Source organism: Dermatophagoides farinae, chromosome 9 (assembly GCF_024713945.1).
Source record: "Dermatophagoides farinae isolate YC_2012a chromosome 9, ASM2471394v1, whole genome shotgun sequence".
Lineage (NCBI taxonomy): Eukaryota > Metazoa > Arthropoda > Arachnida > Sarcoptiformes > Pyroglyphidae > Dermatophagoides > Dermatophagoides farinae.
In genome coordinates, this window is record NC_134685.1 from 1926727 (window position 1) to 1994867 (window position 68141).

At 29.8% G+C, this 68141-nt stretch overlaps 10 protein-coding genes, 1 long non-coding RNA gene and 1 other non-coding gene across 34 annotated transcripts in view; 8 read left to right on the forward strand and 4 right to left on the reverse strand.

The window, feature by feature from the left end:
- LOC124497866 (uncharacterized) overlaps positions 1 to 10850 on the forward strand; it is a 22460-nt gene extending 11610 nt beyond the window's left edge. For 6 of the 16 annotated variants that reach the window (XM_075733805.1, XM_075733803.1, XM_075733798.1 and 3 more), the window contains 10 exons: positions 1 to 125; positions 631 to 717; positions 806 to 954; positions 1048 to 1226; positions 5725 to 5913; positions 6690 to 6894; positions 6971 to 7962; positions 8023 to 8267; positions 9660 to 9799; positions 9879 to 10850. The exon at positions 1 to 125 is cut by the window's left edge and continues 217 nt beyond it. In XM_075733805.1, the coding sequence (XP_075589920.1) occupies positions 1 to 125; positions 631 to 717; positions 806 to 954; positions 1048 to 1226; positions 5725 to 5913; positions 6690 to 6894; positions 6971 to 7962; positions 8023 to 8267; positions 9660 to 9799; positions 9879 to 10290 (2723 nt within the window). In that variant the 3' untranslated portion in view covers positions 10291 to 10850. Of the gene's footprint in view, positions 126 to 630; positions 718 to 805; positions 955 to 1047; positions 1227 to 5724; positions 5914 to 6689; positions 6895 to 6970; positions 7963 to 8022; positions 8268 to 8637; positions 9408 to 9659; positions 9800 to 9878 lie in introns of those variants that run through there. The other 10 variants (XM_075733811.1, XM_075733808.1, XM_075733799.1 and 7 more) reach the window with 5 other exon arrangements.
- A 275-nt stretch (positions 10851 to 11125) lies between these two features.
- Positions 11126 to 13716, forward strand: PrBP (Prenyl-binding protein). Its single transcript, XM_047061547.2, is given in 7 exon segments — positions 11126 to 11254; positions 11347 to 12587; positions 12660 to 12722; positions 12796 to 12947; positions 13017 to 13114; positions 13116 to 13123; positions 13191 to 13716. Coding segments are annotated over 6 exon segments (444 nt in total). The 5' UTR covers positions 11126 to 11254; positions 11347 to 12546; the 3' UTR covers positions 13273 to 13716.
- A 126-nt stretch (positions 13717 to 13842) lies between these two features.
- LOC124498043 (SH3 domain-binding protein 5-like) lies at positions 13843 to 15879 on the forward strand. Of its 3 annotated transcripts, XM_075733820.1 has the most exons (6): positions 13843 to 13996; positions 14050 to 14117; positions 14189 to 14438; positions 14494 to 14906; positions 15028 to 15093; positions 15235 to 15879. In XM_075733820.1, exons 2-6 carry the CDS (start codon positions 14086 to 14088, stop codon positions 15749 to 15751), a joined length of 1278 nt encoding a protein of 425 aa, XP_075589935.1. In that variant the 5' UTR covers positions 13843 to 13996; positions 14050 to 14085; the 3' UTR covers positions 15752 to 15879. The 3 variants fall into 3 exon arrangements, with proteins under 3 accessions (XP_075589935.1, XP_046917702.2, XP_046917703.2); XM_047061746.2 differs by having other exon boundaries at positions 13856 to 13996; positions 14050 to 14438; XM_047061747.2 differs by lacking the exon at positions 15028 to 15093 and having other exon boundaries at positions 13856 to 13996; positions 14050 to 14438.
- On the reverse strand, positions 15740 to 21176 carry LOC124498049 (uncharacterized). Of its 5 annotated transcripts, none has more exons than XM_075733816.1 (5): positions 21099 to 21176; positions 20020 to 20244; positions 19572 to 19957; positions 17228 to 19512; positions 15740 to 17151 (listed from the first exon to the last, which is right to left on the reverse strand). In XM_075733816.1, the coding sequence occupies exons 4-5, from the start codon at positions 17577 to 17579 to the stop codon at positions 15974 to 15976; spliced, it is 1530 nt and encodes a 509-aa protein (XP_075589931.1). In that variant the 5' UTR covers positions 17580 to 19512; positions 19572 to 19957; positions 20020 to 20244; positions 21099 to 21176; the 3' UTR covers positions 15740 to 15973. The 5 variants fall into 5 exon arrangements, with proteins under 5 accessions (XP_075589931.1, XP_075589932.1, XP_075589934.1 ...); XM_075733817.1 differs by lacking the exon at positions 21099 to 21176 and adding an exon at positions 20365 to 20435; XM_075733819.1 differs by lacking the exon at positions 21099 to 21176 and adding an exon at positions 20373 to 20425 and having other exon boundaries at positions 19572 to 19914.
- RpL23 (ribosomal protein L23) lies at positions 20548 to 26363 on the forward strand. The gene is given in 6 exon segments (XM_075733814.1): positions 20548 to 21977; positions 22038 to 22164; positions 22227 to 22332; positions 24501 to 25058; positions 25774 to 25926; positions 25963 to 26363. Coding segments are annotated over 6 exon segments (2577 nt in total). The 5' UTR covers positions 20548 to 20565; the 3' UTR covers positions 26184 to 26363.
- Positions 22496 to 24345, forward strand: LOC124498047 (isochorismatase domain-containing protein 2). 2 transcript variants are annotated; one of them, XM_047061752.2, is made up of 3 exons: positions 22496 to 23800; positions 23868 to 23982; positions 24061 to 24345. In XM_047061752.2, the coding sequence occupies exons 1-2, from the start codon at positions 23265 to 23267 to the stop codon at positions 23968 to 23970; spliced, it is 639 nt and encodes a 212-aa protein (XP_046917708.2). In that variant the 5' UTR covers positions 22496 to 23264; the 3' UTR covers positions 23971 to 23982; positions 24061 to 24345. The 2 variants fall into 2 exon arrangements, with proteins under 2 accessions (XP_046917708.2, XP_046917707.2); XM_047061751.2 differs by having other exon boundaries at positions 23868 to 24345.
- A 922-nt stretch (positions 26364 to 27285) lies between the features above and the next one.
- On the forward strand, positions 27286 to 30851 carry Lasp (LIM and SH3 domain protein Lasp). Its single transcript, XM_075733821.1, has 6 exons — positions 27286 to 28557; positions 28620 to 28714; positions 28802 to 29397; positions 29463 to 29675; positions 29784 to 30095; positions 30201 to 30851. Exons 1-6 carry the CDS (start codon positions 28483 to 28485, stop codon positions 30500 to 30502), a joined length of 1593 nt encoding a protein of 530 aa, XP_075589936.1. The 5' UTR covers positions 27286 to 28482; the 3' UTR covers positions 30503 to 30851.
- Positions 30852 to 31147: 296 nt separating this feature from the next.
- TRNAE-UUC (transfer RNA glutamic acid (anticodon UUC)) lies at positions 31148 to 31359 on the reverse strand. The gene is made up of 2 exons: positions 31323 to 31359; positions 31148 to 31182 (listed from the first exon to the last, which is right to left on the reverse strand). It is a non-coding gene; the product is annotated as a tRNA-Glu (tRNA).
- Positions 31360 to 37526: 6167 nt separating this feature from the next.
- Positions 37527 to 60449, reverse strand: LOC124497472 (uncharacterized). Its single transcript, XM_047061129.2, has 8 exons — positions 59410 to 60449; positions 59147 to 59326; positions 41439 to 41519; positions 40910 to 41263; positions 40243 to 40839; positions 39175 to 39534; positions 38378 to 39113; positions 37527 to 38314 (listed from the first exon to the last, which is right to left on the reverse strand). The coding sequence occupies exons 1-8, from the start codon at positions 59987 to 59989 to the stop codon at positions 37873 to 37875; spliced, it is 3330 nt and encodes a 1109-aa protein (XP_046917085.2). The 5' UTR covers positions 59990 to 60449; the 3' UTR covers positions 37527 to 37872.
- LOC124497474 (uncharacterized) lies at positions 47465 to 50164 on the forward strand. Its single transcript, XM_075734413.1, has 3 exons — positions 47465 to 47885; positions 48741 to 48949; positions 49019 to 50164. Exons 1-3 carry the CDS (start codon positions 47639 to 47641, stop codon positions 49763 to 49765), a joined length of 1203 nt encoding a protein of 400 aa, XP_075590528.1. The 5' UTR covers positions 47465 to 47638; the 3' UTR covers positions 49766 to 50164.
- LOC142597776 (uncharacterized) lies at positions 55053 to 57106 on the forward strand. Its single transcript, XR_012832397.1, has 3 exons — positions 55053 to 55252; positions 55610 to 56852; positions 56920 to 57106. It is a non-coding gene; the product is annotated as an uncharacterized LOC142597776 (long non-coding RNA).
- A 4562-nt stretch (positions 60450 to 65011) lies between the features above and the next one.
- The window catches only part of LOC124498106 (C-mannosyltransferase dpy-19), a 7386-nt gene continuing 4256 nt past the window's right edge, over positions 65012 to 68141 (reverse strand). Inside the window, exons 2-4 of the mRNA XM_047061816.2 lie at positions 67160 to 67210; positions 66994 to 67060; positions 65012 to 65583 (exon numbers count right to left, since the gene is read on the reverse strand). Coding sequence (XP_046917772.2) covers positions 65238 to 65583; positions 66994 to 67060; positions 67160 to 67210 — 464 coding nt within the window. The 3' untranslated portion in view covers positions 65012 to 65237. The remainder of the gene's footprint in view (positions 65584 to 66993; positions 67061 to 67159; positions 67211 to 68141) is intronic.

Here is a 68141-nt window from a genome sequence, read left to right on the forward strand (position 1 = left end):
AACAACAACAACAACAATTGAAACAAGAATTTGAAAAAGAAAATATTGAATTAATCACCGAACCTGTTGTCAATGGACAATTGAATGTTGATGACAAAAATAACGGTGAAGAAAAACAAGATTCGGTAAGTGTTATCGACTATTTTATGACGAAATTACTGCCGTTTTATTTTTATTCAAAAAAAAAAAAAAATCAAATTCAAATCTTTTCCTTATGGGAAAAACCGTCGTTTTATAAATTTCAAACGATCATGAATCTATTTTTAGGAATAATTTCATTTCTTCGCAATTCTAGTTAGCCACAAACATTTTTGATTCGATTTGATTTGGTTTACTTTAGTTTAGTTTAGTTTAGCTTTTGTTTATTTTATACAGAATCCATCTTTATAAGCGAAAACAAGATGTTAATCTTTTTTTTTTGCTAAATGTTTACGATGATTGGTTATAATCATATCACATCATGTCTGTCGCATTTGATTTTTCTTTTTGATTCATCATTTTATGGATGTGTGTGTGTGTCTGTGTGCGGTAGAATCCGATTCTTTATAAATTCACTAATTTTTTCCACATTTTGTTTTTTTAACCCCTTGTTCCCAAAACTTTATATTGTCATTATTCTACATTCTATAGAATTTCGTTAAATGTTCATTGGATTCAAGTAGCGATAATACAAATAGTAACGATAATAAAATGAATGGTGTTAAATCATATGGTTCGGTAAGTGATTTATAAATGTGCATTATTATTGTTGGCATAATGTTTTCATTTTCATTTTTCTTTCTCTCTCTCTCTCACACACACACAGAACCACATGAATGGTGTTTGTATTGGTGGTGAATCAACCATATGTAAAATATGTTCCAAACATGTTTATCATATGGAACAGATAAAAGCAGTGAAATCAATATTTCATAAATCCTGTTTTCGTTGCATTGAATGTAATAAACAATTGAAGTAAGTGTGATTCATTTAAAAAAAATGAAAAATTCAAATTAATCTGAATATTCTTTCTTTTTCTTTTTGATTACATATAATTTTTCAATTCAGTATGGATTCATATTCATCACATGAAGGCCAAATTTATTGTAAACCACATTTTAAACAATTATTTCAGCCAAAACCAAATTTCGATAATAATCATATGAATGGTAATCATAATAATCATAATGGTATCATCGATATCGATATTGTTGATCATTCATCAACACGTACAACAAATGATTATTGTAAGTGAATGAAATTTTTTTTTTCTCAAATTCTTTTTCATTCTTGTTTCATCTATATGCATCTATTCGATGATGATGATGATGATGATGATGAAAAATTCTATATATTGAAACATTTCAACATGTCAAACTTTATTCACTGGTTTAAGCCAGACAAAAAAAAATACGGGTAGAAATCATGTATGTGTGTGTGTGTGTGTGTGTGTGTAAATTACACACCCAAAAAATTGCCTGAATTTAAACATTGACGAGTAAGAGCAACAACAGAAAAAAAAACTCCAGTTATGCGTGTTTATCATTGATGATGATGATATTTATAAATCTCATAATAATCCATCTTGTTTGAATTTCCATTCAAAGATGCAAAAAAAAAAATCTGGCTGTCTGGCTATAAAGTTCTTCTTCTTCGACGTTTTTGTTGTCGTCATCATCATCAATAAGAATATATGGTTGCCACATAATTTTTTTTCTCTTTTGTTTTCATTTATAAAAACATTGCCAGAATAGTAATCTTGTCTTTTTTTTCAGCAGTAATTTTTTTCCTGTTGCCAAATAATAATCACAAATCATTATTTTTTTTTGACAAAGTTTTGAAAGAGAAAAAATTTTTTTTTTCCAAATTCAATTTTTCTAACTTCTGAAAACAGAAAAAAAATCTCATCTTTGTGTGTACGCGCGTGTGTGTGTGTGTGTGTGTGTGTGTGTGTGTGTGTGTGTGTGTGTGTGTGTGTGTGTGTGTGTGTGTGTGTGTGTGTGGTTCATTCATTCATCCGTCCATCCATTAATAATGGATCATCATCGTGGTGAGTTCAAATCCAAAAAAAAAAAATTATGTATTCTTTTCAGATATATAATTCTTAATTCAGTTTTTTTTTCTTCCTCATTTCACACCATGTTTATTGTATGGGAATTTTTTTTTCTTCTTTTCTGTTTGGTCATTAATATATTACACATTACGAAACTGTTGTTGTTTGCTTCATTTTTAATAGTGTTTTTTTTTGTCTGTGTGTGTGAATGTGTGAAAATTATAAATGAAAAAAAATTTTATCAACCAGCCAATCATCAATTTAAAATTTAAAATGCAATGATTTTTATTGTGTGTGTGTGTGTGTGTGTGTGTGTGTTAGATCAGAACCCACCAATCATCCAAAATGACTATTTCCATTGAAATCGATTTTGTCATTTTTTGTTTCTGTGTGTGTGTGTTTCGTTTTCATTTTGTATTGATGAAAAAAAAAATACTTGCAATAATATTGCATTTGATTGTTTGTTGTTGTTGTTGTCGGTTGTTGTTTGTTGTTGTTGTTGTTGTTTTTCTCTCTCTCTCTTTCTGTATTTCGATACATATTTTTAGCTACAAAAAAATGAACATGTAATTTTCTTTTTATTATATGTTTTTTAAAGAGGATTTACTTTTATCATTATATTACCGTTATATATTATATTAATGTTATAATCTATCTTTTGTTTGTTTCGTTTAGCTTTTTGTTTGTTTTTTTTTGTTTTTGTTTTGTAAACTAACCAAGTGTGTCAGAATAGCTCTTTTGTTTTTTATTTTTAGTTTTAGTTTGTTTTTTTTATCAATTTTCTCTTCGCTACCATATATAATGAGGATGATAATGAATATGAATATGTAATTGGATATTTAAAAAAAATAAAAATAAATAAATGAAAATGCCAAATTGGTCAATTGACGATTTTTTTTTTTTTTTTTGGTCTGTGATTACCAAAACCAAAATATAAATGGATCAGATTAAATTACAGTGAATAATTATAATTTTAGCCGATAATCATTAAATTGAATCAAAAACAATTTTTAAAAAAATGAAATGAAATGAAACCAGATAACCAGTAATAAAAAAAAATTTGCCAATAATTTTCCCAATTTTTTTCCCCTGATATCTCCAGACACAATTGTAGACACAGACAAATATTTTTTTTTTCTGTGTATAGAAATAGTAATCTACGACACCTTAATCTTTTGATATTAATGGTCACTGTTTTTTTTTGATCATATCTACAATGATGATGATACAATCGAATGATCTCAAGATTTGTTAGTTGGTTGGCTGGCTGGCTGGCTGGCTAGTTGATAAAGGTGTCACTTTTTTTTCTTCTTGAATTTTTAATCTCTCCACCTGTAATCATCATCATTATCATAATAATAATCATACATACCTGGCCATATTGCTTTCAGTAATAGATTATATCGTGTAACATGAACAACAACAACAACCAAAAAAAAAAAAAAAAAATTATACATTTTATTATTGCAAGAAAAATTGAATATTTTCATTTTGGATCGTATTTTACAGGTATGCATGTGTGTGTGTGTGTGTGTGTGTGTGTGTGTGTGTGTGTGTGTGTGTATTGTCATTTTTTTTCACATGATTTTTAATGATTTATCGAATAAATCTCACACAAAAACACACACACCTGTTGCACACATATTTTCAATGTTTACAAAAAAAAGCCTGTTTCACCTGGATTAGCAAAAAAAAAAAATATTATTATTTTGTATCACACCACCACCACCACCACCATTTGATTATCGCGTTCGTTTTGCCACGTTGCCATTATGATAAAATTTAAATTTTTCAAAAAAAAAAAAAAATCACAACCATTTTTTGAATCGTGTTTAAATAATTATCATCATCAACAACAACAACAACAACAATAATAATGATGAGAACTGTATGAAAATCTGATCTGATCGACCCAGATCTGAATAATATGTATTTAGTGATTTGATACAATTTTTTTCCAGCCAGTTTAGATTATTATCATTTCAATCATTGTTGTTTAATTATTATCATTTTTTTCCTTTTGTTCAAGTGTACTCTGTGTTTGTATTATTATTTTATTTTTTTTTTCGTTCATTATCGGCTATTAGTTTCGGTTTGTCGATTTCAATATCGATTCGTATTGATCCATTTTATTTTTGTATTGATTTGAATCGATCCATATTGTTGTTGTTTCATTTTAAATTGTAATGTTTTGACCTTTTTTTTATCGTTCAACATGTGTGTGTGTGTGTGTGTGTGTGTGTGTGTGGTTAATTTGCACGAAATCGGTTTTCAACAACAACAAAAATAAACTTTAAAATTTAAATTCCTAGCTCTTGATCTTTTGTTTGTTTGTCTGTCTGTGTTTATATAATAATATTTGCATGATGATAATTCATTCGGAATTCAAAACAAACACACACACACACAAGCTTTGTGTTGTCGCTGTTTTTTTTTTTTTTTGAATTTATTGAGTATTAGCATCTAAATACCGGCCCGGCAACAACAACAACAACAGCCGATTACGCAATATTCGCTCACTCGAACACACACACACACATGTCAAAAGCAACAAAAAACCAGATTCTTTCCAGTTTTTTTTTCGCTTTTCTCCCATATGTATATGAAGATTATGATCTACACTTGGTTGGTTGGTCGGTCGGTTGGTTGGTTGGTTAGTTGGTTCCCTTTTTTTTTTAGTTTTGGCCCAATCTTTTTTTCCCCATGTATACATTTATATGATTCATCCATTAAATCTGTCTTTGTCTCTGTGTTTTCTTTTTCATTCATTATTACCATGATGATGGTGATGATGAGAAGAAGAAGAAGAAGAGAGAAGTTTGACTAGATTTTTTTTCTTCTGATTTGAGGTAAAAAGCTTGCTTAATCATCATCATATATACATTTATATATGTGTGTCCATATATTCAAGGCATTGGATTCAAGTTTTTTTTTTCTCCACTATTCGCTTGTTGATTATTATACTCAATTGTATTTGTGACTGTCAGTCTGTTTCATTTCAAACTCTATTCATTATCATTATATAATGCGAGTGTTGTCTGTGAATTTGGTGTTTTTTTTTTGATGTTATCAAATCGGATTGTGACCCATTCAATTCATTTCAAAAATAAAAAAACGAAACGAACACTTGAACCAACAAAAGTAATATAAGAATCGAATGAATTTTTGATCAAAAAAAAAAAAAAAAATATCAATCTTGTATTGTGGTGATTGTGGTGGTGGTAGCTATATCAAATGTTGTTACCCCGGTCATCATCCATATATAGTTTGGATCATTCGCTTCATATAATTCTGCTACTTTTGTTGTCGACTATGTCTGCAATATTGTATACGACGAAATGAACGATATGGGCAATTCATAGGTCCATATATGTGTTTGTGTGTGTGTGTGTGTGTGATATTGGAAAAATCTGATCTGGTTTTGGTGTGTTGTTTACATGTGCTAGGACCTTTTTTTTATTATTTCTGTTCTATGTATTTTACATGCATTGTGGGTTTTTTTTTCTTGTTAATTTTGATATAATACACCATTGACACACACACACACACACAAGGGTGTTTGGCTCGAATTTTTTTTGTCTTGTTTTTATTTCGTTGAGCTTAAAATTATTGTTGTTGTTTTTTGTGTCCTGTTTTTTTTTCATCTTTATCATCAAATTTTTTTTTTCTAATTCAATCACCATAAAACAAAGGTAAAACAAACGAATCAATCGATGATAATAATGTTGTCGTTGTTGATGATGATGAAACAAATGTAAAAAATCAACAATCAACGAATGAAATTGATGTTGAAATTGGAAACAAATCAACAACGCCAAAAAAATATGAGGTGATTATCTGTGAAAATCAACCAATCGAATTACCACCGGATGTTGTTCGATGTGAGTATTTTGTTTGAAACAAAACAAAACAAAAAACAGATTGCCCAAGAATTTTATCCGCTTCCATACACATATATATAACAATAATAATTGCATCCATATAAAATGATATCATATGACTCATCATTGTCCATAATTAATGGCCGCATCATTATATTCATGGCTTTTTTCCATCTTTTTTTGCTTGCTTTTCATTGCTGATGATGACAACGCCTGTTTTGCTTTTTTTTTGTTGTTGGTGAATATATTGTTCATATGTGACCATAATCGTTATCATCAGATTTAATCATTGAATCCAAAGTCAAAAAAAAAGCTGTTAATGAAACCGACAAATGTTTATTCAATTGGCTAACATTAATTCAAATCTACATAGGAAATGCCATCCTATTAATCTGGTTTCTAGTTTGTTGCTTTTGTTGTTTTTTTTTAAACTTTGAAATCTAAAAATTTTGACAAAATTCGCTTTTGCTACTGCTGTTGCTGCTGCTGGTATCCATGGTTTTTTTTCTGATGCTTTTATTTTATGATTATGTGTAGCTGTAATTGTCGTTTGTTGTTGTTGTTGTTGTCGTTGATGATGATGATGTGTCGGTATATTGATTCGAATTTCCTATGCAGGATGTTCGTTTGTTTGTTTGTGTGTTTTTTTTTTGCTTTGAAATTTTAATATCATTTAGTTTGATTTTGGATTTTCTTTGTTTGTTTTTTCTTTCTCGCCATAAATATATTATAACGAATTTTTTTTTTTTTGGTTTTCATTGTTTTTTTTTGTGCAGATAATTCAAAACAGCAAGACGTATTTGAAAATCTTACTCTTGATTTAAGCAATATTCGTAATCGTTTTGAAACCGGATCAGTATCGAATAATAACAATAATAGAATTAATAATAGCAGTAATCATATAAATCATCATCATCATCATCATCATCATAACGATAAGCCGATAACACGTTCAGAAAGTATACATAAAATCATGCAAAAGTAAGTAGGATATAATTGTGAAAAAGCTTAAGTAATGAAAAAAATTGTATTTTTCTATTCAATATATAATAATCAGATATCAAAGCCGTGTTGCTGGTGATAATTGTGTTAGTTCATCATCATCGGATGATGAAGATAATAATAATCAACGACAACAACAACAACAAAATGTTAATGATGAAACAACAATGACATTAAATAATGAAAATGGTGATAATAATAATAATAATTTGAAAGAAAAAATGTCATTCACTGGTATGTCAACATTGAAATCACAATGGGAAACTGGTTCAATTGCAAATAAACAAGGCGATAATCGTAGTGTTGAAAATGAATTGGCTGAATTACGTCGTGTAAAGGGTAAAAATTCTGAACCATTAACAAAAATGTATGAACGTGCTATACAAGAAGCACAAAGTATGGAAAATTTATCAACACATAAATCGGAACCATTATTAGTGGATGGTTGTTCAATGCGTGCTGGTTCTATAAAAGAAAAATTTGAAAAAGGTGCCGTTGAATCCACCGAAACTGAAGAAGATCGTATGGAACGTTTACGTAAAGAACGTGAAGCTGAAATCATACAGATTGCCAATAATGATCGTGCATTGAAAGAAGCTCGTAATAAATTCAAACAAATTGAATTAGGTCAACAAATTGATAATGGTGGCAATAATAATACTGATAATAATAATGGTCATATCGAATCGATTGATTCCAAACAATTGCAACAACGTTTCAATTATTTTGAGAATCGTAATGATGCTGATATTATTGATGGTACTGTTGGTAGTAATGGTGATGATGGCCAGCCACAACAACAACATTCATCAGTAAAAATTGTCGATGATATACCAAAAGTGGATACAACGAAAAAAATGTTGAGTAAATTTAAAGCACTTGAAGCTGGACAAATCACTGGCAGTAGTAATGGTGATCAATCATCATCATCATCATCATCATTGATATCAAATGGTTCACCTAAAATGTTTAAATGTATTACACCACCACGTGAAACGATGAAAGTGTATGAAAATGAACCAATGGTTGAACATAATCCAAATATTGGTATGTTGTTGTTGTTTTGGTTATTTGCTTATTAAAATGTGTTTTTTTTTCATATTCCAGTTAAATCGAGCTACAAAACCGAAGATGTGATTCAAGTTGAACCGGAAAAGGCAAAACATTTACGTGCTAAATTTGAAAATTGGCAAACCGAAATTGAAAGAGAAAATCGTAAACAAGATGATGAAAATGATTTCGTACCATTGGAACGTGATACTACTAAAAATCTACGAGCAATGTTTGAATCAATACAAAATGAAACAAATAAACCGATCGATAAACCACGACCACGTGTCAATCGTTTTGTGGTAAGTGAATTTTGTCAATATAACAGCTATTTGCATTTTTTTAGCCATTGATACTAGCATAGCTTTATGTTCATTGCACCACAAACCCCTTTCACCCCTTTAAAATAAACAAACCATGACGCTATTAATTAAATGATGACACCTAAATGATCAGAATAACCCAAATAAATTGCCCGATACTAATCGAAATAGTGTTATTATTAGGATAAAAATAATTTGTCCATAGGTTCTTAACAAATGTTTTCTATTCCTGGAATTATATTTATTAATCGAATGAATTGAAAATCGATTATCAATTCAATTTTTTTTTTGCTTTTGCTGTTTGCATCATCAATCAATTTTTTTTTCATTTCATTTCTACACAAAATAGGATGACGGTTTTGATCATAATAATATTAATGATAATGATGATGGTTGTTGTAATAATAATAATAATGATGATGATCATCATCATGATAATAATAACGAAACTAATAACAATGACTTTAAATCATCATCATCATTGTTATTGTTCAATGATGATGATGATGATAATCAAAATGAAAAAAAACATTTATTACAATAACAGCTTTGAAAATGACCAGATTCTATTGCCAATATCATCATCAATTGATACTAGATCAAATCATTGATGATGATGATGATGATGATGATGATGATGATGATGATAATGCAATCGCTTCTTTTGGACACAATGATAACAAGAAAAAAGTATATAGGCTTTATATTCGTTTCCACAAGCACAAGCTAAAGCAGAAAAAAAACGCTGGCCATTAATTCTGTTTGTTTTGTTTTCATTGATTCAAACCTAATTGATTATTAATTGTTTCTATATCTATCTTTTTTTTCTATTCCTTTTTTTTCTACTTTCTGTTATTGTCAGTGAATACCAAGAGAGAGAGAGAGAGAGAGAGAGAGAGAGAAAAAAAACAAATGAGAAAATTTATTATAAATTTATCTGTTTTATTCAATCATTTTTTTAAAAAAAATGCCTTTTTTTCAATGTTTTCTTCTTTTTTTATAATCTGGATCTTTTATTGATTTGATTTGATTTGACACTTGAAATGGTAACAACAAATGAATATTAAAGATGATGATGATTATAAACAAAAAAAAATAAATAAACATGCGATTCTCATAGATTTGGGATATTTTTTTGGTGGTTATTTTGTGTGTCATTTTTTAAGGCGCTATTGGTTTGTGTAAAATAGTTAGTGTGTGAATATATATAATATTTGGTTTTCTTTGTTAGTTGATTGAGTTTTTTGTTTCAAATTTCATGATAATAATAATGTGTTATACTATATAATGATATATTTCATATTTGATAATCCATAAATCCATATAATCGATTACCATAATGCCAATATATATATATGTGTGTGTGTTTAGCAAGAGAAAACATATCAACAACAAACCGATTCCTGTTATGTTTGTTCAACACGAATATATCCAATGGAAAAGATGGAATTTTCGGGCATTAAATTACATAAAAATTGTTTCCGTTGTGCCAAGTGTCATATGCCAATGAGGTATGAATCAATGTTTTTTTTCCACTTATTTTGAATTCATTTATTAATCATTTTTTTTTGTTTTGTTTTATCATTCAAGATTGGACAACTTTACTCAACATGCCGATAAATTATTCTGTATTCCACATTTTAAACAATTGTTTATGGAAAAAGGAAACTATGATGAAGGTTTCGGTCTTGAACAACATAAAGATAAATGGTCAAATAAAACTAATGGTGGTAAATCTTCTACAATAGCCACTACTGTAACTGTGGCCACCAATGGTAAATCAGCTAATGGTCATCATCATCATCAGGATCATGATAATGTATTAGATCAATTGGATGGCGAATTAAATGGCCATAATAATAATAAAACAAATGGCCATAATGGCAATAATTTAATCAATATCGATAGTGATGATCAATTGGATTCATCCATCGAATATGATTATCAGCAACAACAGCAACGACAACAACAGGATCATGCCGAATTGATTGAAGATTACTGAAGGAAAAAAATATCGCCGGCAACAACAAGTGTTTTTTTCACCGAACTTATCGACATCAGATGATTCGATTTTTTTTTGAGCCTTCATTATCCATTCACACATACACACCTACATTTATAGACACATCCATTTTTTTGAATGAAATCCCATTTGATTTAACCAATGTTTCGTTTTGGATATCAACAAAATATTTTTCATTCATTCAATTTTAGCTTATAATTTATATGTATCGTTTGATGATTTTAAAATGAGTCTTTTTTTCCAATTTTTTTTTATTATCATTAATCGACCATTGATCAGAATTTCTCCATTTTTTTTCATATATTTTTGACAATCAAATAGATTTTCTGTTTTTTTGTTTCTTTGCTCTTAATGTAAATATAATAGTTTTGATGACGAGAAGAAAAAAAAATATGTCATCATTTGATCATCACTGTTGTTTCCATTTATATATTATCAATAATAATAATCGAAACAAAAAAAAAAAGAAAAAAAAAACCAAATTTTAATATGTTTGTATTACAATGTTTGCTACAATAAAAAAAACAAAACAAAACAAATGTAATTGATTGCCGTAATTTTCTTTTTTTTTCTATCTCTTGTTAATCGATTCTTTGAAATCAGAAGAAAAAAATTTGATTTTTAATTAAATTACATCAATCAAAGAAAATTTCCTGTAATGAAATGGAGAAAAATAACCTTGAAATTCAATTATGATCTGGTTATCAGTTGATAATCGGGAAGGGGAAAAAATTTTTTATTTTTATTTTGTATTAATCTATTGTACATTTTTATTACACCCATATCCTAGAGTAAATCACATTGTTTATAAAGTTACCTGTTGACTATTATAATTCCAATTTAGATTTGAAATGTATACACAGATAACCGCGTAGCTTTCAATAGATCATTCGATTTGCAATACAATCATCATCATTGTTTTTATTCTCATACCATTTTGGTGGTAAGTTTTGATTATATTTTTTATCTCTATTTATTCATTTTTTTTGGATCAATTAGAACGTTTTAAACTGATTGACATTTTTTTTTTCGTAGTGATCATCATCAATCAACAAAATGGCCAATCATCTTTTAAGAAAAATTATAGTGTTCAATATTGATGAAGGTTTTACCGAGGAACAATATGTTAATATGATAAAAAAAGAAAACGCACAACTTGATATTTCAGATGAAGACATGAAAGTTTATTTTACTCATCGTACTAGTAACAAAAATGAAAAATTTATTGTCCTTGTTGTTTCTCCGAGAGTGTTTGATGCTTGCCTCCGAATGGACAGATTATTAGTTAATAAAAAGTATTGTACTGTGAAAGAATACCAACCACGCAATAATGATTCACAAAAACAATTGGACGCATCGAATATGAATCCACAACAATCAACATCTTCATCAGATATTCCATGTGAACAGCAACAAACAAACACGAACAATGAATCGCCTGATAATGATGATGATGATGATGATGATGAATCACGACCTTTTTCCAAATCACAAAGTGATACAGATAATTATTTAAAGTGCGATTTCCCTGGTTGTTTATATAAGGAGAAGAATTTGGAATTTTTTCTCCTTCATTACAAAGGACATTTTTTTTCCATACTGGTAAAATTCAATAGTTTTTCACAATAAACATGCAAATATATATTTTTATATTCTGCTAAATTTGAACCTGAAAAAAACCTTTTGTAGCGACGCACTTTCAATAAATTTGATTTTTTATTTGCTTATGATATTTGTTGTGAACTAACTTGAAAAAAATTGATAAATTCAATTAAAATTCGCGCACAAACAAAATTGTAATCATCAGGTCTATATAGTCGCTTCGCTGTGTTTAAATAGCTCATGCGTGAATTTTTTTTCTTTTCTTTTCATTCCATGACTTTAATATGTAAAATTTGAGCTGATAAAATTCTTTATAAATCTTGATTATATAGATTATATACATGAACAAGAGTGCTCTATATTTTTTTTAATGTTTTGTTTTCATCATTTTGATTTCTGATTGATCAATGATTATGGTTGTTATATGTACAGAAACAACAAAACGATCAACATCGATCGATAATCAGCAACAATAACAACAACAACAAAAATATTCGAAAAATAGACAAAACAATGTGTTGAATTGAAAAAAAAACCAATTTTCAACAATTAAAAAACAAATTTTAAAGTTTTATTTTTCGTTGTTTGTTGATTCGATTTATTCAATAACGACAACAATATTAATTATAAAAAATGCCATCTCGAGCAGAGAATATTCTTACTGGATTTAAATTGTAAGGAATGATTTTTTTTCTGTTTCATTTTATCAACATTGATGATGATTTTTTTTTTTGGAAATTCTTTAGGAATTGGATGAATCTACGTGATGCCGATAGTGGTGATATATTCTGGGAAGGCAATACTGATTTGTATGAATTTTGTTTTGTTTTTCCATTATCTTTTTCATTTGATTCAAACTTGTTGATGTGTTTATTTTTTCAGATCGAAACCGGATAAAGAACATGAAGCTCGCGTACCGAAATCCATATTGAAATGTCGTGCTGTATCACGGGAAATAAATTTTACATCAGCTGAACCGATTGAAAAATTTCGTCTAGAACAACGTGTATTCTTTAAAGGACGATGTCTTGAAGGTTTGTACACAGTGTGTGTTGAATTCATCAATAACTTATTCTAAATCGAAATTTCCAATGTATCCACAGAATGGTTTTTCGAATTTGGCTATGTAATGGCTAATTCAACGAATACATGGCAATCATTGATTGAAGCCGCACCTGAATCACAAATGATGCCCGCCAAATGTTCTTAAGTGAGTTTGATGATCAATGATTCGTTGAATGAAAAAAAAATCGTTTTAAATTTAAATTTTTTTTCAGTGGTAATGTAATAATTGAAACCAAATTCTATGATGATGATCTATTGGTATCGACTACACGTGTACGTTTATATTACATCTAATAATCTAAAAATAATTGACACAACCAGGACATCGTTATGAGCCACAAACAAATTGTTCTTCCTCTATTTATCGATCAAAGCAAAATAATCCATTTTAAATTGTCATGTTACAAGAGCAATGAAATTTCCTTTATTGTTGAAAACAACATCCACATTCTCTTCCCTATCACTTACAAAACACACACACACAAACACAGCCAGTCAGTATTAATCATTCATCGATTGTCATACTTTTAAATTACAAAATATTGAATATTGATTCTTTTGTTTGATTTCAATCTTTTACCTTATTATAATTATTATATGAAATGAAAACAAAAACAAATTTACAAAAATCTACAAATCATCTTTCTTTTTGCATATTTTGTTTCACTTTTATTCTTCCATTTTTGTTTGTTTAGAATTTTTTTTGTTGAATAAATTAAAAAATTTAAAAAAAAAAAATTTTGTATCGAATTTCGTAGATCCGAATATTCGGATTCAATACAGCACATGCGCTCATACTTTTTCAATATTTACCCGTTATATTTGGCGAGTTTTTTTCATCATCATCAATATATTGATGGTAAATGTTGTTGTTGTTGGCAAAGGTCGAGGATTGTTTCTTTGTTCACAACATTAGTTTTTTTTCTCTCTTTATTTTCTATCTATCTCGACACATTGTCCACATAGATTACCATTTATGGAAATTTTGAAATTTACTCGTTGATTTTTGTTTTCTCATGTAAGTTTGTTTGTTTGTTCCAAATTTTTTATTTCTTGTCTTCTGTCCAATAGTTTTAATCAATTCGATAAATAAATGCCCATGGTGCCATGATCATCATCATCATCGATGTAATCAAATTGTAATTAAAGTGGGCGTGTAAATTGTTGTGACATAAATAACAAGTTTAAAGTCAGTGTCAAATTTTTTCAGTGTCTCCCACTATTTGAATCTACTAGATTGCATTATGCATGATCTCAATGATTATGATTTAAAATCATCATCATCATCATCATCAGCAACAACAACAAAAATATCAACGACAGCTAACCCAAAATCATCGATAATCATTAATAATGATAAATTAATTGACGGAATGGATCCAGATCCACGTGTTCAGGTTGAATTGGAAAATTTAAATACTTCGACTGAATTTATCAATAAATTAGAACTTGAATTGGAGGTAATCCATTGATCATGAATTCGGTTTTCTCACAGTATTTATTTTTTTTCTATAGAAAGCTCGTCTTGAATTCAATGATCTTCTAGCCGAATCAGCCGTTAAAATTGAATCATTATCGAAAAAATTGGGCACATCCATCCATAAAGCTCGGCCATATTATGAAGCACGTCAGACTGCTAATGAATTACATCAGAAAGCACAAAAAGAAGCATTACGTTATGAACAGGCAACAGTTGAACATAATAATGCCAAAGAAATTGTACAATTAGCCGAACAAACATTACGACAGAATGGTGATATTGAATTGGAACAATTATTAACAAAATCGGCGGAAAAAGTTAATCAATCTGAATTGGAACGACAAGCGGCCGAAAAACAACATCGTTTCACATCTAGAGAATATTCTCTTACCGAACAGAATTTATCGAAATTACATAATCAATTAAAACGTTCAATCGTTAAGGCCAGGTATTTTACGAAAAATTCTCCACATTTAGATTGATTTGCAAAAAAATTTTTTTCCCCATTTATTTTGATTTTTCTTTCGTTTTTTTTCTTTTGATTTTTATTTTCAATTCCATTAATTAAGTATGGAAACTAGACGTAATTTTCTTGAGCTTAATAATTATGCTAATCAACATCGTTTACAATTATTGTAAGTTTTTGTTTTCGTTCTGTTTTTGTTTTTAATTTTGTTTTTTTTCCTATCTGTCAATCGTTTATTTGTAACCAAATCATTTTGAATATTTTTTCCCCCATAATAATCATTTATTGTTTCGCCTCTTGCCATATATAGACCATATTTCGAAATGAAAGCCCAATTCAATCAAATGCTAGAAGAACAGGTGAATAAAATTCGTTCATATGAAACACGTGTGAATAAAGCTAAACAAAATTATACAAAAGCATTACAACGATTAGAAGAATTGAATAATAAAATCTATGATCAACGATTACCACCAACGGATGGCGTACAAAATTTAGCCGATAATCATAATGATGATGATGGTGGTGGTGGTAATCACTACAACGAAATTGTTGAAGAAACAAAAACGAATATTGAAAAAAACATCAACAATGAAGATGAACAAAAATATCTAAAGCCATCGAACAAATCAAATCAGGAATATCATGATGAAACCATATTCGATAATGAAATACTTGATCAATTAATACTTGAAGATGATCTTGATGACAATTTGAATCGATTAAAAATTGAATGTCTTAATCTTGATCATCATCATCATCAACAACAACAACAACAAGTTGCTCAAAAATCCAAAGAAACATCATCATCTTCATTTTCAGAGTAGAAATTTTTTTTTATTCATTAATGATTTATATTCCTTATGATTGTTATTTGTTCATTTTTGTTTCTGTAAATACAGTACATAGTAAAAATCATTATTGTCAATGATAATAATAATAAGATTGACTGAGATTAATATATCACACATTTTTCATGTTTAAAAAAAATAGGTAAATATAGTAAAATAAATTCAAATTAAGTAGAAAAAAAATACATAAATTGATGATCATTTTGATAATCTTTTCGATAATAATTGATGATGATGATTATGATAATCAATTTGTCCACTAATTGTATCGATATATCCATAATATGGTTGTTGTTGTTGTTGTTGTAATTGATCCAAAGAAATTTGTCTATTAATTTGTGATGATGATGATGATTGTTCTGATTGTTGATGACATTGGCCATATTGTTGTTGTTGTTGTTGTTGATTATCAACAAGACAATCATTAATTTCGGAATCATCATTGTTGTTACATAGAAATCGATGATTATCATTATTGATCATTGTGGTCAAACAATTGTTCATTGTAGATTCATCTTTGATTTTAGCATTACGTATGAATAATATGAAAAATGTTGAACATAAAATAAGAACAAATAGATAGATACAAGATATAATGGCATAGAATTGTGTTGTATTACGATCAGTAATTTCGATCAATATTTCTTTCAATCCAACATTCAATACATCTTTAGCTCTTAATAAATAAGCAACAACATCGGTAACAAATCTAGTATATTCACGGCCACTTAATCGATAATTTGATTGATTTGTAATCGATGATTGTAATGAACGATATTGTTTACTACGTATTAATTCCATATAACGATGATAAATACGTGAATCCCATGCGAATGCATTTTCAATTAATTCATGGCTACTATAAAAATAGTAAAAATAATTGGCAACTTCAGTTTCAGCATCCGATCGATTTAATAATTGTGGTCCAATATGATAAATGGTGCCATAGGCTAATTCAATGAAACGACGATTCATTCCTTTGATGAATAAAGCATATGGAGAATTTTGTATCTGTGAAAATGATTTAATTAGATGCCATTGGCTATCATGTTTCATTGGTGTTTGATATAATTTTCTTTCAATAGAATATTGTTCAGCAATATCGAATATTAATTTATATGAATTGATCATTGTCAATGGATGATCAGTGGCTAATGATAGATTTGATCGAATTGAATCCAATTTTGTTTCAAATGAATCAATCATTTTTGCCAAATCATCATTGTTGTTGTTGTTGTTTGAATTTTCATCAATTTGTGCTTTAACATCTTCAATATCATCATCAGTAAGATCCCAGGTAAAATTAACCGATTTCGATAGCTCTTGTGGATCAGATAGATTTAAATGAATCGATACTAATGAATCAACGGTGAACACTGTGTGTAATTAAAAAATAATTTTGTTTTCAGAAAACAGAATTTCAAAATCAAAGAACAAAAAAAAATCACTTACACATTTCTTGACCAACAGAAAACATAATTCGGCCAATTTGTTCTTGTTCAATGAAAATTTCCAATGGTTTTTGCATGAAACGTGTTTCATCAATTTTATTTGCAATGAATATCAATGAAATAACCGATGACCATATGAATAGAAAACCGAGACACATTGATATTAATGCTGTGTAGCAGAAATTTACTTCAATCACTTCGGATGATGATTTTTTTGATGATGACCGTTTTTTTCCATTATCATTTTGAATTGATGAATTCATATCCATGACGTTGATTTTAGCCATTTTAGATGTCGGTACAATTAAACTTTGTCGACAACCAATAGTGGTTGCTGGTGATGAAAGTTTCATAATTCAAATAGCAAAAATAATGTAAAAAATTGATCAATTCCACAAATATAAAAACCAGATAATCCACAAACACACACACACACACACACCAGAAAATAAAAACAACAACAAGTTGGCCAACGACTGAAGAAAACGCGCGAGAAAATGAAATGTGTGTGTGTGTGTGTGATCAATAACAACGACGATTGAATGTATAATGTTTTTTTTTCAATATGAAATTCGTTATTTTGTTCGTTGATCGTCTTGTCAAGCAAGTTGTTTGAAACCCACACACACACACGTAGTTTTACAGACTACAATTTGGATTTAAACTGATGGTCCCAAGTTGCTGTTGGCATTCGAATGATGGTGTGTGTGTGTGTGTGGATTTTATTTTCTTTATTCATTTTGTATGAATGAATATCATTATATTATTTGTATAATGTTTGATGGTAAATAATTCAAAATGGTTGAATGATTGGATGATGTTTTAGCAGAAAAAAATTGTTGGTTTTTCGTTGTTGTAATGAAACATGAACCAACAAATGATGCGCGTTCGTCCGTGCAATTCACATCGACGACACGCATTCACAAATATACACAGGATAAACACAAATATACATAACAAGAGTAATTCAAGCTGATTATTGATGTCAAATGACGGTAAAATACAAATCATGAAATTAAGAAGAAAAAAATAATGACAATTTCCTGTTTCCGGTTGACAACAACAACAACAACGTAAACGAACCAGGTAAATTGCTTATTGTTTTACTTTACTTTTTTTTTGTTTTATTTTCTTGATGAGTTGCTTATTTTATTCGAATGATAATGATCATATCTGAGTGAGAAAGAGAGATAGTTTTTTCTTTTCGATAAATTATTCTAGGATACTATCATAATCATCATTAACGTTGTTGTTGTTGTTGTTGACGATGATGATGATGATTATCAACTAATCGGTTTTTTCGGTTTTATTGACGATATTGATCGTTGGCGTGTGTGTGTGTGTGTGTGTGTGTGCGTTTATGACTAACCATTTGAATTTGGCCAGCAAAAAGCAATAAAATGTATGAAAAAAAGGAACGTGTGTCTATATATAATGCATTTGAATGAGTTTTCTGGGCGTCTTTTATGGGTTTCTTTTTTTTCATAAATTGTAATGTCAAGCCATTTGTTGCTTTTTACTTTGATAATACTTTTCGAGGTCATAGGTCGTACGGCATAATGCACATATGTGCGAATAGACACACACATACACATACACATTTGACAAAATTTGGTCCTCGAAATATAATTATAGCCATAGAGAATGAAATGAAACAAATGTCTAAACATGAACAGATGTCTGATGATGATGATGATGAATAAAAAGAATAGGATGGTGCGATTGCTGGTGAGAGTTTTAATGTGTCCTCTCTCTCTCACTCTTCTTCTTCATCGGTTATAATAATTTTCATCGATGGTGGTGGTGGTGTTGGTGATGATGGTGATGGTGGCGGTAGTAATGTTGGTGGTGTATGTGAATTTCATGAAAATCAAATGTCGACATACATTGGATGAATGAATGAAAAAAAAGTGAAAAGATTTCATGACACACGGTTGGGTTTGGTTTTTTTTCATCAAATCAAGTCAAGCGTATAAAAGTCTTCAGGTCGATTCAGGAAAACAACAACAACAACAAAAGGAAGACATTAAAAAAAAATACGAATGACCCAGCCTTGGCAATCGGCCATCATTAAGCAGCTGGCTGGTTGGCTGGTTGGCTGACTGACTGACTGATATCGTACATTATTTGACACTTATTTTCGGTACACATCTGTCCGTTCGATCAATATTGAATGGAAAATTATTTTTCTTCTTCTTTTTTTTCCATTTTTTTGCCTTTTATTATTTAGCCACGTTCCAATACACAAGCGACAAGCACGCGTCATTCAAATATTATGGCCTTGTCCTATTTTAAATTGTAAATTTTTTTTTTTAAAAATGAATAAAAAAAACTTCAAAATATACCATTCATTGCATTCGATATAATCATTGAATTACCAACAACCCTAACGAGTGCCATCTCTTGATTATATGGAACGAATAAATTCATAGATAATCAGATTGTATGTTTTTCGCAAATTCAATAGATAGCCATTTATATAAGATGGGCGCCAAAGATTGTTGTTTGGTTTTATTTTTTTTTTTCAGCGCATGCCGGTAATAGTGGTGGTTGGTTGCCAATTTTCAACAATACAACAACACAGTATCCAAATCATCTATTTCTGGTTAGATTTTTCTTCGTCGTCGTTGTTGTCGTCGTCGTTGAATGGATGCTGGTTAGGCGCCGAAAAAAATAATGTTATTGCTTCTAGCAAAAAAAAAAAAAAAAAAAAAATACGAAAGAATGGCTCCTAACAAAGTATATATATAGTTCAAGTTTTTTTTTCATAACACACATGCTACACATACATACATTGGAGTTCTGGAGTTTCTATGATTCAGTTTTATTATTGTAATATATCATCGAAATGGTCTACGGCGTCGTCGTCGTAATCATCGGCGACTAAAGTTATTCTTACTCCCACCGCGAGATTCGTTTTTTTTTTCTTCATCAGGGTTTGCTCGCCTGCATTTTTTTTTCACATACCAGCTGCTACGGACAGCAGCATTATATATTTTATAAGTACAAGGAATCTATCTATTTTTTTGAAGAAAAAAAAGAGTTGTGTTAATTTGATTCGAATATATACAACAAGAAAGTGAAAAAAAAACAAAAACAAAAACAAATGAAGAAAATGTGAAAACAAAAATATCAAACCAAATTACACATTCTCGTCGTTGTTGTTGTTGTCGTTGTTTGTTGTTGTTGTTGTTGTTGTTTGTTTGTTTATTTGTTCATGTTGTTGACAATCGATGATGATGATGGTGGTGTTGATTTGAAGTTAACCAAACTAGCAAAGAAAACGAAATCAATATCGATATTTTTATTTGAAAATTTACGTTTTCATTATTACTGTCAATGTCGTCAACATTAACTTCTGTTATAATTAAACATGTCAAACAATTCAAAGAACAACATTCATCATCATCATCATCATCGAAAATATTTTCAAAATTAAATAGACAACATGTTGGCAATTATCGAAATTATCATTTTATCAAATATAAACGAATATTGTCCAAAGTTGTCGAAAATAATAATCAGAACATCAATAAAATGACGACTAAAAGAAATAATCATAACACTGTTGTTGATATAAATCGAAATCATCACCATCATCATCATCATCATCATCGTAAACAACAATCGGAACAGCCATCATCGATGATGATGATGATGACAAGATCTAGGCCAACAAAACGAAATATTAAATGTTTAACAACAATAAAAAAACATCGATGTCGTCGTGGCCATCGAATCGAAGCTGCCATCAATATTACCACCACAAATAGTATTAGTAAAAATTGTCATACAATCAATGATAAAAGTAATAATCATCAGTTTATCTATAATGATAATACAAACAAAACAATGAAGAATAAAAAACGTACCAGAAGAAAATGTCGAAGAAAAAATTTGTCTTTGAAAACCAAAAGAAAAATTCAAAGAATAAACACAGATGATTCGACGACGACTACGATAGTGATGGGCGAAAATATCGAAATGGTTTTGAATTCCGGTGTTGAATGCTCATCATCATCATCATCATCATTAACCTGTGATGAATCTTTTCCAAATGATTCAATTGAAGAAATTGAAAAAAATTCATTATCATCATTAAATGATTTATCATTACAAGAAACAATAGAATCTTCGAATACAAATTGTACAAATACGATGTCATCGAAAACTACGAATGGAACTTCGAAATCATCATCATCATCATCTTCATTCATTATACATTCATATGATCCAAAAACGCAAATGGCAACAATGATACCACATCCTAATTCATCATCATCATCATCATCATTGATGACAACTTCAACATCATCATCCTCATCATTAATGCAGAATGCTTCAACAACAACAACAACAACCACAACATTAATAACAAATGAAGAATTGGAACAATTTCTTGATCCATATTATTTTATTCGTAATCTACCGCCATTAACGCCGGAAATGCAATCACAACGTTGTCCGGTATTGCCTTTGAAAACACGTAGCTCACCTGAATTTACCTTGGTACTTGATCTCGATGAAACCCTTGTCCATTGTTCATTAACTAAATTAGATGATGCAACATTCTCATTCCCAGTTACATTTCAAGAATGTGAATACATGATCTATGTTCGTACCCGGCCATTTTTTAAAGAATTTCTTGAACGTGTTTCACAAATGTTCGAAGTGATTTTATTTACTGCATCGAAAAAAGTATATGCCGATAAATTATTAAATCTATTGGATCCAAATCGTAAACTTGTCAAGTAAGTGTATCGATTCATTTATTGATAATAATCTGTTAATATCTTTTTATATCTATGTAGATATCGTTTATTCAGAGAACATTGTGTTTGTGTTTGTGGTAATTATATAAAAGATTTAACCATATTGGGCCGTGATTTATCCAAAACAATCATCATTGATAATTCACCACAGGCATTCGGTTATCAGGTATTTATTATTATATTTCACATAATAAAGCTATTTAATTACTACATTTTTGATTTGAATAGTTGGAAAATGGAATACCAATTGAATCATGGTTTATGGATAAAAACGATAATGAATTATTGAAATTGTTACCATTCTTGGAGGATCTCATCACACAAGTGAGAATTTGTTTATTATCATTTTTTTTTGTTCTATTGACTAAATATTTTTTCGTTTTGTTAATTTTATCATTAGAATGAAGATGTACGGCCAAAAATTTGTAATCGTTTTCATTCACATTATACTAGTCAACAACAACAACAACAACAACAACAACATCAACAACAATAACATCAACAGAAAATTCAACCATCATCTTACTCGTTATTTATTGAATTTATAAAAAAAAGAAAAAAAAACATTGTCAGCTATCGAATCTATAGTCCCGTTAAATTCTAATTATTCATTTTGTTATTATTGTTATTCCTTTACGTTCAGGATTAATTACCACTGTTATATCTATCTATTCATTTTTTTTTCTCCTTTCAAATCAGTAATTATGATTATACTAGTCAAATCAAATTTATTGTTTATAATATAATTGTTTTAATAACAATATAATCTCAAATGATTGTTAATCAAATACATAAACCATTGTCCACTATCTGTTCATACAACAACAACAACAACAACGACAACGACAACATACGCCAAAAGTACAACAAGTGTTTTTTTTTTGTTTCTTTTTGTTGTTTAGGAAATGTGCTTTGAATTTGTTTTTCTTCTTCGAATGAAAATTGAATTAAAAATTATAGAATTTCAAAACAAACGACAATGTCACCATCTACATCATGTCAGTTCATTTTGCATTTTGATTTTATATTTGAAAAAAAACTTATCAATCACACATAGCATAGTGACGCGGCGGTTATATCAATCAATCAAAACTAATCTTATCACGAAAAACCAGTCTCAATATTCTTTTTTTTTCGTTATCAAAACAACCACAACAAATTGGATTGAAAAAAAAGAATAGACTCTTTTGTCTATGTCTGTATCCAATTTGATTTTCTGTTGTTTTTTGTTTTTGTTTTGTTTTATTTACAAACTAAGGTGAAAAAATGGCAAAAACAACAACAACAACAACAGCATCAGCATGTCGAAATGTTGGAAAATTATTACCAAAACAAAGTGCATTATTCATTTGTGATTTGCAGGAAAAATTTCGACCCAACATACAATATTTTGATGCCGTTGTACAGATATCATCATGTCTTTTACAAGCAGCACGTTTATTAGATATTCCAATTATTGTTGCTGAACATTATCCAGAAGGATTAGGTGTAACAGTCAAAGAACTTGGATTAAATGAATATCCAGATATTCAACCGATAACTAAAACACAATTTTCAATGCTTACCAGCGATCTAATCGAAAGATTGAGACAAAAACATCCAGATGTAAAGAATATTATTCTTTGTGGTATTGAAACACATGTATGTGTTCAAGGAACAGCATTGGATGCAATTCAAGCCGGATATGATGTCCACGTTGTTGTCAATGCATGTAGTTCACGTTCAATGGTCGATAGAATGTTTGCATTTGAACGTATGAAACAAGCTGGTGCTTGGTTAACAACATCTGAATCGGTTATACTGTAAATATTATTACCATCAACGTTGAAATTTGATTTTATTTTTCCGTTTTTTTTTATCCTAATACAGTGGATTAGTATCAGATGGATCGAATCCAAAATTTCATGACGTACGAAAATTGATTATGGAAACGGCACCGGATTCTGGTCTTTTATCATTGTTGAAAATATGAAAGTGGAAAATGGTAAAAAGAATTCTTTGAATGAAAATTCCACTCAATAGAATTTATTAGATTTAGAAATAATTTTTTCATGTTTCTCAGATTAATAGACAATTTTAAAGCTATTGGAATTATAGTGTGAATCAAACATTAAACAAACAAACAAACAAACAAATAAACAGACAAACAAAAAAAATCAAATTTTTTTTCACTTGTGTGTTATTATTACTCGACTCGTGTGGAGTTAGTAGAGTATTATTTTGCTAATTTAAAATTCATTCAATTTTTGACGACAACAACAACAACAACGTTGTTGTTATAGATATGAATTTGTTTTTCTTCTTTGAATGAAAATTGAATTAAAAATTAAAGAATTTCAAAACAAACAACAATGTCGCCATCTAGTGGTTCTTGATTGGTTTTGTTCTTGATTCTGTCAATCGAACTCGTTTGTTGGTTCTGTTTTTTTTTGTTTTTTCGGTTTCCAAGTCGAAAATTTCGCGCCATTATTTTAATGTTTGTTTGTTTTTTTTTGTTGTGAGAAAATATAACACTTAAAATCATGAAATTCCGTGCCATTACACGACGTTATGAAGCTATCAATGCGATTAATAGATCAATATTGGCTGCAGCAAAATTAACCGAATTTCTTGTGTTTCGAATCGATAGTGATACTATTAATTTGATTCCGGATACATCATCACCAACAAATCATGTATCGATACGTTTTGTATGGAATCGAACATTATTATTCGATGATTATTCATTCAAAGGACTAAACAATGATCATAATGTCATCTATTTTTATTTATATTCCAATTCAATTATCGACATAATCAATGCAATTCATACAAATGTTCAATTTTTGAAAATTAAACTTACAACAAATAATCAACAGAAACCAATTTTACAATTTACATCGGAAAAAATATGTCGTGCTGAATCCGAACAACAAACGATTAAAAATCAAGTACTTGTTGTCATTATCAATCAACAATCATGGTCATTATATGATGAATATACAATGAATTCGAAAGATATATCATTAAATCTACCATCATTTAATCAATTTGCATTCGATGTGGCTAAATTAGTTAATTGTTCACCATTCATACGAATATCAGCTAAATATTATTATGATGATGATGAAAATATGACAAAAGCAAAATTAAGTATGACTGGTTTTGTTGATTCATTACAATTAGGTTGTCGTTATGAAAAACTTCCAATTACAAATGAATCATCAATGATTGATGATGATCGTCGATCATTGAGGAATCAATCACCACAGACGAACAAAATCTATGTTGATATTCGAAAATTAAATCAATTCATTTCGGCCATTACAATGTTGCAACCAACTGATGGTATATGTGAAATTGAAAAAAATCATACCATCTTGTTTAAATTTTTTGCTCATTTTATTAATTTTAAAATTATTCTTACACATTTTGATATCGAATGAATTTTTAATTGTTAAAATAAAAACTATATAATAGATGGCGATACCGGTTCCCAGTACTAGTGTATATGAATGGATAATTTGTTCTCTTTTTATTCAACACACACACACACATGAGTTTATGTTTTATGTCTTGCGCACACGTAGACACACACACACGTTGCTTTTTCATCTTCATTTCACTTCCTTTTCTATTTTTGTGTGTTGCTTGTTTTGGTGTTTTTCGTTTGTATTTTAGTCATTTATTTTCTTCTCTTAAAATGTCTAAAAGAGGTATGTTTTTTTTTGGATTCTACCTAGTATTCTGTCATGAATTCTTAATAATTTTTTTTTCTTTTTAATTTAATATACAGGTCGTGGTGGTACAGCCGGTGCCAAATTTCGTATTTCACTTGGTTTACCCGTTGGTGCTGTTATGAATTGTGCCGATAATACTGGAGCCAAGAATCTGTTTGTAATCGCTGTTAATGGTATAAAAGGTCGTTTGAATCGTTTACCTGCAGCTGGTGCTGGCGATATGTTTGTGGCAACAGTGAAAAAAGGTAAACCTGAACTACGTAAAAAGGTTATGCCGGCCGTTGTCATTCGTCAACGTAAACCATACCGTAGGAAGGATGGTGTATTCATCTATTTTGAAGATAATGCCGGCGTCATTGTCAACAATAAAGGTGAAATGAAAGGTTCTGCTATTACTGGACCAGTGGCTAAAGAATGTGCAGATTTATGGCCGAAGATTGCGTCAAATGCTTCGAGCATTCAATAATTGATAATTGATGGATGATAAATTTTTTTTGTAATTGAAAACAACAAAAAAATGATTTTTTTTCTCATTTTTATTTCTTTTGTCAACAAAATTGAAAAACAAAAACATCAACAATTGTAATTTGACATTTGAACCAAACTTAAAAAAAATGGATTAAAATCATTTTTCAACAAAAAAAAATTCCCATTTAGCCAATATTCAGTGTTTGATATATGTGCGTTATTTATGGAAAAAATTTTCATCAAAACTGTCTATTTTTCTCCTTTGACACCAAAAAGGTCAAAGTTTATTCCAGAAAAAATATGTGAAACATAATTATGCTTTTTTTCACATCCATCAATCCATCATCATGATGATCATCATCATCATTTTCAAATCTAAATTATAGATTCGAATTTTTCATGCATTCATATGGTATGTGAATGCCATAATTGCGTCAACAAATTTTTTCTTTCTCTTCAAAAAGATTAAATCAGCTGCTGCTTAAATAATACCAAATGGATCCAATTTCAAATATCATCATCATCAATTACATGGCTTGTTTCAAATTTTTTTACATTTTTACTTATCAAAATGTGAAATATTTTGTTGTTGTTGTTGTTGTTGTTATTTTTTTGATATGATTGGTGATGGGTGAAGAAAATGGCTTCCGCCCTATTTTAGTGATTTTTGACTACATGCTTGTAATTGACTTTTGATTTATCGCGTATATACATGAATTAAATATCATCAATTATTACGGTATGTTGTGCATGTATACATTTGATTATTATTCACCGTGACCAATAAGAGATGTGTGCTTGTGGATGAATTTTTTTTTATCATCATCATTATCATCATACAAAACAAGAATCCTAATAACAACAACAACAACAACAACAAAAATTAAACGATTTGATTTCGATCCGAAATAATCGACCGACCAAGATGTTGAAGGATTTGTTGTTCAAAGTTCATGGACAAGTTTTGTATGCGTGTGTGTGTATGTCAATTGTGATATTTTGAAAAAAAAGAATTCAATAATGATAAAAATAACTGACACTAGAGTGCGCATCTAATCAAACATTTTTATTGAATATAACGAAAAAAAAGAAGAGAATACCATTGGTGTTTGTGTGTGTGTGATGGTGGTGGTACAACCCAAAAATATATTTATTTTTGGTTGGTGAGACTCATCAAGTTTTTTTTTCGATTTTCTTATTATCTTCTTGCATTTTTTTCTCTATCTATCTCTTTCTCTCTCTTTTTAAATCCGGAATGTTGTGATGATGACGATTTCAAATTGTTGTTGTTGTTCAACTTGATGATGTTGCCCGTTTTTGTTTCTCTCAATTTTCGTTGTTATTCATTCATTTTTTTTCCGTTGTGTATATGATTAATATATCCACCGTTGTTATTCATTCATTGCACTTTTTTTCGTGTGTGTGTCTGTGTTGAAAGTTTTTTTTTGTCGATCGGGAACGAATACTGTTTTTTTTTTTATTTTAATATCTCGATTTTCATCGTCATCATCAACGTCTGGCCGTTTTCGTCGTCCAAAATATGATCATCAACATTTATTTATTTATTTGGAGAAAAAAAAGCACACACGTTTTTTTTACCGTAAAAAAAACCTGTCTAATCATAAATCATTGGATTTGATTTGATTTTCAATTTCCATCATTTCGTTTTTCCTTTATTTTGTTCGATTTTCTCTATCTCACTAAGTGAACGGAAATCAAATCATCATCATCATCATCATCAAAAATCATCATTAAAGATATCACAAATCGAATCTACCTGTTGTTGTTGTTGTTTTTTTTGGCTGTTATTATTGATATAAAATATTGTATTGCATTGTTGAATAAGGAAAAAACAAAACATAAACATAAAAATAGTCAAACAAACCTGGAAACCTGATATTTTTTCTTTCGATAAACCATCGATTGATGAATGAAAAATTGTTTTTTTTCTGCCCTTCTCTTTCATCAACATCATCAACATTCAACTTTTTGATCATCATGATGATGAAATGTATTGAAATGAAATGAAATTATCCATTCATAATTCATCAGTGTGTTGTTGTTGATCATCATCATCATCATCATCCATAATCATCAAACATTTTAAATCAGTTTTTTTTACGGTTATCTACCATCTATCATCATTCATTGATTGTTGGTGGCCACTAGTCATATATGGATTGAAGTCGAAAAACAACGATAGAAAATTTTAAAATTTCACATTTGCCGTAGTAGAAGAATTCGTATTTACCATACATTGTTGATTTTCGGTCATTTAAAGTAATCATCTGAACATAATGACAAACAATAAAACCTGTGCACGTTGTCAAAAGACAGTTTATCCAATTGAAGAACTTAAATGTTTGGATAAGGTATTTATATTATATTTTGTTTATTGTTTATCATGGTTAATATGGTTATTGTTTTTTTTTAGATTTGGCATAAAACTTGTTTCAAATGTCATGAATGTGGTATGATATTGAATATGAAAACCTACAAAGGTTTCAATAAACTTCCATATTGTAATGCGTAAGTTTTTCATTGGATTTTTTTTTTTGGTCTTGTTGGTTTTAATCTTTTGATTCATTTCTCTTTTAAAACTAAAATCAATATTAGCCATTGTCCACAAGCACGTGCAACCACTGTTGCTGAAACACCGGAATCAAAACGTTTGGCAGAGAATACAAAAATTCAAAGTAATATAAAATATCATGAAGATTTTGAAAAACAAAAAGGTAAACTAACACAAGTGGCTGATGATCCAGAAACATTACGTATACGTAATACAACAAAAATCATTAGTAATGCTACCTATCATGGTGAATATGAGAAAAAGAAACAAATGGAAGAACGTCGTAATCTATTGAATGAACATGGTGATGGACAGATTACTTATAATAATAATAGTATTATTAATCAACCGACATCCATTTATCAGCAACAGCAGCCGCATCAACAACAACAACAACAACAGTATTCACCACCAATATCCGTTCATCATCAGAATAATAATAATAATAACAATCATCATATCCATCAACAGCAGCAAAACATTCAGAATAATAATCTTCCTCATCATCATATACAACAGCATCATCCGATTGTATCATCATCGAATGTCACACATAATAATAATAACAAGAATATACCACCACAACAACAGCAGCAGCAATATGTTCGAACACCATTGGCTAATCCATCCATTCAAATGGGTAAATATTAGAATTTTAGAATTTAAATTTTGATCATGATTCTATTTATTCATTTTTTCATATAGAGAATCATATGATTCAGCAAAAGAATCAATCACACATTAATAATAATAATAATCATCATCATCATCACCAACAACAACAGCAACAACAACAACGAAATCAAACGATGGCAACTGATTTAAACAGTAATAAAAATTATTATCCAACAACCACAGCGTCCAATAATAATAATAATAATATTGGTAATCAATTGCAGCCTGGTAAATTGCCCATCGGTTAGTTTACTTCCTCGATAATTAATAATAATAATGATCATATTCATTCATCATATTTTTAATCTTTTTCTTTAATAATTCGTTTGATTTGATATTTAATATTTAAAGGTTCTACTATGCAGCAACATAAACAGCTTAACCAAACACAATCAGCCGCTGGATATTATCAACAACAACAACAACCAATTTCGAATCCTATGATGATCCATCATGGTCCACCAATGCATACTAGTGGTTATATTCATCAGAATTATTCACCAATTAAACAACCACAACATCATCAACAATCAATTCATCCTAATGTTCAACAACAGCAACAGAAAATGTATTATCATCATCATCAAGGTGTGGCCGCTGCCGATCATCATCATCATCATCATCATCCATCACAAGTCATCTATCCAACAGCAGCAGCAGCAGGTATGTGTATCTGTATGAAGAGAATGAAATAAGAAATCAATTGATTGATTGATTTGTTTTTTTTCTGTTTATTTATGAAATTCATATAATAAAATTTAAATAAAGGAACTACTACTGCTACTTCTACCATAACTAATTACGATAATCATCAACAATACCGTCATCAACCTCAACCTCAACAGCAACATCCGCAACATCAACAAATGCCGCCGCCTACACGTCAAAATCTTGGCCTATGTTTTCGTGCCATATATGATTATACTGCACAGGATGTTGATGAAGTTACATTTATGGATGGTGATCTTATTGTTAATTGTCAACCAATCGATGATGGTTGGATGACAGGTACAGTTCAACGTACAGGTGAAACTGGAATGTTACCATCAAATTATGTTGAAGCAGCATAAACAAAAAAAACAATGAAAACTTGAAATCTTTCTAATATATATTATTCACAAATTTCTATCAGCATTTCAATGACAATCATCTTTTTTTTCTACACAACTACCAATAATGATGGACCAGCGTTTGAATTCATCAGTCCTTTAATTCTAAATTTTTTACCTTATATTTCTACTAATCTTTCTCTCTCTCTCTTTCACATCTTAAGTGCCAGTTTTCTTTATTTATTCTATTTCATGTACTACATCTTTTTTTTGTACTTTTGTATCAATAGTTAATATTAGCATTTTTCAAACATAAAAAATGGTTTTTTTTCAATAATGAATCGATTAAATGATTTATAGTAAAAAAAAACATTTCGTAATCATTATCGGGTGAATAATGCCAGATGCCCATTGGTGCCAATAGATGACGCCAAAAATAAAAGGTCAAATGTCCATAATATTCTGTATGATTCTTCATCATTATAAATGACGCGGGCACAATCGATTCTGTTATATACTCACAAAAATCAGAATCAAGATATCCACTAATTTTCGAGAAATGATTCATTTTTTCCATGGTCAAATGTAAAAAAACACAATGCCTTAAATTCTAGATTAAATTCTTGATTCTCCAAGAATTTCAAATTGGATTTAAGACAAAAAGATCTCCGATGCCGGGAATCGAACCCGGACCGCCTGGGAACTTTATCTATATCTTTTGGGTGAACACCATTTCCGGTTTTTTTTGAACACCATTTCCGGTTTCGGTGAACACCGTTTTCGGATTTAGTGAACACCGTTTTCGGATTTAGTGAACACAATTTCGGGTTTTTAGTGGGCGTGAAAGCCAGAAATCCTAACCATTAGACCACATCGGAACTTGGATATTTATTAAAAAACGATGCTCGCAGCTTTGAATGAAAACCTAACCTAACCCAAGTCTTGTATGACTTGCAGTCAAAAAAGATTTGCGAAGATTGTGGGTTAAAATAGCCAAATACTGAAAATAGCCACAAAAATAACAAAAACAGCGAAATAAATTGAAGCAAAAAGAGCGAAAAAAGAAAATATTTTTATCCATGTAATGAGCTCCGCTCGTGAGGTTTGGTTCGATGTCTTTACCTAACCTAACCTAGCCCTGCTAGGGAAGGAAGCATAGTCATAAGCAAAGTCAAATTGACTTAAACTTCCATTATGGCATTCCACTGGTGCTATTTTCTGCCTTTGCTATTTTCAGTTTGGCTATTTTAACCCACAACCATTTGCGAACAATCAGTTGGATGTTTTTTTGCCAATCAAAATACAAGAATTTTAATTGCAAGAATATTCGAATCAGCGCCGAGCCGTGGCTATAGGGCGCCCTTGTGCAAAAAAAAATTTACGCCCACCGTAAGAGGGGGTAAATTTTTTTCAAGTGTGTACAAATTAAGGCGCAGGTAAAAAAATTCTGGTACAATCTTTTTTACTGAAAAGTTCGCTTCAATTCATTCAATCGGTTGTTCATCAACAACAGATATCAAGTCCGGAACTTCAAGTTCTGGATGTTCACCTTCAGAACCAGCACCTACATTTGGTACTTTGGTTAGGAAATGGCTCATTGAGCCAGATAATTCTTTGGCGACTTTTTCTTTAGCCGATTTTCGCTTGCGATTAGCAGCGCCAGAAGGTTTTTTCGGTTTGAACATACAGTAATACCCCGCTTAACGCTGCCCCGTTTAGCGCTGATTCGATATAACGCTGTACAATTACCCTACATTACATTACATTGTTACATTGTATATGAAGGGTAAAAATGCATTATGTAAAAATAGTCCCGCTTAGCGCTGCTTCGCTTAACGCTCAGAATTTTTGTAACGTAACCCCCGCGTTAAGCGGGGTATTACTGTATTTGAGAATTTAAGAATTTGAGAATTCTTGAAATAATAGCACCTGTTATTATTATTAAATTATTCTTAATTCGACGATCAGGTAAAAAGGACAAAATATGACAACGATTACTTACTTTGTTTGTAAATCAATCAAAAATTGAAAACAAAAAATAAAATTAAAATTTTTTTTGCATTAGATCACAATAAGGAAAACGCGCATTAATTAATAGAGAACAGTTTAGAAAAAGTACATACATGTTCCGATACTCGACTTGTGAACAAATTCTACAAATTACAAACTTTCTATTGGAGCGCAATTGTCGCTATGTAGAGAGCATAGACTGTAATACTTTTAGCACCCCCGTTTGAGGGAACTTTCCTCATTGATATGTGTTGAAAGAAATGAAATGCCCGGTACTTTTTTCTCACAATTATAATTGCATCATCGTTCTTGTATCAACGTGCCTTTTCGTTTTATTGTAGTTTGAATCACTACTATTCAGGAAGCTATTTTTTTTATTGTTTTTTTCAATTTCATCTAATTCCGATGGCTGATCAACAACAACCCAAGCCACAAGATAGTCATACGTATCATCATAATCAACAACAACAAAAAATGTTACATTTATTCCAAATTCAACAACAGCAAATTCAGCAGCAGTATGCGGCTCAACAAGTGGAAGTCCCGTCATTACAGCAAATCCAACAACAATTAGAAACGCTACAAGCTCAGCAGCAAGAGCTCCAACAACAGATTGATTGGCAACAACACGAATTTAATCAGCAGCTCGATATACAAGAACAGGAATTCCAACAACGATTGGGAAATCAATCGCAACAAAACTGACACTGGCGCTACCAACAACCATATCGAAACCGAAGCCAGCGAAGTCGATCATATCGAAACCGAAGCCAGCGAAGTCGATTATATCGAAACCGAAGCCAGCGAAGTCGATCATATCTAAACCGAAGCCAGCGAAGTCGATTATATCGAAACCGAAGCCAGCGAAGTCGATCATATCTAAACCGTAGCCAGCGAAGCCGGCCACATCAAAATTGTGTGTCCATCACCCGATATTGATCACATTCAAATGGAATGCGACGTTCAACTTCAACAAATTCGTGGTGAATTTGATAATTTGCAAACTTCTCAACAAAATTTGATTGACAAATTGGAACAACATGTCCGACATAAACAACAACAAATTAAAGATTTGAATGAAGAATGCAAAATTTTGAAAAAATCAAATGTTGATAAGGAACAATTTCTCCATGAAGCTTGTGTGCAATTGAACTTGACGGAGAACGAGTTTACAAAACTCTTAGAAAAATATAAGACTTCTCAAGGTTTTATTTCTATTTTACAAAATAGACTTGATCATCACAAAGAATCCAGAAAAAAATTAATTAATGACCTTACCAGTATGATGGAAAAAATTGATTCAAACAAACAAGATTCAATCAAAAACAAGACAATTTTGGAAAATATGAATGAAAGGTAAAAGACAAACAGACAAATAGTATGACAATTTCTTTAATGTGATTTTATCGTTTTTTAGAATTTTGAATTTTTCAAAAGAAAACATTGATGATTGATAATAATAATAATGTGAAATAACGATTACTTTCCATTAATATTGGTGATGTCGATGTACATGAATTATTCCGTCGTAATATCATTGATTACAAAATTTGAAAATTTAAAAATTTTATTTATTCATTTTCATTTTCATTTCATTGATTGAAAATTTTTATGAATAGTACAACAACAACAATTACATCATATCATGTTGTTGTTAATTCAATTTTTTTAAACATTTTAATCTATTTTTTTTTATTTTTTATTATCTATTATCTATTATCTATTCTATCTCTTTAAGAGGCTAACGTTTGTGTGTAACTGCAACTTTTACACTCGCCAAGTGCTTGCACTGTGTACTAGCACTGTGTATTAACTTGGCATTTAATGCGGCGAAGCTGAGCCGGCCATTCCTGCTTATTTTCAGTACAAACATAACTATTTAGTATGAGCTACTCAGTGTGTGTTGTGTGTGTGTGTCTGAGCATGCGGGAAAACTTTTGAATGCCGCTGAACAGTTCGTCCAGCTCAGAAGTAGAAGTCACTTCTGTGGTATGTAGCTTTGACAAAGCTTTTTTTCATTGTTCTAGCTTCAGCACACGTTGCTGCAGCTTTTGCATCCAATAGATGGTGCAGTCATTCAATAGAACATAGAAAGAGTTCGAATTCGAATTTTAGATAGTGACACACGTGATTTTCATTTTGTGTGCATGTATGAATATGTGATGAGTATATGATGAGTATGAGTATTGAAAAGTGAGTATTGTTTTTATCAATTCTAATCTAATCTAATCACCATCATTTTATATTCCGAAATCGAATTTGAATTCGAATAATTTTCATTTCATTTTTTGTTCATGTTTGTTCACCATAATCATCATTAATTTTTTTAGTGTTTTCGTTTAATTGTTTGTTCACCATCATCATTCATTTTTTTAGTGTTTTCGTTTGAAGAAAAAATAAAGAAAAGAAAATGCTAAACGAACAAGAAAGAGCACGTAGGCGTGAGTATATGCTGTTTGATCGATAAGTTGATGTTGGATTTACGTAATATTTTCAAAGGTGTCAGGTACAATACACAAGTCATGGCTGACCCTGCGGTACCAAACCGAAAGCCGGAAGCAAAACGCCGTGCATAGAAATCCACCGTCAGGCACGAAGCGTTAAAATTGACACCTTTGGCTGGATGCCAAGCAGGGGGCGGCGCAGCCGTCCCCTCCTGCGGGTATCCAGTTATATTGACCGTCAAGGATTGATACCTTTGGCTGGGTACCAAGCAGGGGGGCGGCGCAGCCAAAGGCAAGTTTATTGACCGTCAAGGATAGACAGCCCCGCAGGGCCAGCCTGGGCAGGCGCGAAGCGCCTGTACCGGGCTGGTATATATTAAATCGTTGTGCATTCTCATAATGTTCACCACGTTTTTCAGCCACTAATAATATTGTATTTTTAAATATTGGTTTCGTTATCAAATCAGAATGACATTCACCACCATTTGATTCAATAATATTACTTATTTTATCACGTTCATTCAGACCAGAAAAAACAATATTTAAACCATGTAATATTGGTAGTCGATATTTGGATATGATCGATTCTTCATTAGCTAGTCTGTATTCATGTTGATATTTGGCCCAACATGATTCGATCCATTCTGTTGTCACGATAGATATGCGGTTTATCGCAGCTATACGTGCTTTTTTTTGTAAGCACAGAATCGGAAACAAGGACACTGGTATTGGTATTAAGATCTTCATGATAACATCCCGACATCAATTGAACACGTTTTTCGATAAATTGACGTTTATCGATTGGCATGTGGGGAAATGGTCACTTCCAAGCCACGCATACATAGGCTATAAATTGGCCATGTGCGTTTAGGTAATGAGCAATGTGAAAATGGACAGAATTCATCATCACAATATGTTATGACCAATGGACCGATGATATGACATTGATTTTTATTATGAAAACAATCAAATACTTTATCGTCGAAATGGTCAGTTACGATGATATGATTGTTGATTTGACAAATGCAATACATCAGAAGTGGATTTCATCATTTGAAAATTGATCAACCGTGATGTATAGTTACGTTTTTGTATTGATATAAATGCTTTTTGCATTATATCCGATGGTGACGTCGTTTGATTCGATGTTTTAAATGTAAGAAATAAAAATTTCATTTTAAATTAAATTCAGTGTTGCCAATTTTTTTTCAAAAATAAAAATGATGATTTAAATTCTGTAAACACAAAAAAAAGTTATTTTTTTGTTTAAATAGAAATACAAATTATTATTACACAGAAAACACACACACACATACAAATTCAAATCAAGTTATGATGATGAAATGTATTAGTGAAAATATCATCCACAGAACTGACGGATGAACAAGTAGCATAGAAAATAGTTATTTGCAATAAAAAATTTTGATTGTATTTAGTATTCACAAATCACGTGACTAACATGACAACCGATAGTATTCCGATTTTTTTTTTTGATTGTTTTATTGATTTTCGGAATGAATGCGGAAATTATAAAATTATATTATAAGATAAAATAAAAAATACAAATTCAAATTAAAAGCCACAAATTGATAAAACGGTCGAATTTTTGATGTTATAAAATGAAGCCAAAGAATTTAGATAATCCAATGTGGATGCCTGTGAATGGAAACGAAAACATGTCTAACAAAAGGAATGGTAATAATTAGAATATGAGTTGATGAAAATTCAATCATTTACCATTAATCCAGAATGTTGTGATCATCTGTCCTTCGTATCCAACCATTCTAACAGACTTTAATCTAGCACCAAATTTGCTATCACGATACGAGAATTTAGTATGCTATTCATCAAATAAGCTGAGCAATTGACGGCTTCGTCCCATAAAAAAAAGAGGTAAATCAGTTGAAGACGAGATAACGAGATAGCATGATCCATTAGCGTCCACATCGCTCGTTCACAACGACCATTTTGTTGAAGAGTATAAATAGTAGCCTTCTCATGAATAATTTCACAACTGCTTAAATAATTCTGAAACGACTCAGAACACAAATTATTATTCATTGATTGAACATTTCAAGACAGAGATGAACATTTTAAAAAGTCGATAGATGAAAAAATCATTATTCCATGAGTTTTTTCTTCGTGCCAATCTCGTGGTATTTTAATAAGTGAATCTTGAGTCATAAAATCCTATTTTTCAAGTTTGGCAATCAATTTTCTGAAACTCAGTTGTTGATCAAAACGATTAAAAGTTGAATCCATCCTATTGATTGATTTTCATGATGACAATTTCTACGACAATGATTGCATTTGGTCTTCAGTCGATAATTTTAATTTTTTTTAGAATTTTCTTACGAAAATTATTGATGTTGCCTTTCAAAGTCTTTCGATAAAAATTCATGACAATTCAACATTGAAAGCCAGAATCCTAACCATTAGACCACATCGGAAATCGATACTTAGAAAATGCCGATGCTCGCAGTTTTCAATAAATTTCAATTGCAAGAATATTCAAAGACAAATCAAGACTTGTAGTCAAATCAGTTGGATCTTTTTTTTTTGAAGATTAATTTTGGTGGACACAAAAATCATTAACCAAACGACGGATATTTTAATGCCATTTGATTTTACTTAAAATTACCAAATATTTATAATATATATAAATAATAAAATAAAACAAAATATTATAATGTATTTTGATTGGTGATTGTAGCAATTATGTTGATGTGGGTGTGGGGGATGTGAATAAGATGCGATAAATCAATGTTATAAAAAAATGGGCAATAAAAAATTGGGCACTACAGCATCATATATATCCGGGTGCACAGTATACAAAACGGAGAAAAAAATGCTAAGAAAGAAAGGAGTAAAGGAGGTATGAAGCAAAATGGTGTAGATTTTTCAGATTCTTCATTGGATGCAATAATTTGGTTAAAATCAATATTTTCCTCTATGCCAATCATGTTCATTGCCGTTTCGTTTTGGACCACCACCACCACCACATCCACCACTTCCATTAAGGTTATTATTACGACGATCAGCACTTCGAGTGTACATATCGGAATCAGGACCAACATCACGGAATGCTTCATTAATCGATCCACCACCATTTGGTGATCGTTGTCGTGGTCCAACACCACCACCACCACCATGTAGATAGCCATGATGATGTTCATATGGAACATCAACACCACCACCAACACCGGCTAATCGGCTAGCCATATTAGCCGGTTTATATGAACCGGAATGTAATACAGCTGAACTTTGTAACTGTGACCATGCTGATGCATATTTATGATAGAAACCAGGATTATCACCATTACTTGAATCAAATGTCGATATTGTTTGTGCATCAAGCGAGCTATGTGAATGTTTGAATCTATAAAATATAATACGAATAAGAATTAGATTAATATAATAAAATTGAAATTTAAAGATTTACCGTCTAACGATGATTACAATGATTGTGATGACAGCGGCTAAAAAGACAAATCCACCAAATATGCCTAGTGCAATGATACCGCCCATATTCAATCGTGCTGCAGCAATCTTGGATGGTTTACCGAGAAAATTTTTAGTTGGATTCAAAGGTCCATCAGGAATTTCATTATCCGCAATTCGATTATGTGTCATTGATGGTTTCTGTGTATTCGGACGTTGATGAATGGATGTATGATGTTGTTGATGATGAATGTGTTTATTACGGCTATTAATTGCTGTCGATGTTGAACCAGTAGTAGTAATTGTGGATGATGGTGAACTAGCAGTCGATATAGGTGAAGATGTAGTATGATGATGATGTGATGAAATCGGTATTGATGGTGTCGTCATCGGTGGTAAGGATTGTTCGGGTGTTCTTGAATTATATGGATTATTTGTATTTGTATAAATATTCGAATGTCCATTGTTATTATTTGAATGTTGTTGTTGTTGTTGTTGATTATTATTGACCACGGGTAATAATGCTATTTGTGGTGGTTTAACCGGTAAATTCTGGCCAGGATAACTAGCACGAATAGGATTTGAATCGAAAAATGTTGTTGGATATCCGGTCGTAGGTGGATTCGTAGGTAATGATGGAGGTGTTGTTGTTGTTGTTGATGTCGTGGTAGTCGTCGTAGTAGTTGTACTGGTTGATGCTATCGTAGTCGCTTTACTTGGTGGTGCAGATCGAATTTCTATGAAAAAAAAGGAAAGGAATTGAAATGATGCATTGATTAAAATTGTGTGGCAACTCACCAATACAATAACCGGGTTGTCCTTCCCAATAACCGGCACGATTACATTGAATTAATTTATCACCAACCAATTCGAAACCAGGATCACATTGATATTCAACAATCGAATCAAAACGTGTTGAATTCGAAACCAATGTACCGAAACCATTGGTTATCATTGGTGGATCAGGACACAATACCGGTTCACAACGTGGTGGTGGACCATTCCAAAGGCCATCCGGATCACAAACAAGATTACCACGGCCAACAAGTACATAGCCATCATTACATTGATATGATAATGATGACATATAAGCACGAGATTTATTATTAAGATTATAATTGCCATTTGAAATCGATTGTGGTGGACCACATTCAATATCTGTTTACAAATTTGAAAATAAAAAAAAAATTTAAAAATAAAACCAAAAATTCAATTCATTCAAAAATTTTCTGAATCAAATCTATCGTCCAAGTCTAATTATGTCCATGTCAAAGTATTATTATTTCAAACAAAGAAAAAACACACTACCACTACACAACACTATCACATTAAATCAAACCAAACATATATCCATTATGTGAGAATAGGTTTCGAGGTTAACCCATCATGATGATGATAATATGTCCATGACCATATTATCTCCTTGTTATATATATTGTTGTGTGTATATATAAAAAAAACCAGCAAAAAAAAATAAAATAAAATAAAAGAAACAGTAAAATCTAATCATGGCCAATTGAAATTCATGTTGTTGTTGTTGTTATTGTCGTGCTTCAATGATCATTATTGTCGTTGAAAATCACCAAAAAAAAAAAAATAGAAAACATCAACAACAGTAAAACATAACAATCGGTCATAGTAATTCAGGAGTTAAAATTAGAAAATGATATCATCAAATGATGATTTTAATTATCATCTTCATCATACTTTGTTTTTGACTGAAACATTGAAAGACAAATTGTGTGTGTTTTTTTGTTGTTTTTTTTCTACATTATGACAAGTAATTATTATCATGAAAATGAATGATATATCTGATTAAGATGAAAAAAAATTCCACAAAAAAAAAATATCCAAAACACTACTTACATTTACATTTAGGTGCATATTCACTGAAGAATCCATTCGACATACATGTACGTATATTTGGTCCCAATAATAATGATCCTTCATTACAATGATATTCAATTGTTTGACCAACATCAACTGAACGTATTGATACGGTTGAATTTGGTGGACGTTCCGGACGACCACAACTTAATGGACGATGTTGGCACATATAATTTAATTTTATCTGACAATTTGTATCGGACCAAAGCCATCCTTTTGTACCATCAAATCTTGAACAATTTTCTCTTGTCATCGGTAGATTCCAGAATGATATCGTTACATCTTTTCCATTGATCCATTTCCAATTCTGTTGATTACGTTGATCACGTATAGCACCAAGCCAATATTGACCATTTGGATCATTACGATGACGGCGATAAAGTTCCCATGAAAGGAAACCTTGTAATGCTGGTGATGTTTCATCCACCAATGTACCGCCACGAACTTCACAGAATTTTTTTGCACTTTCAAAATTCAATGGATGTTCATTGTAAAAAATATAACATTTTCCATCATAGGTGGATGTACCGCCTAATGGTTGATCTCGAAATGTTGGACATTGTTCAATGGATAAAGCTATAAATCAAACGACAAAAAAAAATTCATGAAACCAACTAATCAAATGAAAATTATCCGAAACACTCACCATGATCAGTGTATACAAATAATTCACAAATAGATAATGGTGAACTATTTCCATTCGATTCCAACTGTATCGATACGAATGCACCGGCCATTGGACGTGTACATGGTAAATATAATGGCCGTCCTTCTTCAATGAAACCGGTAAATTTTCTACATAATGGATTTGTACCTAAATCCGGTCGATTATTACCAACACGTACAGTAATTGTTGCTGGACGTCCTTGACAACATGAAGCACCAAAATCAATACGTACTAATTGTACAAGAACTGGTTCCAAAAGATTAACATAAAACCATGGTGTACGTTCTGCTTCGGTCATTGTACATGTGGATGGATTGAAAAATGAACTTGGACCTAATTAAATTATTAAATTAAATTAAATTATATATCAAAAGACAAAAAAAACAGATGAGTGAGTTGCAAAAAAAAAATAGACTAAATCCAGGTTGATTAACCTTGAATTATATTATTCTACATTTTCTTTTTTTTATATTATATTATTATGTAATGTAATGTAATAAATACTTACTGCCATCGACAGCTTTTTGTGCATGACCTTGTCCAACAGTGGATGATTGCATGGCAGCTTTACCAATGGCAACGTCAATTACTAAAATTGAATAAATACAACAACAAAAAAAACAAAAGAATAAATAATTAGATTGTTAGAAGTGAGAAAAACAACAACAACAACAACGACAACAACAACAACAAAAATCTAATGAATAATAACAACAAAAAAAAAGATAAATATAAAACACAACAACGCAAAAAAAATAACAACAACAAAAAAAACCATTAATTAATACTCTTTGTATTGTATAATTTGAATTAAATCATCATCATCAACGTTGTCGTTTGTTTGTGGCTGGTGTCTGATCATTATTCAATTGTAATTTGATCCATTTTTTTTCATTCTTTTGAATTCAAATAAGAATTGTGTGTATCATTGTACACGCACATACATTCGTATAGTTGTTGTTGTATAATTATTCAATTGGGGGGAAAAAAATAGAAATAAAAATCACTTGTAGTGTGTACATACACCATTATTAAGTTAACCAGAAATAAATAATGAGATTCAAAATTTCTTTTCAAAGTTTTTTTTTTTTTTTTTTTTTGTTAGAAATGAATCTCTGGTACCATTGTTGTGGTTAATGATGGTGATCTTGAAATCAAAAAAGAAAAAAAATCAAATTGATCATGTGACCTAGAAAAGACCAAGGAAATAAAGAGAGAGAGAGAGATATAAATCGGATTCTATAGAATCATTATAAATTCTCATATTCGATTGATTGATTTGATAGGAAAAAAAAATTTTAAAATTCTCCAATAAATCAATCATAATAATATATAATTGATCCGATTATGAACGTTGAACATTTTTTTCTTTCATCATCATCATATCTACATATCTAATTTGATAATTTCAATTCAAAAAATATGACAGAATATTATGTGTGAGAAATTAAATAGAATTAACCTTAATTTCATCATCATCATTATCAATGAGAAATTATAATGATGATGAAATTGATGATGCTCAATAGATCAACATCAGATTGTCATCATCATCATCTTTATTGTGTCCATCTAAAACAAAAAACTACAAATCTTTGAAATAAAAACGTGTTGAATAAAATTGGCCATACATATGTAGTTTATTATACATATAATGATGATAATAATCATCATCATCATCATTTATCAAACATGATGAAAGTCATTGGGTCAGATGACATTGTTCACATTTGTTGTTATTGTTCCAGAAAACTTGAAATTCGCTGGATCAACAACAACAACAACAACGACAGAAAGAAAAAAAAAAGAACAAACGACATTCATGATGCGTGTGTAAAATGATAATTATACTTACACACACACACACACACACAAACATAATTGGACATATAATGGTCATCTTATTCAGTTATAATGATCTTCATTCATCATCAATGATGACACACACACACACACACACACGTGTGTATCATGTGATATGTGTGCATCGTGTGTTGACAATAATTATAATTTACACAATTATTAAACACCAAAAAAAAAATCAAAATATTTTCAAGTAGCAAATAAAATTTCTTTGTTTTTTCTTCATCATTCCACCATTTTATATATGATGATGATCGTCGAATGACCACCATATATATTGATGATTGATGTGTTTGAATGGAATTTGAATATAACATTATTATATACATGAAAAACAACAAGCTGTCAACACGTTGATTGTTGAAACACATACACCTGTTGCTGCACGTGTTGCTGCTATGGATGATGGAAAATTCAAACGTGTGAAATTTTGAATTTCTATTTTTCAATGATTAATTTCAATTTTTTTTTTTGTCTTTCTAAATAAACATTAACATAAACATTTGACATGGTTAGATGTTGTATGATGATCGATGTGTCAAAATTAAAGAAAAAAAAATTGTCAAAAGAGACAGAGGGATCAATGACATTCAAAGATGTGTGCGTGTGTGATGATGATGATGATGATGGGATAACCAAATCAATCTATTTATGGATGTCATTCATTCATTTATATTTTATGTGAATCATATGGCCATCATATAATTATTCATCAATGTCATAATTATTATTATCATCATCATCGTCATTATAGGGACAATTATGATTTTTCATTTTCATATTTGCCATTTTCATTTTTTTTTCATTTTTTCATTTTTCATTTTGTTTTCAAAACAAAACAAAAAAACGATAATGGAAATGAAATGAAATGATGATAAGCCTTTTGTCCATGGGCCCATTGTTTTTCGTCGATAACGATGACGACAATGATAGTAACATAAATGAAAAAAAAACAATTTATAAATGTTGATTGTTTTGAAGAAAATTCACTTAAACATTAAACAAAAGATAATGACAAAAAAATGACAAAAATCAAAATTTAACATCACATTATTCGATTGATTGATTGATTGATCGATTATCAGTAGCAGTAAACACTTTTAATCTTTTGTATGTGTGTGTTCCAAAAAAAAAAAATCATTGAAAGTTTTGGATTTTTTTTTTCACTGAAATAAAAAAAAAGGAAATTAATCGATTGTTCCAATATTATTATTGTACATACACACAAAAAATTTTTTTGTTATTGGTGGTTCCAATAGATGGATCAATCAATACCATTATCGATAAAAATGTTTATTTTTTTTTATCAATCAATGAACAATCATCGTAAAAACAAAACATTCGAATATCAAAAAAAAAAAAAAAAAATATCGACTATCGATAGTGGCCAAAACAAATGAATTCGTCCATCAATCAACAACAAACATAAAAAAATCACATTCGAAAATCAAGAATTAACCTGCCTGCTGCAGTTTTTTTTTTACAAAAAAAAACCAGAAATCAGAAATAAATTCTATTCAAATTTATTTGAAACAAAACCAAAACGAAAAAAATGGCTACTTTGACCGAATTTGATTTTTTTTTGTTTTTGTTTTTTTGTTATATTCCGATCGTTTGACATGATAATTGATTCCAAAACGAATGTGAACAAAGTGTAATTATTACTATAAGAAAATATTTAAAGCCAAGTTCAATCGATTGTGTATTGGTGGTTAGTGGACAGTCCAATTATTTTTTTCCCTCCCCCCGTTGAAAGACAATTTCCGAACCACACATTTCTCATTTCAAAACAGGGAGGTGTCGAAAATTCCGGTTGGACACAGATGAGAAAAAACAGAAAACAGCAAAACAAGACTACCGATGGAAAAAAAAACCGACAACGATCAATTGTTTGTGAAAAATAAATTTTTTTTTTTCATTTCTTTTGTTCTGTTCTGTTCTGTTCTGTTTTTTTTCCTACTCGCCATACATGGTTGATTTGAAACAATTTGTCTATCGAAACCTAAATTATCTCAGAAATTTTCAGCATTTTTTTTTCTCTACTAAACGGACAAAAATGAATGAATGAACAACAACAACAACAACAACAACAACAGCAGCAGCAGCAACAACAACAAACAGTGACAAAACATCCTGTTAAAAGAAGAAAAATCATCAAAAAAAAAAAAAGAAAAGAAACAAGTCAGCCCATCATTATTATCGAATTGAATGGAATGGATAAATTCCCGTTTCCGAGAAGTAAATATCAATCAAAAAAAAAGGGAATGAAATTCCGTTATATTCGATTCGATTCGATTCGGTCTCAATATTCATTTTGTTTTGTTTTGTTTTCGTATCTGTCAACACAAAATGATGATTATAACAATAACAATGATGACTATACAAGACGTAAACAAATATTACTGTCCCTAAACGGTTCGTTGGGTTTGTCAAATTTTTTTTTTTTTTTTTTTTGTTACTGTTTGGGGTGAATAACAACAACAACAACAACAACAAAAATGAATGGGTTGCAATCACAAAACTAAGAAATTTTTTTTCTTTCGTTCTTCAACAGGAATTGAACAATTGACAACTATGTATGATGGTGGTGGTCACCCAAAATAAAAAGCAAACGAATGAATGAAAATTTCCGTTTTTGTTTACTTCATGTGAATGAATTTAAATTTTGTGAAAAAAAAGAACAAAAAACAATTACAGATAATTCAATTGTTGTCGATGATGATCAATGATCAAAATCAATTGATTGAAATAAAAATTGAAAAATTTATTTTCTCAATCATCATATATGAAGGTCAAGACACCTCATCGTCATGTCATCGATATTTATTTGATTGCCATTTGTTCCAGCGCACTGTGTGTGTGTGTGTGTATGTCTGTGCAGATTCCATTATTAAAATTTACATATCAAGTTCACACTTGGACACAATCATTACACACACACACACATACATTACAAATGTGTATGTGCGATCCATTCGAATGGATTCGTGAGTCACGCAATCAAATTATTTATCAAGAAGAAAACAGAAAATCTCAATTGGACCATATTGTTATTGTATAAAATCAACCATAAAGGTCTCGATGATGATAATGATGATGATGATAGCTAATTTTCAATAATCAATAAAAAAGTAACAACTACAACTACAACTACAACTGCAACAACAACAACAATAATAATAAAAATAATAAATCAATCGATCGATTGATCCAGTCATCATCATCATCATCATAATCATTGTTTGTAACGAAAAAAAAGAGAGAGTCTGCGCCAAAAAAAAAACAGTAAAACATCAAAACAAAACAAGACAAAATAAAAAAATTAATTAGAGCAAATTTTTCACCTTTCATTCATTCATTCGTTCATCAATCAAAAAAAAAAAAAAAAAGGATTGAACTTTAACTTTCACGATCACACACTTGGTGATTATTATTATTGATGATGAGAATGATTTCGGTAGTTATTTTCATTTTTCTTATCTTTTTGAAAATTTGATTACAAACATTTTACACACACACACACACACACATTCAAGATTCGTGATTCATTATCATTATTATCGAATTATAATGACAAAGAAAGAAAAAAAATTTTAATTTTCTCTTTCTCTTTCTCTTTCCAACAGATTTTTTTTTTGTCTTTGTTTCAACAAATTATTGGCTATGTGTAACAAACAAACACACACACACACACACACACAGATATGGATCAAAAGATTATTATTGGTGGTCTATAATTAGATCATTAAATGAGTACATGGAAAGTGTTTATGTAAATGTTGCAATAATTAGTTTCTAATATATTTGGAATCAAAAGTCAAGTCAAGAAAAAAAATTTTTTTTCTTTCTACATGAAAATAAAGATGAATCGATTATACCGCCACCACCACCACCTGCTGCTGCTGCTGCTGGTTTTGGACCCAACATTGATTAGAAAAATATCGATCGATAATGGACAATCAACGTATTATTTATTGTCTAGCCAGTGATCAATGAGATTTTGATTATTTTGACAGAAAAAAAACATAAAAAAAAAATTCTCATTTATTTTGCCAGCCAATATCAACATTGAATGACATTGAATTCAACAAAATCAATTCATCAATACAATTATTTTGCCATATTTCCTTATTATATATCGATTATTATTATTGATCAACATCAAAAGCAACAGCCCGATGATGATGATGATTTCAATCAGGTCGGTTTAATACACAAAAAAAAAATTTTTTTTTTCTTAAATTATAGCATGATTTATTGATTATTTATTAGTCGATAACAGAGCTTTATACAAACACATTACCGAAATAATTATCGATTTGATTGGATTTAATTGCTGTGTATCAAAGAACATTATTATTGGCTTAGTTTGATTTATATCGTATTTGGGTATTTGATCAATTTGATTGATACAATTGTCATGTGTATTCCATACATGTAGAAATGTATGGAATCTTGGATATTCGAAAATAACAAAAAAAAAAAAAAATAAAAAAAAAATACAGGATGAAGAAGACAATCAGCAATAAAAAATATTTAAAATTTATTATCATTTGTTATGGCATTGATGAGAATAAGGCGGAAACATTAATTTATCTTTTGATTGATATTGATTTCAAGTTTGTGGTACTTTGATCATGATAATTAAAACTGAAACTGATTATATGATTCAATAAAAAAAAATGATAATAATAAATTATAATTGATAAGTGCAATAAGTCTCAGGTTTTCTCGATAATTTTTTTCAATGTGAATCTCAAAAGTTATAAAATAAGTTTGTTTGTTGCTCGTTTAGCTGATCATTTGTTGTTGTTGTTGTTGTTGTGGTTGTTGTAACATTCAAAAATGACTTCGCAATCGATTAATGATGAAGAAAAAAAACTTGAAAATGAACTATTCGACCAATTCAAAGACATAAATCCAAATGATCTAATACGTGGAAAAACACCGGATGATATAAATGAACGATGTTTTAAACTTGTACAAATTTATATGGCAAATAATGACCAATGGAAACGATTATGTAAAACAACAAATGATTTGAATGTACGTCGAATAACCGGTGGTATGACCAATCAACTATATTATGTTGGTTTAACCCTAGAAAGGTAACCTTATCGATATTGCGGGAAAGGTAACCTACGTAAATTTTACGTAGTTGATATGCCTAACTTATTTCCGCTATAAAAATTATTTATCTGATTATTTATGTTAAATTTTAACGTTTATTCATTGAATCAGACCTCTATTTTATATTAAAAGAAAAAAAATTTATTTTTCAAAAGTGGAAAGTTCCAAAATATCAAATCAAAGATATGGTGTAAATTATGAATTTTTTTTTATTGTCAATTTTGAAATTATCACAGCGTCAAGAAAAAATGAAAAATGATCCTGTAAATATGATTAATCAATCGATGATTGTGTATCGAAACATGATTGACAAATTTTTATCTGATATTCGCCACGGGGGCGGTGCCACAACGTTTACATCCGGTCGTTGTTAAACGCTTTTTGCAAGCATTTTAATTTTGAATAAAGTGAAAAACATAAACAAATGAACAGAAAAGACGTTTATTTCAAAAAATATTGCGACAAAAAACGTTTTTGACAAGTGAAAAGATAAAAAAAAGAAAAAAATTAAAATTATTTTTATTCATAAATGACGTTTTTTGGGAAAAATTTCCGAAACTATCGCTCTCAGCAAAATTTTCTAAGATTTTTCTATGCTGATTCAGGCAACTATACGTAAATTTTACGTACAAGCTTTTACGCCTGAGCTTATAGATAACAGATAAAAGGCAAAAACTGGGTCTTTTCTATTTCTAAAGGTGTAGAAATATATTCTTGAGGAATAGAAAGGGGTTCCAGCTGTCTTAGCATCGTGAGTGTTTTTTTGGAACATTTTGAAGTGCAAAAAGCATAAATTTTACGTAGGTTACCTTTCTAGGGTTAAAGAATAACATCAATGAAATTGATAACGATGCAATAACGATTAAATTCTATCAAAGTAAACATTTTAAAAAAGATATTATCAATGGTGATACAGATGATGAACGATTAAATGATACAATCATTTCAATCATCATCAGTGAACAAGGAATAGGACCAAAAGTGTTTGGCATATTATCGGATGGTATAATTCAATCATATCATGAGGTAATTATCTAAAAAGTGTTAATTTTAAATTGATGACAATTTTTTTTTGTTCTCTCCAAAAAAATATAGCATGAACAATTTCGTCCAAAACATCAACATAATGATCGATTGTTAAAAAAATTAGCATATCTTTTAGCAAAATTGAATAATTTAGATATTCCTATTGCAAAAGATAAATTCTATTTGATTGATATTCTAACCAGTTATATACATGAAGGATATCGACACCACGATGTTTTATCATTGGCTAAAGAATTTAATCTTAGATATTTACTTGAAAATGATTTCCTTGCCGAAATGGATTGGTTTGATTCATTCATTCGATACTATCTGGATCAATGTCCTATGGTTTTCAATCATAATGATTTTCGTGGCAACAACATAATGGTGTTGAAAGATAGTGATGAAATACTTCTTTGTGATTTTGAATATAGTTCATATGGATTTCGTGGATATGATTTAGCATCATTTCTAATGGAATGGGATCGAAACTTTCTTAATTTTGAAGATACTAGTCTTCCATCGGATGATGTTGTTGAAAAATTTATTCAATTTTATATTGAAGGTTGGGAACAAATTGATCCTGGTTATTCGACAAGAGAAGAAAATTCATGTCAGAAGATAATGAACGAAACAAAAATCGGTTATTTATTTGTTCTCATTCATATTATGGGTGTAACATTGCATCAAAAAGAAGAAATTATTGCAAGTTTACAATTTGATCCTAAAAAAATTTCAATAGGAGTGAATTTCATGTTCAAACGATATTTGGATTTTAAAAATTTATTAATCGAAGAAAAAATTATTGATTATTAATACTGAAATGATGATGAGACATGATGATGATGGACCTTGAATTCAAATATCAGTTCCATCATCATCATCATCATCATCATCGTTGATGTCATTTTTTTTTTGCTGGCCACACACACACACACTACACACAAAAATGCTACTGTCATTCATTTGAATACGATAAGAATAAAAAAACAAACAAACAAACACTCCCACATATTATATATATATGAAACACCTACACATCTTTTATTCTTTGTTTTTTTTTTATCTGAAAAAACAAACAAACAAACATTATGTGTGTGTATGTGCGTGTTTGAAAAATCACACAATGAAACAACAAACAATAATATGATTAAAGGTTTCCGTTATTTGAAACAAAAGACAAATAACAACAACAACAACAACAACAACAACAAATTTCTGTTTAACACTTTATTGTCACTATATGTGGTTATTTATTACTTGTTTCAATGTTGAAGGAATAGTGGAAAAAAAAGAAGGGCACGGATTTTGGAACAGCATATTTTTTTTTCCTCAAAAAGCAACAAGTGTAAAAGAAAAATTGTCAACAATGATGATGATGATGATGATGGAATAATTATCCATCGAATCATTAGACAGAGATATATACACTTGAATTTTCATTTTGTTTCATTGTAACAATCAATGTTTAAATAGTCGGCACTATTATTATTTGACATTCGAATCTTTCATTCATAAACAGCAGAAGAAATAAAAATTGTTTTGGATCAAAAAATGGAAACAATGGATTGTATCATCATCATCATCATCGTCATTATGTTGATGAATCTTTGAATTCAATAGCTCGATTCATCATCATCATCATCATTATCATCATCACCATAATTATGGCTTCAAAGTGAATATTTTTTTTTCTTTTTCTCTCTAATTCAATCATCATCATTTTTTGTTTATGGTGAATGAATAAACAAATGAATAGAATGAATCGACTCAAAGTAAATGTATAACCTTGTTAAGCCATTTGTGTGTATTTGAATTTTTATTTTTTCTCTGATTGTGCGTGTGTGTGTGTGTGTGTGTGTGAATCTTGAAACAAAATATTTGGCCAAATTTTTTCATTGTAGAAACAATAGATCAAATGGAATGGTTTTGAATTTTATTTTTTTATTTTTTTGTTTATTCAATTCAATTCAATTCAAAAAAAAAATCCAATCAATAATCAATTGATTGTTGTTGAATGGGGGCGAATGAAAAAAAAAATATAACCGAAAGTGTAGCAATAGTGATTGATTGATTGATCAAGATTTTGTTTTGTTTATTCAACAACAACAACAACAAAAACTAATAATTCAATGTGGGTGGACAAACAATCGACATAATGATGAAATCTAGAGAGAGAGATAGAGAGATCTATAGAATTCAATTAATCAAATATATCATCGTTTTGTGACCATTCATATTCAGCTCATCACGCATGCTCGAATCGAATTTAAATGTGAATGAATTTGGAATTTGAACGACACAAAAATCGATTTTTTCATTGAATAGAATAAAATGGATCAAAGATTCGGTTGATTGATTCCTTTTTTTTCATCTCTTTCTTTATCTCTATTTTCATTATCATCATCACCATCACCATCATATAACAATCGATATGAAGCCGGTTAATTCACACATCTCATCATATGCTATATTCACAATTCTTTCTTCTTTCTACTTTTTTTTTCTATTTTACCAAATCAATACGAATTGTCAAACATACAAAATTTGAATACCGAACACACACGGTAATTGGCGTCAAAATCATCATCATCATCACCATTACCGACAACAACAGCAATCATCAATCAATTTAAATAAAGAAAATCTTTTCACAACCTCAATTTCAATCGTAAAGTTAACGAATGGAATACAAAAGGTAAAAAAAAATTTCAATAATTTTAAAAACGATAAATCGATTGTATCGAATCAATTTTTTTTCATTTAGCCAACAATTTTGATGATGATAATTCATTCAATTGTCACTATGATGTTCATGACCGTGTGTGTGTGTGTGTGTGATTCGGAACAAATTTCCCTGAAAAAATGGTGAAAATAGCGGATCAATTAATGATGATGATGGATCGTATATCTGGATCATAGGATGATATTAAGAAATCTTTTCGGGTCAGGTTAATTGAATATTTCAAAAATTCATTCATTTCATTCATTAAATTCATCGATGTATTCATAGATGAACGACAATACGAACAAACAACGACAACAACAGCAGAAGAAAATTTTTCATTTAAAATATTGTATTTCACCATCTTGAAATGAATAATGGAACAATAACGACGGATATCATCATCATCATCATCATCATCATCATCATCATCGGATCATCATCATCAATGTTGATTTGAACTTTAAAAAAGTGGAAAAAAAAGAAAATTCAATTTTCTTCTTTTTCTTCCGAAAAAACCATTGGATTACACTATATATCCGGGGGATTTTGATGAATGAATGAATTGTATAAACTAAATGTCATATAGCGTGTCATTATCATTATTATCGTCATCATTATCATCACTTTAACAACAACAACAACAAAAAAAATCCAATCAATTCAATGTCTCGATATTGTGTCATATTATGAACGGAAAAAAAAATTTCCATTCCGATACTACTACTACTACTACTACCATTTAGGTGATGTGATTTTTTCATTCATTCATTCATTCATTCATTCTATTCGATTCTATTCTTTGGTATGAAATGAATGAAAACAAGAAGATGAAAAAAAAAACAACGAAACAACAACAACAACATTGACACACACACACACACACATACATACAAAAAAAAGGGTCAAAAGAAAAATTTTGACCGAAAAAAAAAATACAAATTGAATTCATTGTGTGTGTGTGTGTGATTGAATTATTAAAATGAAAAAAAAAATTTGTAAAGTTTTCGTTGTTATACTACTACTACTACTACTAACACAATGTTTTACATTCATATATTTTTTTTTCTATCTTTCTTCAGGTTGATTGAATCTAATTTGTCTAAATTCAAAGTTTTCCGATATATATTGTATATGTGTATGTGTATGTAATACATATTATTGTTTACCCTACATTTTTTTGTAGTATAAAATCCTTATGAAAAATTCAAGTTCGAGGACACACACACACACACACAACAGGATAAGAAGAAAAAAAAAGTAGGACAAATCGACGGTCGGTTTTGGGTTTTGGTTTTTGGTTTTTTTCTTTTGGATAGATAATGGCATGACCATTGTGTATATGGCCATTCATATATATATATATTCTACCTGATGATGACCTCGATTTCTTTTTTTTTTTTTTTTTTGTTTTTTGTTTTCATTCATTCGATATATATAAATTAAAAGACCTAACTTGGCTTGATTTTGGATTATTTTTTTTTTTTCTCATTGGTTGTAGGTAGTAGTAGTAGTATACTAGTTTATTATAGGAAAAACATTGGAATTCAAACAATTTATTATACCGGGAAATCATATCAGTGTGTGTGTGTGTGTGTGTGTGTGTGTGTGTGTGTAAGTATGGCGCCCGATTCAATCAAAAACAAAAAAAACAATCTGGAAATCATCCAATGTGTTGTGTGTGTGTGTATATGTCTTTGATTTAATCAAAATCAAAATCTGATCATGGAAAAAAATACCAAGAATGTATACATTATTACATCATTTATGAATGTGAATGAAAAATTTCGAATGTTTTGATTATACGAAATTCGAGCATTGTCATTTGTCGTCGTCGTCGTTGTTGTTGTTCTTGTTGGTGGTAATTATTTACAATTTACAAATTAAAATTTGTATAAAAAAAATAGAAAAATTACTTGATAATTAATCCATTTAATAATAAAAATGTTCATCAATCAATCAATGATGTTAATGGGATTCACCGTAACGAAAATAAACAAACAGTTTGTCAATAATCTATGATTAAAGCATATATATACAATATAATCATCGTTGTCGTCATCATCATCATAAATCTATAATAGAATCAAATCAAATACAGAACAAGATAATCTACTTGTTGTTGTTGTTGTTTTTTCTTCCATCATCATCAAATTGATCAACAAATAAGCAAAAAAAAAAATCAAATCAAATCAATGATAATCAATTCAGGTTCAAATAAGAATCATCATCATCATCATCATCGAAGAGAGGTAAAAACAATTTTTTTTTCTTTTCAAATATTTGGCTGAAGATTAATTGATCACATATATTTTTTTCTTTAGACTATGTCTTTAGGCTTCCGGGGGCTACTTGATAAATCTTGTTCTTGATATCTTTTTTGCTTTTGAAAGAAGTTTTTTTTTATTTACGATTGAATTAATTGTAAATTGTATGGTGATGGTGGTGGCCACATATATATGGAATAAACTGGTTCTCTTGTTGATTAATATATATTGATTTGATTAAATGAAACGAAACGAAAAGAATCAAACCATCATCATCATCAACACAATCAACAAGATTTTTGTTTTGCCATTGATGATGATGATGATGTCCATTAGCCACCAACACACACACACAGGTAACTTGATAGATGAGAATATAAATTTTCATCATAACGAACGTTTTTTTTTTCCTTCTTTACATTAATTCTCAGGTCAGCCGGTTTTTTTTCGTTTGGCATGTTGTACATACTTTCAAAAAAAATGGGATGGTGGTGAGAGAGAGAGAGGGTACTACATATATCAAACTGACCAGACAAGTCTTTTATTATATTACCGTTATATGTTTATGTGATGATGATGATGCTGATGATGATCATGATCATGATCATGACAATGACGACAATTTATTCGAAAAAAAAGAGAGGTTTCATTTTACACAATATTTCTCTCTCTTTTCGTGGATTAAATGTAAAAAAAAACAACATGAATGTTCATCGTTCGATCACAACAACAACTACACAAACATGAATCAACCAGTCGGTTGATTTTTTTTTTTTGTTCTGTAAAACAACAACAACAACAACAACAAAAACAAAACGAGGTCAAGTATATGTCTATGGAATCCGGTCCGATCTCCTTTTTTTTTGTTTTTTGTTTTGTTTCTCTCGGCATCAATCAACCAATCACCGAATCTTGCCATTCAACTCTATAAGATTTTCATCATTTATATCAATATTTCATTTAACCGGATATCATCATCATCGTCATCATCATCATTTTCCAGAATGGTTATTGATGATGATGATGATGATGATGATAATTATTAAGCCGATTATTTGTTTGCCTACAATATATTCAATAATTTTTTTTTTTTTTTTGAAATCCAGTTTCACCTGATAAACATTATATATATATGAGAAGAGAAAGAAACAACGCCCACGAATTAATTGAAATATATATGAATACAATAATAATTCATCATCATCATCAACAGCAGCAGCAACAACAACAGAAATGAAAAAAAAAATAGTAGTAACAAGATAGGACCTTGCATCTTTGTTTGTTTGTTTGTTCGTTATCGTAATTGTAACGGTATGTATGTATGTATGTGTTGTACACAACACAATACAATTAAGGGCGATGTTTTTTTTGTTTGCTGTTTCGTTTCATTATTTCGAAATAAATTTCGACATGATGATGATGATGATGATGATGTCTTGTCTTATTGTCAGCATGATATCTTGTCAGTTATTCAAATATAAAGAATCTATCACATTCATACATTCATTCATTCATTCACGAGGGGTAAATATTTGACTTCTGAATTTTTCACAGAAAAAAAAATTTTTGCCATTTTTGAAATGATCAAATTTCAGCTGTTTGATAATTAATTTATCCATTTGGTTTCATGAATTAATTTTTCTTTTTTTTCTCTTTCTTTTTTTTCAGTGTTATGTAAATTCAAGAATTTCGACATATCGTTACAATGGTGGCCCATTGATTATTATTTTTTTTCCCATAATTTATTGCCAATTTGGCCATGATTGATATATGAAATCATATCATAAGCATCCAAGACTAATCTAATGAAAAAATTGAATTTCATCTTGAAAATATTTGCCTCTTTCTCTACATGATTTCTTACATCCACACTATAACCATAATGGTCATCTTGAATGATCATTATCACCACCACCACCAACATCATCATATGGATGGTACCAATTGGCACCTTGTTTGTTTAACAACAACAGCAACAAAAGCATATCTTATGACCATACCTAACCATCAACATCATCATTATGATCACTAGAATTATGGCAATGTGTAAATAAAAATGAACGAAGAAAAAAAATCAAACAGAACGATGATGAAAAAAAAAATTATCAACACACACACACACACACACAAATTCAACAAACATCAATTTCATCATCATTCAAAAACTTGTTGACTGACAAGTCTTTTTTTTTTTTTTTTGATTATTATTTCATTTCTTTGAAAACATTGAAAATTTCAACGAGGGGTTACTGACTTTGATCATCATCATCATCATCAATGCCATTAGCATTACAGATCCACGATGATGATGATGATGATCATCATCATCACTGAAAGAAGAAGAAAAAAAAGAAAGAAAATTCATTCACAAATGTATGGCATGTATATATTATATGAATATTTGTGCTATAAAGACAAGTTTACAATTTGATGTGGCGCGGTAAATTCATCCAGTATAATCGAATTGAGAGAATGAGAAATGTTTACTATATCAAAAAAAAAAAAAAAAAACAGTACATTCGCGGTACATATCATAACGATCATCCTCATCTTGATGGTGGTGGTGGTTGTGGATTTTTATCGACAACATTTTTTTTTCTTTTTTGAATCAGTCATTCAATATTTGAACATCAAGAAAACATTTAATCAACCAACCAACAACAACAGCAACAAGTAGAATGAATATCTATGAATGTTGATGATGAAAAATCACGGAACTACATTATAAAACATCATCATCATCATCATGATGCAAAAATACAAATAGTAAAGATATGTCGTCGAAATGGCTTTTTGTTGTTGTTGTTGTTGTTGTTTATGATGTTTTTAAAACATCAACAATCAACAATGATGATGATAATGAATATTCAAATTCATATGTGAAATTTTTTTTTTTTCGTTGTCGTTGTATGTATGTATGTCTCTCCTATATTTACATTTCAAATGAAATAATTTTTTTTTCTATATTTCACATCTAGAATATTCTGGTCAAACCAAAAAAACGAGAAAAAAAAATATTCAATCACGAAAATAAGGAAATTGATCATCATGATTGTGTGTGTGGTGGTGGTCAAGTTTGGTTCATTTCATGCCATGAATTCCTAGTTCATTAAAAAACATTAAATAAAATGGGCAAAAGAAAAAAAAAATCTTTGTTTCTTATCACATCAACATCTATAGTAGTAAATCTTTCAACGTTTATCATTGATGTTTATCATCTATCCATCATTCATTCATTAAAGTATTTGTGTTGTATACACGATTGATGTGAATAATTTATTTTACCAAATCACAAATCACAAACATTATAATTATAATAATAATAATAATTTAACCAGGGAGAATAGAATCAGTTTCCTAAATCAGAAACCAGCTGATATGAATCATCATTTTTTTAAGTGAACAAGATGACGATAATGAGTATTGAATGATGATCTTGAAAGATAAAAACACATGAAATAAGGAAAATGATCATGATCATCATCGTTATCGTTATCAAAAACTTTTTCGATCAATCGATAAGTGATCAGTAACGTTGGGTACGGGAAATAAAAAAGATTTTCATTTTTTTTTCTGCACACATATATCCCAATACCAAACGGTAACCGGTAATTCATTAGTAATACGAATAAAAAAAAGGAGCAATAATAACGACGACGACTCATTATCATTGTGATGAAACTAGAAAATTTTCAAGTGCAAGCAGACTTTTTCGTTTTTTTTTCATCATCATCAAAATATAATTAGTTCAGGTAAATTATTCGAAATTTTTTTTCCAAAAAAAAGGAAAAAAAATTATCTAGAGAGATCATCTTCGAATGAATTAAAATTAAAAATTTTCATCATATCATTCGGGTTTGTTCATTTGTTGGTCATCATCATCATCATCGATATCTGTGGTATCGATTTAAATTGGGAGATGAAAAAAAAAATCCCTTAGAGGGGCTTTCCATATCACCACTATATGGACAACAGGTCTATCATCATCACCGGCGATGATGATTTAAATCCATACAAAATGTTAAGACTTTCTCTGAAACATTTTTTTTTTTTTTTTTGGTTCATGTTCTGTGCTCTAATTTATTGCACATTCTTTTTTTTCATTCTCATTCGTGTCATTATATTACCCTCACACGCACACACACACACACACATAATACATGAGGCCACACATTCTTTGGTGTGTGTGTGTGTGTGTCCTTGAATATTTTCAGATATACCGGCAACACATGCACCAAATTTTTTTTTCTTTTAATGGACCTTTGGAGCTTGATTGCCGATGATGATGATGATGATGAAGCGCCGCTGACCTTATTATTAGTGAAGAATTTTTTTTTATTTTTCATTTACCAACCACACTTTGATTGGTCATTGGGCTCTCTACACAATCAACAATTCAAAAAAAAAAAAAAAGTTTTTTTCTGGTGAATCATCAACAAGTTGGTTTTTTTTGCTTTTGATGATTCAAGATATCCGTAATCATCATAATAATGATGATGATGATGGTGATCACCATAATGATGCCATTATGGTGATCATCTTGATCAATCCTTATGATGAATGATAGGTGCATAGGTCAGTACATCATTATGATCATTGGTTTATTTCAGGAATCAAAAGAGAGAGAAAGAAAGATGAAAAAAATCGAAATCTATCTATTTATCTCTGATTCTATTGTTTTTGGAAAAAAACACAAAACAAGACAAAAAAAAGAAATAAAATATTTTTGCATCCATTATAAAAAAAATTGGTTGGAAACAATCGAACAGCCAGTCAACCAATGGGCAACCATTGATGATGATGACCTTTGGCCTTTTTCAGTTTTTTTTCTATTTTCTTTTCTTTCTATGAAAATTATTTTGAAGAAAAAAAAGAATTTTTTAGGTGTGTGTGTGTGTGTGTGTGTGGTGATGCTAATCAAAATTTCAAAAAATCGAAAGTTTGAAAAAAAATCTTCGATCAAATGATGTGCATGTGTGTGTGTGTTGATCGTCATGAGGTTGGGTTAGGGGTCATCATTGAATGGAAAAATTTTTTTTTTTTTATCATGTCCAGGGTTTGGTTTGTTTGCCCATTATGTTCATATGTGTGTGTGCGTGTGTGTTTGTTTGTTTCATTCCCTTTCATAACTATGGTAAACTTTTATTCGAAAAAAAAAATTTTGAAAAAAATGACCAGAAAATTTGCAAAAAAAAATACACTTACCACAAAATGGAATGCCTTCTGGTGTCCAGGTGCCATTCTGATTACATGCACGTCTTGATGGTCCAAGCAATTCATAGCCATAATCGCATGTATATGTTACAATTGTACCAGCATTTAGACGTTCATTTGTGAATGTAACCGAACAATGTAATGGTGATCCTGGATAGCTACATGTTTGTTCTGTATTTAAATTCATCAATCAATGAATTTATTATTTTTTACAATCATCGATTCACGTATATTTATGCTCAAAGAAAACGTACCTGCAGCAATGAAACTTTGTTTCGGATCAATAGTGATCATTATAATCATTGTAATAATCACTTTGATTGGATTTGAATGATGATGAAAAAATAATGGTGATGATGATGTGAATTTGGTTGATGAAAAATTTGATCGCCTATTTTTTGATGATAATAATTTTGTTGTTTTTGTTGATGATGATGATGATGATGATTGTGATGGGCGACAATATCGATTATTATTATTGAACATTATTGTTGATTTAATTGACTTGATTAATAACATTATTAATTCATTAAACGGATATGATGATGAAGATGATGATGATAATGATAATGGCATCGATTGTTTCGATGATGATGGTGATGAGCAAAATTCTTGATTTGAAAATGGCATTGATGATGAAAATTGTTTCATGAAAGATGACTTAGATGATGATGATGACCAATATGGTTGTTGTGACGATGTAAATGATGATATGACAAAATTATTTCGATCATTTTGATCATCATACAGTAATGATGAACAAATCATATCATCATCACAATCATCATTTTGATTACGTGGATCATCAATCATTTTTGTTGTTGTTGTGGGCATATTTTTTCAATTTATAAACAATTTAAAGATTCAATGTTTTTTTTTCATTCAAACATTCCAAATGATAAATTTTTTTTTTTTTTTTTTTGATCAAATCACATCACACTTGGTTTTAAGAATATAAACAAAAAAAAAACAGACACACACACACACACACACTGCCACTACTGTGTGGATATAGATACACAATCAAACACCGAATAACCGTTTTGGATTAAGAATCGAAATTCGCATTACACCGAGATTTTTTTTTTTTTTTTTGCTATTGTTGTTGTTGTTGTTGTTGTTGTTATTAGTTTCAATACTTGGCTTTAACTGACTTTTGCCGCCACTTGTTCATCATTTTCATCATTATCATTTTCGTTTTGTTCATCTTGGTCTTCGTAGTCGTCGTCGTCGTCTTTGTAAGTTTCTTTTTTATCTTTGTAGCCAGAAAAACGAAATATTCACGAATGCACGAAACACACACATGCACACACAAACAAGGCACAATCATCTGACAGCAGCAATTTTCAACAAAAAAAAACGAATGAAAAATAAATTTTGTTCTCTCTCTCTTCATCTTTCTTAGGTCGTTCTCTCTCTATCTCTCTTTCACAGTTCCTCTGTATGTGTGCATGCTATTTGCTCTCTTTTTTTTTTTGTTTCCTTCATTCAAATTCACCTGGCTTGTCTTGTTGTATGTTTGTGTGAAAAAAAAAATTTTTGAAAGAAAAAAGAAAAAATCTTACCTGTTCTACCTGTATGAATGAATGAATGGAATGAATGAAACAGGTACGTTGGGTTAAATTTTTTTTTTATTTTTTTTATTTTTATTTTGTAGCGGTTGAATGGACACAAACACTGTGTATATATTGGATGGATGGTTGGAATATATGGATAAAAAATCAATGATGGTAAATATTGTAGTTGTTGTTGTTGTTGTTGTTGTTGTTATTATTATCTAACTAAAACGATGACTCCCGATGTTCGATGGTTTATGAATAATAATAAATAATCCATCCATTACGGTCAAAGGTTAAATATCATGATCATGATGGTGATTGGTTGGTTGATCCATGTATGGATCATCATTGAATTTCACAAATGATGATCAGATAAAAAACAATTTTTTTTTCTTTCACATCTTCCATTCATTGGTGATAAATCTTTTCTATCGGTCGGTCGGTAGGTAGGCAGATGAAGAAAATTTAGTAAAAAAAAAAATTTGATAATCTTCCAATTAATTACATGCGAGAAAAAAAACCAGCCGACAACAACATCAAAAAGGATAAAATTTTGAAATTTAAAAAAAAAATTTTTTCATATTCACAGGGTTTTTTTTCTTCCAAAAAAAAAATGGATCATTGACGAAAAATCTTGCACCTTACCTGTTGTGTGGTATTTTGTCTCGTCGGCGGCGGTGGTGGTGGTGGTGGTGATCACATTAATTATAAGTCAAAAATTGGTTTTTTTCTGACCATTTTGTCCAGTGTGTGTGTGTGTGTGTGTGTATTTGTTTGTGTGAAAATGACGATTGCCGACACACACACACACACGCAGTGATAATGATTCCAAAATCAAAAAAAAAGGCAAACAAGGGGTTATATTTTTTTTTCACCAATATCAGTTTAGAAATGTCATTTTGAATGAATGCCGCAGAAAAAAAAACCTGCTCCACAACAACAATAACAAAAAATAAAAATAAAAAAGGTGGTAATAAATTAGCTCTGGACAAACACAACACTGGACACCAGTGGTGATGATGATGATGATGATCAACCAAGAAAAAAAAACTCGAATTAGAAGAGTCAATATATAAAAAAAATGAATGTCAAACCCTCACATACCGGCTATCATTATGTATGGTATGTGTTGTCATTCATATGTGGAATTCCAAATCCATCAACAATCTGTAATCTCACCATCATCATCATCATCATCGAGGTCATATATGATTTTAAATTCTTTAAAAGTTTTTCTAAATTTTTTGTTGTTGTTGTTGTTGTTGTTACTTTGATTCTACACATTCGATAATCGATAATGAATTTATGCATATATACACATGTGTCACTATATGACCGACCATGACCTGTAAACATATAAAAAAAATTGAAAACCTAGAATTGAAATCAATCAATAGAGATCAATTGATTATTATGGCCCATGATGATAAATTGGATGACCTTTTTTTCAGTTGTCCATTTTTTTCAGGGTTTATTACTCTCTCTCCCCCCCCCAAAAAAAAAAATGTGTTCAATTAACTTGTCGAATAATGAAAAAAAAAGAAATTCTTTGACCTTTGGACCCAGGTGAGAGTCAGAGACAGCGAGAGAGAGAGTGAAGGCTACCCGATTAGTTGAAAAAAAATCAGATACAACCATAGAATATTTGACCTTTGTTTTTTATTACAGAAAAGATGACTTCATGACCGTTATGTATGTATGTATGTATGTGAAAGGTCATCACGTGTCATCGCTAAAATAGATAGTTTCATTATAAATATTTAACTATAGTATTTATCTGGTCATTTAGGTCATTGACCAGTGATTGATATGAAAAAAATGGGTTTTTGTTGTGTGGGTTGCAGATGATGAATACATTACAATTTATAATGTTATATTATACCAGCAGAAATTGAAATTTTCAAATAAAAACAAAAACTAACAAAAAAAAAAAATGAAAAATTCGACGAAATGAAATGGCCAACCAAACAAACTTGGCCATCAAAAATTAAACTAAACCAAAAAAAAAAAAAAAAAATAGAACCTTATTATCACCAAAATAGTACTCATTTTTACATGCCAGTGGACCACCATCATGATGATGATGATATTGACGATTTGACCATCGACCACCATTGATGAATGCCATATAATAATGATGATGATAATGACCAAACAGGTCATTGATGATCATCATCATCATAATGATAATAATAATAATAATAACGATGATTGAAGTCCATGAAACAAAAGAATAATTTTTTTTTTGTTTGTTTACTCTCTAAATCCAAAAATGGTTTGATCAAAAAAAAAAACTGAACCAAAAAAAAAAAAAAAAATGAAGCAAAATGAAAAATGAAATCGAAATTAAAAAAAAAAAGAAAAGAAAATAAAGATAAATCCAGCAGCCTAAAATAAATGGCATCTTTTTCGTTCCCATTTTTTTTTCTATTTATGTGTTGTTGGTCCATCATCATCATCATCATCATTACCATTCTTGTATTTAAAATTTCAAACAAACAAACAAACAAACGATGAAGATGATGATATAAATGGTGGTGGTGGTATATATTCAAAACATTCTAAAATAGCGCTATTTTTCCATCTAAACAACAACAACAAGAATTGAATGGACAATAGAAAACAAAAAAAAAAGAATTGAAATGGAAAGCTCTCTCCCAATATGGAGCAATAATAAAATGGCGATGATTTGTATACAACAACAACAACAACAACAACAACAACAGCAATCGACAACAACAATCGAAAAGCAGACAAATGAAAATTGAACCAGAAAAGAAGAAAATGAAAATTTTTTTTTTTTGTTGAAACTGAAATTATTTCGTATTTGGACAGCGTAATGATTATCAATGTAAATAGAATAAACGTTTTTTTTTTCGTTGTTGCCAAACTTGGATAACAATAGATTGTATGATGATTTGTATTTTTGTTTTCTATTAATCAAGCTTTCATTTAATTCTTGACATATGATGGATGGATCGGATTTCGGATATCATTTTGGATTACATCATCATTTAGAAAAAAAAAGATTCATCGATGATGATGATGATGATGATTTGCACCGAATCGATGCAAACGATCATCAATTGTTCAACAAAAAATAAAACCAAAGAAAGAAAAAACACTTTCTCTGCTGTTTTTTTTAGGACAAAAAAACCACCCACAATGTTGAAAGAGCAACGAAAAAAAATAATCTGACCAGGATTCAATGCACTTTTGACTGGTCAAAAAAAAACAAAACAAAACAAAACAACATCACCAACAACGTTACATTATCATTAATGTGTGAAAAAAAATGTGAATTTTTTTTTTGGGTAAAAGAAAAATTTTTTTTGTTGTTGTTGTTGACACATGTTCAACATTGGGTGCCAAAACAATATATACGTGCATGCTAATTATTTCGGCACTACATTTGTGTGTGTGTGACAATAATTTTAACTAAAAATAACTTTAGCAAAAAAAAAATCACAAATTGTCACCAAAAAAAAAAACGACGACGACGACGACAACTAATCATTGGTAATTGACGACCAACAACAGCATTGTGTTTGAATATCCAGGATCCAGGATTATTGACTATTGTTGTTGTTGTTGACCAGAAAAAAAATTTGACAATTTTTTTTTTGGAAGGAAAAAAAATGAAATTCAATCATGTTTTATTTTAACCCGGTTATTAAACGGTTATTCTAGAAAAAAAAAATCTGACCACCATTCTGTGTCAGTAGCACCCTCAATATTTGGTTCAAATTGTATTCGCTCTCTCTCTCTTGCTTTCTGATCTGTGATCCATCCAGATGAATCAGAGCACATCCGTCATATAGGTAAGATGATGACCATCACCACCGCCATACTCACATATCTATCATTCATTTTTCTTCCTTTATGGTCAGACGAGAGTAACGAAAAACAAAAAAAAATAAAAGAAAACATTCATTCATTTCCCGTACATATAAGATTTTTTCGGTAGACACATATATATTCAACAGGTGTAACTAGGTGTACCAATGACCATTCGACCATCAAAAAAAAAAAATGAAACAAATTCAGATCATCATCAGATTGACCAGCCATTTTCTTGTTATTTCATTTCATTTTTTTTCTTTGGTTTGATTTGATTTTCTTTCATTCAGAAAATTATTCACAAAAAAATGATCCAAAAATAACTTGTTGTTGTTGTTGTCATAGTAGTAGTTGTTGTTGTTGTTATTGATATTTTTTTTTTTTTCATTGGACAATAACAATTGCTATGTGTCGTTTTAACGAGAAAAAAGAAATAAAATTTCAATCATCATCATCATCATCACAAATGAAACGGTCGATCGATTTATATTTATTTAAAATTTTCATTTTTTTCCACTGTATTTACAACCAAAACAGAAACGAATAAATCTCACACGAAAGAAAAAAAATTTCACTACATATGGAAATGGGTGTATATTTTTTTCATCAAAATTTGACTATTAAATAGAAAAAAAAACAAGAAAAGAAAAGCAAAGAAAAAATCGAAAAAAAAGTGTCTATCATCAACGACAATTGACAATCTTATATAGATGATATAAATCATTTGAAGCGATTAATTCAAAATATTTGAAAACGTCTTCTTCTTGACCATTATTATTTGGCCGTCCAATCAATAGATGACATAATCGATGGCCATCTGGTTTATGTTTATCTGGTTGTCCATGTTGTTGTCCGTGTTGTTGTTGCCAATAATTGATACGTTCATCATCATGTCTCCATATATCAATCATACGACAATGTTGTTTTTGTTGTTGTCCAAAATGTCCATAACAATAGATTGTTTCGATAATTATATATTGTAATTGTAATCCACATAGATCTTTATGTATGGCTCGAAATGGTCGTTCACTATAATATTTAGTTAGAATGAGAAGAAAAAAAATGAGAAAAAATTATGAAAAAAAATAATTTCTAATCAATCAATCAATCAATCAATCGATTGAAGATAATTATGATTAAAATGAACAAAAATTAAGGATTTATTAGAATTAGAATCAAATTTCTAATGACCGGAAAAAAAATGGAAACAGAGAAACAAAAAAACCAGCATGCCAAACCCATTCTTACAGAAAAGATCCCGGAAGATTAATTCGATGGAATTATCAAACGGGTAAATTCATTCATTCATCCATTCATTATCATTATAATTATTATCAACAACAATTTCAATGATGATAAATGGTCATCATTATCATTTTATCGGATATTTAAAAATATCCGATAACAACCTCTGACAACAAGATTTATATATATCACTCATGTGTAAGTGTGTGTGTGTGGGCGTTAAGATTAACAATCTGATTATCATCAAGAGCTCTCTACACCTACATTCAAATTACCATTAAAAACAAAAAAAACACAAATAATAAGACATCTTTGTTGTTGACATTGACACCAAAAACAAACTATTATAATGATGGACACACACACACACCCATCACTTCATCAAATCCTTTAGTCATTATCATTTTTTTTGGACAAAATGAAAAATTTTTTAAAAAAAATCATATATTAATTTTTCATTTAGTAGAAAAAAAAGGGACAAAATAATAATAATTGATGATGGCCATGCTCTATATGTGGCTATAATGAATTTTTGTTTTTTTTTGTAGTGAATGAAAGAAAAAAAACACAAACCATATATATATAAATAAATAAATAAATAAAGGTATCTTGATCATAGTGATACCTGATCATGATTATTGTATAATAACTTTTGAAGTTTTCAAGCAAATGAAAACCAAACCAAACTAAACAAAAATAAATAATTTCTCAGCCATCTAAATGGTCATTATATTCATATCCATCACAAACACAATATATATAAGAGATTATTATTATTATATATGAGAATCTTGTTAATTATGATCAAGTTCAGCAACAGTAGTGGCTTCAGCAGCAGCAGCAGAAGAAGAAAAAAAATCCTCAAAAAAAAGAAGAAAATTTTAAGGTCACTCATCAGTCATTAGACGAAAGGAACAGCAGTAGCAGCAACCGTGTAAGCGTTTAATAATCAAAAAAAAAAAAAACAAAAAACAAACGGGACTATCTTTTGGGTAAATTTTTTTTTTTGCTGCTTCTTGAAAAAAAAAATTATGACCAAAAGAAAAATGACCAGTATTTTTTTGTTTTGTTTTCTTAATGATAACCCAAATATATAAATATTTTGTCTTTGTCTTTTGAAATTAAGGTAAAGTAAACCCCCCACCACCACCGCCTACTCCGAAAATAAAACCATTTTCCACAACAAAAACATACCTGTATATTTGATAGATACGATAAGTACGATGACGTATCGATGAAGATTCATAGAATGGATTATTTGCTAATAGCAACAAAGAAAGAAAAATAGAGAAAAAAAAACAAATTAGAAAAATGAAAAAAAAATTTTTTTTTTTCATTAAAATTTAAATTTAGAAATTACCAATTTTTCTGCCAGTCGAAAGCATTACTGTAGCCATTGTTGACATTGATCCTTTTGATGATGATAATTTGGTAAAATTTGTAGGGAAATGCGAAAAGAAAAAACAAAACAAAAAAAAAATTAGATTCAAATACAGCCACAACAAACAACCGCCACCATCACCGCTGACCACACAATCACATTAATTGATTTATTATGCTGAGAAAAAAAAATTGAATTTTTCTTTTCACAATTCGTTTCATTTGGTAAATCTCACATACAGCCGGTAATTATATATAACACACACACACACACACAGACAAAGATAGATAAGATTATAAGTAATGTTTTCTGTTTACATTTCGTACACAAAAAAAAACATTATTTGAAAACAATAAAATAAAATAAAAATTGAGGACAAACAAAATTGTAGAAAAAACAAAATTTATTGGGACAAATTTGATGATGACGAATGATGTTGTCTCATCATCAAATCATTGGTCATTATTGTCAAAAATGTTTGTGATGTCCGAAAAAAAACGGACATCACATATACAAAAAAAATTAATTTAATTTTTTTTTGTTTGTTTGTTCTGTCTGGTAAAATTTAAAATTTTGTTTGAATCTTCATCAAGAAAAAAATGATCATTTTCTTCATTTTTATTACCGAAAAAACACATACACACACACACATACGACAGAAAGATCGTCGTGATCAATTCACAAACCAAGGATGATGATGACTTCATTTGAAAATGAAAGAAAAAATAAAATCTAGAACAATGATTAAATCAATCAAAAACAAACAATAAAAAAATTTTTTTGTTTTCTCTTTTAACACATCCGGTCAATGTGTTTAATATTAAAACACGAACACACACACACACAGACACACACATATATATGCAGTGGACATTAGCTTTTAATCATTAATCATCATCATCATCATCATTATTCTAAAAATCCGTTTTTCACACGTGTGTGTACATATTCAACACACACA

What these genes read in the sequence shown, in the direction of transcription:
- LOC124498047 (XM_047061751.2), top strand. Translation starts at nt 23,265, where the DNA reads ATGGCAAAAACAACAACAACAACAACAGCATCAGCATGTCGAAATGTT. An exon ending in ACATCTGAATCGGTTATACT is followed by an intron (nt 23,801 to 23,867) that starts GTAAATATTATT and finishes ATCCTAATACAG; the next exon opens with TGGATTAGTATCAGATGGAT.
- LOC124498049 (XM_075733816.1), bottom strand. Translation starts at nt 17,579, where the DNA reads ATGAAACTTTCATCACCAGCAACCACTATTGGTTGTCGACAAAGTTTA. An exon ending in TTCTGTTGGTCAAGAAATGT is followed by an intron (nt 17,152 to 17,227) that starts GTAAGTGATTTT and finishes AATTACACACAG; the next exon opens with TGTTCACCGTTGATTCATTA.
- LOC124497472 (XM_047061129.2), bottom strand. Translation starts at nt 59,989, where the DNA reads ATGCCCACAACAACAACAAAAATGATTGATGATCCACGTAATCAAAAT. An exon ending in ACAAAGTTTCATTGCTGCAG is followed by an intron (nt 59,327 to 59,409) that starts GTACGTTTTCTT and finishes ATTTAAATACAG; the next exon opens with AACAAACATGTAGCTATCCA. An exon ending in ATATGCACCTAAATGTAAAT is followed by an intron (nt 39,535 to 40,242) that starts GTAAGTAGTGTT and finishes ATTTGTAAACAG; the next exon opens with ATATTGAATGTGGTCCACCA.
- Lasp (XM_075733821.1), top strand. Translation starts at nt 28,483, where the DNA reads ATGACAAACAATAAAACCTGTGCACGTTGTCAAAAGACAGTTTATCCA. An exon ending in AACTTAAATGTTTGGATAAG is followed by an intron (nt 28,558 to 28,619) that starts GTATTTATATTA and finishes GTTTTTTTTTAG; the next exon opens with ATTTGGCATAAAACTTGTTT. An exon ending in TCCAACAGCAGCAGCAGCAG is followed by an intron (nt 30,096 to 30,200) that starts GTATGTGTATCT and finishes ATTTAAATAAAG; the next exon opens with GAACTACTACTGCTACTTCT.
- LOC124498043 (XM_075733820.1), top strand. Translation starts at nt 14,086, where the DNA reads ATGATCATCATCATCATCGATGTAATCAAATT. An exon ending in ATCATCGATGTAATCAAATT is followed by an intron (nt 14,118 to 14,188) that starts GTAATTAAAGTG and finishes AAATTTTTTCAG; the next exon opens with TGTCTCCCACTATTTGAATC. An exon ending in CAACATCGTTTACAATTATT is followed by an intron (nt 15,094 to 15,234) that starts GTAAGTTTTTGT and finishes TGCCATATATAG; the next exon opens with ACCATATTTCGAAATGAAAG.
- LOC124497474 (XM_075734413.1), top strand. Translation starts at nt 47,639, where the DNA reads ATGACTTCGCAATCGATTAATGATGAAGAAAAAAAACTTGAAAATGAA. An exon ending in CAATCAACTATATTATGTTG is followed by an intron (nt 47,886 to 48,740) that starts GTTTAACCCTAG and finishes TTACCTTTCTAG; the next exon opens with GGTTAAAGAATAACATCAAT. An exon ending in TAATTCAATCATATCATGAG is followed by an intron (nt 48,950 to 49,018) that starts GTAATTATCTAA and finishes AAAAAAATATAG; the next exon opens with CATGAACAATTTCGTCCAAA.